The 72,089-nt window shown below is 43.8% G+C and overlaps 2 protein-coding genes across 2 annotated transcripts in view; both read right to left on the reverse strand.

Moving 5' to 3' along the window:
- Window positions 1-219: 219 nt before the first annotated feature.
- On the reverse strand, window positions 220-36,221 carry tead1a (TEA domain family member 1a). The gene is made up of 12 exons (XM_056417480.1): window positions 36,137-36,221; window positions 21,866-22,364; window positions 16,075-16,139; window positions 15,009-15,071; window positions 12,337-12,468; window positions 12,060-12,109; window positions 10,836-10,897; window positions 9,794-9,921; window positions 7,965-8,138; window positions 4,889-5,029; window positions 4,214-4,366; window positions 220-3,269 (listed from the first exon to the last, which is right to left on the reverse strand). Exons 2-12 carry the CDS (start codon window positions 22,068-22,070, stop codon window positions 3,156-3,158), a joined length of 1,287 nt encoding a protein of 428 aa, XP_056273455.1. The 5' UTR covers window positions 22,071-22,364; window positions 36,137-36,221; the 3' UTR covers window positions 220-3,155.
- Window positions 36,222-55,864: 19,643 nt separating this feature from the next.
- Window positions 55,865-72,089, reverse strand: part of parvaa (parvin, alpha a) — a 17,927-nt gene continuing 1,702 nt past the window's right edge. Inside the window, exons 2-13 of the mRNA XM_056416855.1 lie at window positions 70,195-70,284; window positions 69,773-69,843; window positions 68,932-69,034; window positions 68,712-68,852; window positions 65,071-65,186; window positions 64,852-64,910; window positions 61,092-61,111; window positions 60,933-60,994; window positions 59,656-59,724; window positions 59,466-59,567; window positions 57,577-57,649; window positions 55,865-57,118 (exon numbers count right to left, since the gene is read on the reverse strand). Of these exons, the coding sequence (XP_056272830.1) occupies window positions 57,042-57,118; window positions 57,577-57,649; window positions 59,466-59,567; window positions 59,656-59,724; window positions 60,933-60,994; window positions 61,092-61,111; window positions 64,852-64,910; window positions 65,071-65,186; window positions 68,712-68,852; window positions 68,932-69,034; window positions 69,773-69,843; window positions 70,195-70,284 (983 nt within the window). The 3' untranslated portion in view covers window positions 55,865-57,041. The remainder of the gene's footprint in view (window positions 57,119-57,576; window positions 57,650-59,465; window positions 59,568-59,655; window positions 59,725-60,932; window positions 60,995-61,091; window positions 61,112-64,851; window positions 64,911-65,070; window positions 65,187-68,711; window positions 68,853-68,931; window positions 69,035-69,772; window positions 69,844-70,194; window positions 70,285-72,089) is intronic.

A 72,089-nucleotide genomic window follows, 5' to 3' on the forward strand; every position in this document is an offset into this window, starting at 1 on the left:
TGCGTGTATGTGTGTATAAGTATACCATTTGAAATGTTTTGATAAAACAATCAAATGGCCTTTTTAGAAGTGAATTTTACATGTGGTAATTTTCCATTGTCATCTATGCGTAATCACGGTCATGATAACAAATATATGAGGCAATGCGTTAGTGATAACCCCAAAGTGGTTCTCTTGACTGCTCATAAAGTAATAATGAGTAAAGACCAAAACCCAGAACACAGTTTGGAACTGACCATTTATTTAAACTGAATAGCATATGCGTACAAAGTCTCTACAAAGCTAGAAAATATCTAACATACTTTTAGCCATCAGGGGGAAAAAAAGAAAATGACAAAGCAAAAATCAGACCCTGTGCAGTACCAATAGACAACCATTACTAGCTTTTTAAAATTCCCTAAATGTTTTCTTTTCTTCACAAAATAGAATTAAACATTAGAATATCAAAGATATACACAACATCTGTAATAAACGGTCATGTCACCTTTATATAAAGCACCGTATCAAAAACAACCTCAGTGCAGACACAGGTGTGGTGCAAATGCACCGGAGCGAAAGATTCAAGGCCATTTCGGAATAGATTACAGACAGGACTTCTGTGGCTTCGTAAAAGAAGATTAATATCCACGTTGCATGTACGAGACAACATTAACTACACGGACGACGATGACTCGGAACCTTTAGAACGGCCTCTGGGCAACATGTCTACGATGAGAGGACGTTTAACAGGAAAGCCCTACGGTTGAGTTCTTGTGTTGGACTGATGTTATTTTAGGTCAAATAAAAATTAAATAAGTCAAAACATGGTTCACCAATACCAGGTAAAATACACACACACACACACACACACACACACACACACACACACACACACACACACACACACACACACACACACCTGTAACCCTTCTTCCATTAGTTTTTGTTTATTTTGTTGTCTGTTTTACTTACATCTGTACAGATTTACAGCGTAGCCCTGCGAGCCACAGATGTCTGGAGGTTGATAGTCCTTTTTGGCAGAAGCTTGTAATTTACTCTAGCTTGTCATAAATCAATTTTCTTCCTTTTGTGTCACGCGACAACCGTCTTTGGTAAGCAGGGGGTAGATAATGTCCGGGACAGAGGGTCATTATTGCAAAGTCAGCCCCTTTTCGGGCTGTCGTGTAAATGCCACCTGTCAGTTCTTCTGTGAAGGTCTAGAAGTCTGCCTGCAAACAACTCATCACTTTAGTGTGGAGGCAAAATTCTGGGAATGTTGAAGGCCTTTTTTTGGAAACGATTTTTTTTCCTTTACAGAATGCATTGAAAGAAAGGTTTGTATTAGTTTTGTCGGACAGGCGTCTGTAACCCTGAGAGACACCCGCAGGAGTCTTTAAACAAACAGAATACAGTGGTTTTGGACCATGGCAACTATCAGTGTCAGACATCAGGAATCGCTAAGAACAACCGGCCAGTTGGGACTAAAGATGGCTCATTTAAGGTTTGGTAAACCTCGGCAGAAACACGGTCTCCATTGCTGAATGCTCAAAAGAAGAACGGGTCTCCTCCAGCAGTGACGGGTCTGGGTTGTGTTTTATGAACGAGGAGCCTGTCGGTACCGGCGTGCGAGCGGTTTTTAACATCAATCTGTCACACGTACCAAAGAAAAATGAAAATACATGTAAATGTGGGCCGTAAAATAGCGAAGAATGTGTGCAGGAATAAGAACAGGGACAATCCTCTCGGAGGATTCGCCGCTGACTGTATGTCTACTAGGAACCTGGTCCCGGTTGTATGTTTTCTAAGAAAAGTAACCCTCCTTTAGCACAATTGCAATGAGCTAAAAGAGTGTAATTAAAATTAGGAACAGTTATTAAATATGGGATTCAGATCATTAGCACAGACACTGAGAACCAGAGCCTTTATTAATAAATAACTTCCATTCTGACATCATATCCTCTCTCAAAATGAAAAAAACCCAGTTGCCGTGGCTTCTGGTTGGGGGTGGGGGGGAGCATGTAAACGTGGACATGATCATATTTCAGACTTGAACACATTGGTGCGCATGGATGGGCGTGTTACATCCGGAGTTAGCTGGTGCAGGAATATTGAAGGTTTAAAGTTGCAGAGTGAAACCTGATCAGCAGGTTAGACTTGTGCTCCCCCCCCCCCCCCAGGCCCCCACTCGTGCACGATCATTGACGTTAGTTTCAAAGAGTCACAGTGCTTTCCAATGGACCGACCACAATACATTTCATTTTTAAAGTTATAATAATCCTTAAGATTTTCATGAAATCAAACCGCTGTATGGTCCAAACAGCCGGGACCAGGTTCCAATCGACCGGGACCAGGTTCCAATCAGGTTGCAGCACTGCAACCTTCAGGATTATAGCTTCAACACACGTATCTTTTTTTTTTTCAAGTATTCAATCTTGATGAAGAATCAATAGTTGCACAAAACGGTACCTGAATGGTTAAATTTCACTCTTACTTTCTTATCAACATTTTTGATTGTGTTCCTGGAATTAAAATATAGTCTCTATGTTTTTTTATCGATAAAACAATTTCCCAAAGTCTTTACGCTACTGTTTTTTTCTCTTTTGTTTCTGTTTTCAAGAAAACAAAAAGGGGGACAAATCTCTTTTTTAATAAAAACAAATGTTGTGTGCAAGAATTCAGCTCACACAATAATAGCGCAGTGGTGTTGGTTCCATCTCTGGTTATTGATGAGACACAGGGCCCGACTCTCACTGTCAGGTGACAAGTCGTCAGATCTCTTGTTGTTGACCGAAGTTAGCACTTTCATTTCCATCTGAGTTTTTAGGACAAACGCCAGCCGGGTTGATTTTTACAGCTAATGACCATCTGCTATTCAGATTGCCGTTATGATTACGTAAATTCTCCGGTTTAGGAGGATTCTGCATCATATTTTGATGTTAAATAATTTTTAAAAAGGCCCCGTATCTTGTTGTGGTGTTACGTGAGCAGCGGTGAAAAGGCAGCCATTTTTTCCCCTTCCTCACCGAGTGGGGTTGTTTGGCTGAAAGACACTTAAGTAGTATTCAGTTTTTTGGACATCTTTACCTCCAATGTCACCGGTAATCATCAAGCAAAAAAGGCCATATATGTGTGTGTGTGTGTGTGTGTGTCTGTGTGTGTGTGTGTGTCTGTGTCTGTTATTCCTTGAAGAGTCGATAGATGTGGTGCTGAGCTCCATGCTCGCTGTTGGACACCTCAAACACACACGCCATACAAAGCAAGATCTCCTGAGTGTCTCTATTGCTGACAACCTGGACACGGAGAGAGAGAGAGAGAGAGAGAGAGAGAGAGGAGAGTAAGAGAGAGAGGGGAAAGACATTATTTTTAAAGTTAGGCGTTGAACATGTATCTAGATACTACAAAAGCTCCGAGAGCCAAGTGAGAATAACAGTTTGTTTTTCTTGTCTAACTCATTTCAGACACAACAGACTTCCAGCTTTCAATCCTATTTAGATGTGGGGGGGTCACGCATTTCAGCCTCTTGTGGTTGAAATGAGGATTACAACCACACACGCTTTAGAGCAGGGGTCAGGAGCCTTTTTGACTGGGAGAGCCATAAAAGCCAAATATATTTCATTGAGAGCCATATAGTATTTTTAACGGATAATAAATTAAATATGATATGCTTTTAATGCGACTTCTGGTGCTACATGATGCTACGGGGGGGGGTGGGGGTGCAGGTGACTTTTTCTTTGCTCCGCTCCGATGCACGCACACGCCGGCATCGGATCTCTGCGACGCACGAGACGGAGAGCCGAGAAGTGTTACCGCGACACGTAGAGACAGAGTGACATGCTGTTGTGTAGATACGATCAATAACAGACGTTTAGTTTAATAAAAGAACAAAGACGTCTTTAAGAAAAGGACCTGATATTACTTCTGCTGTAATCTGGCGCGATAGAGAACATTACAGGGGGCGGGCGGAGATTTTTTTTTTTTTTACTGAAAATTGTCTGCGAGCCATATGCCGTCACCGGAAGAGTCATATTTGGCTCGCGAGCCATAGGTTCTCGACCCCTGCTTTAGAGAATGATCCTGACTAAAGAAATAATAACAATCAGCTTCCAAAACATGGAAAGATTTAGTTGAGACTAACAAAATGAATTTAAAAAGAAGAATTACTTGCCACTCAGGGCCTCCAGAACACACACACACACACTGAGTCATACTATAGCACATTGACTGGGTGCCTCACCAGCAGTATAGTGAAGTTCTCCAGCACACTGTTCATCATGTACTTCTCCGGCAGGTGCTTGAGCTTGTGGATGAAGTTGATCATGTATTCACACATCGGAGAGCGACTGATTCTGTAGATGAAGCGCCCGTTTTCAAACCTTGCGTACTCCGTCTGAGAGAGAGAGAGAGAGAGAGAGAGAGGGTCAGTTGCTGACATTAAAATAAAAATGTGATAACTCACCACTAAAAAGGGAACTACATGATTATTTCTGTCCAGATCAGATTATTAGTCGTGAGCGTATCCGGTGAAAACGGTTGCAACTTCATAAGTCATGTGAAATTGGTTTTGCAAATTTAGAACAGAAAGCCTGCGGCATCATGGGATGTGTCGGCTGCGGTGTCTTTTCTAGACTAAATGACTCTGTGCACCTGATTTCAAGCATCTGCTCCCTGAGAGATCGGAATGCCAAAACGCACGTTCATTATGAATCTCAATTCTTTAAAAAATATTTATTTGTAGTTCAGTTTTTTGAGTGTTTCCAATTTCTTTTGGACCTGGGTTTTTATTTCACCAAATAACTGTATGAAGCCAAAGGCAGTTCAGAAAAGCAAATCTTCAAAGCTGTGCTGAATTGGCTTCAGGTTTATTCCCTCAATAAAACAATAATAATAACTAAAACACAGTTCTCCTCACCTCCACCTTCTCGACCACCTGCTTGCCGAAGGAGCAGACCTTGGTGGAGCAGGTGATGGTCATGTTCTCCGAGCTCTCGTATTGGCTGCTGACCCCGTAGAATGCTGCCGGGTCATCCTGTACGTTGTAAGTCAGGTCGGCCTGGCAACCGCAGAGCAAAAAGAAAACACACATTACCGACTACGGCATAAATGACACTACAAAACATCTCCACAAGAAGAACTGTACGCTTTGTGGGTCAGGGTGAGCCAACGGCGCCCTCTGCTGGCAGAGTGAGTGTGCTGGTGTGGTCCTGAAGCGGACCGACCCCTGAGTGCTCAAGAGACCAGAACCGCATGATTTTATTGGTCCAGGCTGTTGGAGACATCAGCCTGTGACATTTGTGAAAACCCCAATGGAGGAGAATGGACAGCTGTTATTGGAATTATTTTCCAACGGGGAAATGTGGAACCTTTCCAAAAAGAAAGGTCCGTGGATTACAAGAAACGGAGGTTACTGATCCTGGAGAATGTTGCCATCTATAAGTTTACTGGTTGGTTTTCTCTGCGCAGCATCTACGTACATGTCCGTCCATCCAGAAGGAGGACCCCCCCCCCCCCTGTATGGCTTCTTTTTACCACACTCAAAATGAGTCAAAAATTCACAATGTTCAAAAATCTCCTGTAGCTTTTGTTTATGCATTACGGGGCTTTTTTGCAGATACCGAGATCAGAAATACTGGAAAATACAACGAGCGTTATGAAACAATATAATTAGTTTTTTCTTCTTTTAATCAGAGCGGCGCTGAACACGCTGCACCTGGATTACAGGCCGAGAGAAGCGGAAGGGGGGATCGTACCGTTTGTAATGAGTTCTCCAAGGAGCTGTGTGTTTCTCAGGGAGAACTCACCACACACACACACACACACACACCACACACACACCAAAATGTGTTCTATTAAAGTGGCAGATTATCAGAAACATGCTCCATTGTGGTAGATCAGAGAGCTTTTTAAATTAAATTCATAGAGAAGCCTCTCGACATGACAGACACACACACACACACACACACTCTCTCTCTTTTTTGTTGTCATGCTACCAGCACATCTCACCTCCTCTTCATGCATTGTATACTGAGCCCACTTCACTGGCTTTCTGTCCTCTCCTGCACGATAAGCACCGTCTGCTGTAAACCTCACAGCTACACCCAGTCCAGCGCTTTGATAATCAAGCTCAATATTTGTATGACTTCCAGCACCGACACTCCCCCACCAATCTCCTTACACCCCCCACCCTCCTTCCCCTCCTACCTGGGGGGACATGGCCTTCTCCATAGCCCCCCCCCCCCTCAATCTCTCTGGAACTCGCCCTCAGACATTCTGTGTCACTCGACACTTTCAAAACAGCAATTAAAAACTCATTTAAATCTGCTTTTGACCTGTGATGCTACTTATGTATGTTTTGTTTATTACTGCTATGCTGTTATCTCTCTGCCTTGTTTTTATTGTTTCTTTTTTTTTAAAGTGCCTTTGAGCACCTTTAAAAAGCGTTATAGAAATAACATGTATTATTATTTGTCATTATTACCATTATTAATAGGCACGTCCACTTTGTATAATTTTCTGTCTGCTTTTTAATAGATTTGAGGACGCAACCACAGTATTAACAGTCTTAAAAGAACATCCATAAAACCTTTCTTTGGAAACCCTGGAGTCACGTGAGAAATACAATTCTGATCCAAAAGGTTTTCTCTGCTGAGTTTATGACGTAAGGACAGGAGTAAAAAAGAAAAGAAAAAGAAAATGATAGTTTAGTTTCATTTGTGAAACAGGAGGGGAAAAAGGTGTAACACTAATTTTTGTGCACCACGCTACCATGTTCTACATCGGAATAAACACATTTATGTTTTCTTCCGGGTGAGTTTTAATTTCTCCATGGACTCTAAACATAAAGTATATAATGTGTGTTAGCAAACTAACACCGCAAAGAATATTAAAATCAGTTTTCACAGATATAAAAAAATTATAATTGTTGTTTCTTCTCATTTGTCTCTCTAGGCTTCCATACGTTTTTCCTGCAACAATAAAAGTGAAACATACCATTTGGAAGAACTAGTTCTACACTGAAATAAAAGAACTCACTGCTGAGGATATTAACCTTGTGTTTGTTTGTTGTTTTTGCCTGAGACATGCAGCCAGATGTCAGGAATGTGGCCACTGACTTCCAATTTAAGAGCAGGGCTTAAGTTTTAAAACGTCTCAGCAAGAAAGTTTGACAGGTGTAAAAATAAAACGCTGTCCGGTGATACAGGTCCCAGGCCAATCTGGAGGGTCATAATAAAAATATGCCTTGTCGTCCACTTGAAGGGCCACTTTTAAATTAATCGGAGGCTCCTTTGAGACCATCCGATTAGTTTGAGATGGTCACAATCACTCGACTGTCAACATCACTGTTGCCGGGATTCTTGAAAGTCCTTTGGTGTACTGCAGCTCTGAGAACGAACAGTAAAGAGACACATACACACACAGAAACACACTCTCACAAACACACACACACACACACACAGGTGGAGACGGAGCAACCTGTGAGTCAGAAGGTGAGCAGGTGTTCAAACAAAGCGACTTTGCTTTCATCAACCACCACCTCAATATCCCAGGTGGAAAGACAGAGCGTGAACACACACACACACACACACACACACACAAATACACAAACACACGCACACACTATCTGTAAGTAGAGACAAAGACATGGCATTGGGTGTAAAAATACAGGAAAACTAGGGTAGAGGACCAAACATAAAAAAGCAAATAAGAACTGAGGGCTAAATTATTTCAGATGGATGTGAAGCTGGTATTTAAAGAAGAAACAAAATGTATATTGCTACATTCTAGTTTTATTTGCTCAGTAACAGCAAAGGACAGAATACACTCATCGACCTCTGGGATTTGTTTTAGTGCAGCGGATTTGGAGACGATCACTCAGAAATGTGGGGGGGACCAGAGGAAAAACATTTTTTTCTCATGTTTAATTTTTAATGTGAAGATGTCGGCCATATTATCTGCCGAGAGAATTGTTTTTGTTTTTGTCTGCTCACCCAGAACTTGATCAGGTAGAACGCGTTTTGGGGGCCCTTGGCGAACAGCTCCTTGAGGCCGCCCTTCTTCTCGGGGAACTTGTCGTAGATCTGTCTGATGTCCACACACTCCAGCATGGGGTCGCTGTAGCTCAGGCTGCTCTGGCTGATGTTCACAAACAGGTGCTTGTTGTACTGAAGAGGGGCGAGGGAGAGAGAACGTGAAGAAAACAGATGATCAAAAGAAAGATGGATGGATAAACAGATTAAAGGAAAATCAATCTTTTTATTTACAACAAGGCATTCATTCATGAGTTATTGCCATCTGACAATGTATTTTACTAACAAGCATCGATCAATACTCAGGCCACTTTATTTTTAAATCCTTCGTACAGTTGAGCTCGCTCGACCATAACACTGGCAGAAATTCTCACAGGTTTTCTTTAAATCCGTATTTCATTATAGAATAAGAATAACACCCCTTTCCCCTTACATTTCACATTTCAGTAGGGTTACTGCAGAAAATGCACAGACTTTGCCCTCATTCTGTTTTTCACTGCGTATTTAATTAAATTTCAATTTAGTTTATTTTATATCGCCCAAAATGACAAATTACAAATTTGCCTCAAAGGTACACATACGACATCCCTGTCCCAGGACCTCACATCTCACTTTCTTCTCTCTTTTTACATTAAAAAGTTATTGTTTAGAGTTGATAATATTTACAGTATGAATATAGAAAGAGGATTTTTGGAAAATGTGGCTTTTGTGTGAGAGCTATGGAACTAATATTTCCGTTTGTATCCGCACAGGGGGAAAAAAGAAAGAAATGAAAACAAAAGGTTTTTTTGTTGCTCTTTCAAACAATAAACAAGAGGTTGTGATGTAACATTGTTGTGTCCCCCACATCTCAAAATTACATAATTAAAGAAGTCCCATGACATTTTGACCACCAGTGGCAGTATGGAGCATCTACTCTAGCTCTCCTAGCACGGATACAGATTCCTGCCTGTGATTTCATAATAAGAATATAAAACACATTGTTATGACCTCGGGAATATACAAAATGTATGTAAAGTTGTTCTTTGACAATGACAACTGAGACCAAAACTGCAACACGAGGCCCATGTTCAGGGCTGATTGATTCATTGTTGTCATGTTGACAGTCGCCGTTTGAAAGAGAGCAGTTATAAAAATGCAAGAGCCACATTTGAATTATGACATACATCATTAACGATGCACCAGGTTTAGATTTCAAAAGAAGGCCAAATGAAACCCTGTATAGAAATAATGTGTTTCTGAATCTGAGGACAAGCAACAATTTACTTCCATATTTATCAGATCTTTCATTTGAAAAACTAAAGGATTTGTGCTTTAAAAATGAGTTCAGCTCAAATAAAATAAATACATTGATCAGCTTCAACTTAAAAGAATTTTCCCGTTTTACAATTAGCCCGCTAGCAATTTTGCCTTGACCAGCCATTCCAGCTCTGACATCACGGTCTATTTCAGAGTCAGCGCAGAGCGGTTCGAGGTTTTTAACTGTCCAAACAATTGCGACAAGATGAATGCCGGCTGTCCGTGAGCCCGGGGTGGAAAAATGACGGCCAGTCCAGAGTGTGGCAGGATGACGGATAGGCTGAGCCGACGCGAGAGATAGAGCTTTACAAAGGTTATTCATACCGGGATACACACAAAGGGCTTTAACGCCGCTCTCTGCAGCGGGGTTATCTGTCATCTCTGTTTATGGGACAATAGGGACTGCTTATTGTAGACTATGTCTCTCTCGCTTTGTGTGTGTGTGTGTGTGTGTGTGTGTGTGTATGTGCGTGTGTGTGTGTCAGACTCACTGCCTCCTGGTCCCTCTGTGTCTCCAAGAAAGATGAAAACTCCACCAGTCGTAGTTTGGTGGTGCCGATGGATCGACCCTGCCATGCTGGCTCTCTGTGTGTTTGGGCTGCGGTGGGAGCCTCGTAGCCTAGACAACACACACACACAGACACACACACAAACACACACACACAGAGTGTCACTACATCAATGCCATCACGTCATGTCATTTAATTTAGCAGCGTTAGCAGCGTTGCTCTTTGCTCCGTCTGCTAACACGAGCGCATGTTTCCAATTGAAATAATATTTGAAATTGTACTTTATTTGTTATCTTGTCACTGTCATTTTATCCGACAAGTCATCAGGAGCTGCCGCACACCCAGTGTTTTGTTCGTCCCAAATACTAAACAGCTTTTAGCACCAAAGCAGTCGAAGCCCATCAGAATGATGAAGTCTTTTTCTCCAAATGCACTTTAATGCACTCTGCTGCTACCGATTATTTTCTTATATGATTTTGGATTGGGAATATATATATAAATTACATTTAATTATTATTATTTGTATCCCTTCTTATTGAACTGCTGTGGGGTAGGACGTATAGTATTGTGCTTGCATATATATATATATATATATATATATGCAAGCACACAAGAATAAGACAATAAACTAAATCTTGACTCATGGAAGGGAGAGGGAGGGGGTCTAGCATCTCTCAAGGGGTCCAGTTGTGGACCAAAAAGCTACCCACCAATCAAATTACAGCAAATTACAGTACCGACATTGCCAATCGTAGCTCAAAATTCCCACTGAGGAATATATTTAAATGCTTTAGTAATAACCAAATAAATAAACGTGCATTGTGCTAAGAAGTATACATCCTCTGTGTAAGTCCAACTTTAATGGTTTTAGAGTAGAAACTGTCAGAGATTACAGGAGATAGAAAGTCAGATTGAACCCACTCCTCCGTTGACCTCTTCACAACAAGAATCCGACAAGTCTTAAAAAAGAAGAAGAAAAAAACAGGACCGCCTGTTCGCTTCACAGAAAGGAGATAATTCTCACCTGAGATGGTGTTGGTCCCCACTGTCTGCACGACATAGGCCTGCTGAGAGAACGGCTTGATGCTGAGAGACAACACAGAAAAGACGGGCGGATGGAAGAGCGTTAAAGAAACAAAAAGAAGGCTGGAAGAAGAGGAGACACAGTAGGGCCGGTCACATTCACCATCATCCTCACCATCATCATCATCATCATCATCATCACATAGTCATGTAACAGCACCTGGCACTGATGGGTTACATTCTGCACAATGATCCCCACTAGTGATCAAACACCAATGTCAGATATAGAGAATGGCAGGAAGGGAAGGTTTTTAGACTTAATTTGAAACGCTGCATTTGGTAATATGGCATGTGATGGACAAAATATTATCCGTCAATAAGACAGAAGACAGATTCCAGGCATCGATCATGTGAATCGGCGAAAATCACACCAATGGTTTCTACTACAATGAGAAAATCCATAACTAACATAAAAATGTATTAATAAAAATGTATTGTATTATTTATACATGTAATATTATATTTAAGTTAAGACCTTTAAGGCAGACACAATCACCTCATTTAAAAGTAGACTAAAGACTTTCCTCTTTATAGTCTTATAGTTAGGGCTGAATCAGGTTCACCTGGTCCAGCCCCTAGAGATGCTGCTATAGGCGTATAAGCTGCTGGGAGACGTTTAGGATACACTGAGCACCTATCTCCTCTTCTCTCTCTACTTATGGATGCATTTTCATCTCTCCATCACACATTACTAACTCTGCTTCCTCCCCGGAGTCTTTGTGACTTCACATCTCATAGTCCCTGGCTGGGTCTGATGCCATGGCCCTGCTGATGCCCCGCCCACTCCTCCTCTCTACCTCCACCTGCCTGATGGATCATGGAGGTCTGGATCGTGGTCCATGCCTACTACCAACTATTCATACACTCTGTCATACTCATTGAATGTGTTGTAACTATGTAATGATTCCTTCTGTACACATAGCATCTATTGCTTCTGTCCATCTTGGAGAGGGATCCTCCTCTGTTGCTCTCCTGAAGGTTTCTTCCCTTTTTCCCCCCGTAAAAGGTTTTTTTGGGAGTTTTTCCTGATCCGATGTGAGGTCCTGGGCCAGGGATGTCGTATGTGTACAGATTGTAAAGCCCTCAAAGACAAATTTGTAATTTGTGATCATGGGCTATAAAAAATAAACTGAATTGAATTGAACTGAATATGACTGTGACTTACTCTTCTGTGGTGGAGCTGGACTGTCCTCCAGGAATCATTCCCTGCCAAAGCTAAAACACACACACACACACACACACACACATTGATGTGTGACTTCAAACTGAGCAAATGTAGCACTGAATTGCACAAAAAATAGGTGTATTATTATTCATGTCCCTGTGTTTCCTGTGGTCCATTTGGAGGATATATGCAGTGTGTATGTGTTTGTTTGTGTGTGTGTGTGTGTGTGTGTGTGTGTGTGTGTGTGTGTGTGTGTGTGTGCATGTGTGTGTGTTACCTGTGCGTTGCTGGGGAAGCTGCTCCGTACTAGTCCGGGCAGGAGCTTGCTGTGGATGGCGGTGGCCGAGACGATCTGAGCCGAGGACATGGAGGAGATGCTCTGTAGGGCCTTCTCCTTGGCGTTCTGGTCCTGCCGTGGCAAACACACATACACACACATTATGACCATCATCATCATCATCATCATCATCACTATTATAATCCCCATGAACACACTTTACATCCTGGCACAACCTGAACCAAAGTGAAAGCTGTTATCAGCGCACCAAATTAGGTCCAATCTTCTCGAAGTAATGAAATTTAAAATCATAGTGAAAACCAAAGGCCTTGAATGGAGAGAGAAGAAAAACAGAGAGAAAAAGAAAAACATCCACGATGGTTGTCATTATCTGGCAGGGTCGTGATCAGATCGGCGCTTCCTGCTACTTTCTGATAACGCAAAATCAACATGCAGCAATTTGTGCAAACGGGCGAATGTGGAGCTCTCATTTGTGCACTGAGACATCGGACTCTTTTAGACATTCTAATAGAACGTAGGAGACAATGCACATGTAGCTTTTGAGGTAGCGATGCGGCTTTAAAGCTTTTGCCGGGTCGATCCTGACACCCGGAGCCTGCCGGGTTCGAGTCCTGCCATCTGTCCGACCATCGTCCAGAATTTAACCTTTTCATGCTGGAAGTGGCTCAATGGGCTCCCGTGGGATTAAAGACTTTGACCTTGTTTTTCGCTGTTCTAATTAGCAGCAGAAATCAAGACGATAGGGAGCGGTCACCCCATGGTGCTTTTTCCACATCTAAATCCCTTGTTTAGCCCTAAAACGGTCGCTCGGCGACGAGGAAGAGGAGGCAGGGAGTACACACCTTCTCCTCCTCGTCTGTGTGTGTATGTGTGTGTGTGTGTGTGTGTGTGTGTGTGTGTGTGTAGGGTGTGGTGCACTAGTGTGTGGCCCCGGGTGGAAGTCATAGCAACAATACTGGTGAGCCGAGCTAAACGCGTTTCACACCGGTCGAGGGGAGGGGGGGGGGGGGGACCAAAAGGCCCCACACAGAAGATGTTACAGTGGGTCTTGAACACGCGGGCCACACTTGTAGTGTCTGAACTGGAAGTAACGCGAGTCCTTGGGAGCAGAAAAACAGCCGAATGAAATGGAATTAGAGGCGCTGGAATAGCTGGAGAATCGCTAATTGGCAGCTTCACTCAAGTTAATTGACACTGAGAGAAATCTCTCCTCCTAGGGGAAGTAATAACGTTATAGGAGGCACCGAGATGGAAATCATGCTGGATTTTCATATTAAATACAAGGCGCCATATGGGTTTGATAACATCCTTGACCTGAACTCTTACATCATGTTCAAACAACCAGAGAGGCAGTTATGCATTCATTTTAAAGATAAATAGTGCCTAGTATTAGTAGTAACCCAGTATTTATCTATTGCTAAAAGAAAATAAGAAAAGTGTTGCTTACATTTTTTTATTAAAAATCTCAGTAAATTCCGAATGTTATTCTAATGTTACTCAAGTGGGAGTAAATAGCTCATTTGTTCCGGTACTATCTACAGATGCGGATCAATACACAAGTGGTGCAGGGCGGCGTTCATGGGGTGGGGTGTGTGTGTATGTGTATGTGTGTGTGTGTGTATTCATGAAGGATGAATGAAGGAGCAACAGTTAGGCTCAACAATGTGTCTTTAATACGTTTTTGGACAACAATGAAGAAGAAGAAGAAGAAGAAGAAGAAGAAGAAGAAGAAGAAGAAGAAGAAGACGTGTGACAAGTACTTCTTTCCCTACACACGACTGTGTTAATTATAATGTTGTGATCCCATAATAATGATACATTTTCATGCTGATGCACTCTTGCCAATGTCGCCCCGGTGATTTCCAATACCATTTTAAAGAAAACGGCAGACACGGCATCACCAATAACGCTGAAATGTTCAATCCATATCTCTTCAAATAACCTCTCCCTCCATGTTTAATCAACCACCCGTCATTTACTTTATGACGGCAAACATCAATTCAGCACTCGGCATGTTCCCACTCGGAGTTCCGACTGCTCTTCTCGGAAAACAAGCACTCCTTTGTTGCTTTACATGAAGTTAATTACAACCAACAGTGGTGGAAGAAAAAAAAGAAAAGGGGGGAGAGACGGAGAGAGAGAAAGGAGGAGGAGGAGGAGACCGTGGAGGGCAGGAGATTAACAGACTGAAAGGAGGGAGTAGGGAGTGTAAGGAGGGAGGGGGGTCGAAGAGGAGAGGAGCGGATGAATGAATTTGTGGATGTAAGAGAAAGACAGGAAGAAGAGGAGGAGACAACCTTAACAGGCTTAATTAGATACCTAGGATACTGGCGTCACTGTGGCAGCCACAGGGAAAAGTTACACACACCATTCAGATGGCTTTGATGCTTTATGGTGCTGGGATTTGCACAATTAGTGATACAGTGCCTCTCAAGGCCTTAGGAGAGCTCCACATTTAAAACTATTCACGGTGAAAGTCTGGTATTTAAACGGTAATGTTTCCCCTTCTGTTTAACCAGAGCGGTCATGAGTGCATTCATTGAAAAGAAAGTGGGAATCAAAAACATTTTAATTTAAAAAAAACATCTCTTCCTTTGTGTGCACAAGAGGAATTTGTTCACATTAAAGAAACACCAAACCCTGACCCTTACCTTTAGTTTGGATTGAAACTCCCTGGATTTTCTTCTGGCTAAAACCTGGATGTGACTGGATACCTGAGTAAAAGATAGGAAAGGAAAGGAAAGGAGAGGAGAGGGGACGGGAGGAGAGGAGAGGGGACGAGAGGAGAGGGTAAAAGGAAGGAAGGGGGGGTTGGAGGGTAGAAAAGAGAGGAGGAAGGACCAAACAGTGAGGAGGAGAGAGGAGAACAAGAAGAGAGAGGAAGGAGAAAAGAAGAGAGGAGAGGAGAGAAGAAAAGAGAAGAGAAGAGGAGAGGGTAAAAGGAAGGAAGGGGGGGTTGTAGGGTAGAAAAGAGAGGAGGAAGGACCAAACAGTGAGTTGCCATGGTTATGAAAGGACTACTGCCACACTGGAGGGCGCGCGCACACACACATACACACACACTCCTCCCCTGACAACAGTGAATAGACCCATCTATGCACATCTTTTGAGAGAGCAGAAAGACACCTGGGAACACAGGGCCAAACAACTAAGATGTACGTTACACGACATACAGAGGGCGCCGCCCCTTTGTGTTCTGCCATGGAAACAAAGTGGTGGACATGTCGTTATGTGTGAACAGCCCTCCATGAACAACAACAACAACGGCATTAAAAAGCACAAAAGCCCTCTTATATTTCTGAATGACCTCTGCTGTGTATCAGTTTCCCTCGATTACACCGAGTCTTGAAAAATGTGATTGCAGTGTCAGCAATAAATAAATGAACAAAAATGCCATGAGGAGGAATAGCTGAAAAGCGCTGATGTGTAAGCGAGACGGGGACCGTCTTTTTTCCTAATATGAGAACAGGTAACATCTGAGTTTTTGAGACGACCCCCCGTGTGACACATGGTGGAACTGGTCAACTCTAAAGTAGAAAAAGGACACATCAGAAACACCGTTGACCGTTGAGCCGTTTCAGCCGTCCTTTCTCAACCGCTGGCGTTGAACGCAGCTCCCCCCTCATTACGCCTGTGAGTGTAATGTGATATGCTGTGATACACGCCGCAGACAGCGTGATTGGATTTCGGGCGCGCACTGCCCATCATTACCATTACCTGTTTCCTCGTCCGCGTCTTGCCTGTTCGGAGCTTGATGTATCTGGCTATCAGCTCATTTCGACCTGAAAAGGGGGGGGGGGGGGAACAGGACACACTGGTGAGATTTTCACACGCATTTCAAAATGCCATTCGAAGCAATCTTTGGTCACGTGACCCGACGAACAATCCCCAGCGCCCGATTTAGCTCTGATCAGGCGACCCATGGTGACATGCAGGTTTCACTTGTGAGCCCTCCACCTGAGACACACACACAACCACTGCCCTGAATACACATGACCCAACAATACAGGTATTCATGCGGACTGGCCGTCCTCCTGATTAAAGGAACCAGTGGGCCAGCTGTACCCATGCTTACGTGTACGTGCGCACACACAAACACACACAGACACACATGCGCACACACATGCACACACACACACGCTTACAATGCTTAATAATTCAACCCATTCAAAAGGGAGCGCAGCAGACTCAGCATGACCTGGCGAGCATAGATTAGTGAGGGACAGGGGGAGACACAGAGATAGAGAGAGAGATACAGAGAGAGAGAGAGAAGCGGAGCACTCCATGTGTTTGTGCGCACATGTGTTAAGATGTGGGAGCATCTTGCAACCCCTCGGAACCCAAAGAGTTTTTATGGAATTACATAATTATTCAATTTGCTAACGAGCGCGGGTTCTCCCTCCGCCCGGCAGATTAGTTTGGTTTCGTCTCCCGGTGTGTTTTCTGTCGCGACCAGAGTAGAAAACCAAAGTCAGGCCAGCTGGCTAACTGATGGTCAAGATCAGCACAAAGCCAAACCCCATCCACACACACACACACACACACTACCCAAATGGTTTGCAACAATAGCCCTAACTAGCAGATGGTGTGTGTGTGTGTGTGTGTGTGTGTGTGTTTGCGCATGTGTGTGTGTGTGTGTGTGTGTGTTCTGACCAATCCAATTCTCACTGAGATAGGGAGCTTAAGACTGATAACATCTACAGCTTCCCCCCATGCAGGTGTTTTCCTTCAAGCAAGTCAAAAGCTGCCACTGATGACAGCACGCGCGCACGCTCGCACACACACACACACGTGTATGTACATGCATGAGTGCCAACACACACACACACAGACCCTGGCTGCTGAGGCTGACATCTGACTCCAGAGGGGCCAGCTGGTGTTTCTAGGAGGCTTAACGGTGAATTATCATCCTTCACTAACCCTCCGGCACACATCCCTCGCCCTCCCTCTTTCTCAAAAACTCTCCAGAAGACACACACACACACACACACACGCGGTCAGTCCATCCAGCCATCCGTTCTGGCTGCTCCCTCCCCCCGCCCCCCCCCCTCCCCGCCCTCCTCCGCCCCTCTCGTAGTGAATGGGCTTCCCTTCTGCTCCCTCTCTTCCTCTCTCGGTCTCTCTCTCTCTCTCTACTAGCCCAGTGAAAGACTTCAAGGCCAAAGTCAGATGGTCATTAACCGTGACGAACAGAAGCAAACCCCCCGTTTCTATCTCCGAGCTGACGCCGCTCTGTGTGCGAGCAGATATTGAGCGAGACGACACTTGTAAAAAACAACAACATAAAACCTATAGAATGTGCATGTTACTTCTGTGATTTTGGGCCAATGAAGGTAAGATTAGAGACATTAAAAACAACAACAACAACAAGCAGACTTAATCTTAATAGCAGTGATTGATGAGAAGGAAATTCCCTGATTTAGATAAGCAGATATTTTTCTGATATTTGTTCTCGGAAGTTGGTCGAGACCAACAAGAGGAAAGGGGGGCACTACACTTTGCGAAGTCATGAGTCAGGGCGGCGCTATCGGCGGTAATCGCCGTATGAGACCAGATGAGCGGCAGCAATTAGCTACGTTAGCTAGTGACTAAGTAAGCTAAGTTAGCTAGTGACTAAGTAAGATAAATTAGCTTGTGACTAAGTTAGCCAGTGACGCCTCTGTTGCTCTCCTGAAGGTTTCTTCCCTTTTTTCCCTGTGAAAGGTTTTTTTCTGTTTTTTGGGGGAGTTTTCCCTAAACCGATGGAAACTGTTTCCGAGGTCCTGATACAGGGATGTCGTATGTGTATTGTGAATTGGTAATTTGTGTTTCTGGGCTATAGAAAATAAACAGAATTGAATTAAATTCATGGGATTACAAATTTAGCACCTTTGGTATAACATGCTAAAACCTGTGTTCGCCAAACACTGGATTTATTTTATGAAGAAACACAATTCCTTCAAAGGTTGTATACAGTACAACAAAATTGGATCAAACATTTCAATAAGGTTGTCGTGAATATGTCTGGGAGACATCTGTGGTCTCCGCCACTTCACACATTACCATTCACAGTGTGTCGTGGTCCTCGGTAATACATCTGTTTTGAACATGTGCCTGATCCACATCTTTGGAGACAGAGAGGGCTCAATACCAATTAAATGACTTTCATATCCATCCAGTGGATCCATACAATGTTTCTGTAGGGGACAAAGGCACTGGCCATTACACGGTACCTCTGCCGTACCTTAGCCAAGGATAAAAGCGCTATTATTCACCTTTTCATCGGCTCTCCCTTTTATACACATCCATTTATCACTTTTCTCTCTCTCTCTACGCTTCTCTCCCACTAAGTTCATCCCGGCACTTCTGCACATTTTCCTTCTTCTTTTCTTTTTCAGTCTATTTCCCTGCAGCCAGTGATGGGGTGGGGGTGCTTAAACCCATGTAGGTTCCCTAGCCATTCAATATTGACACTATCTTTTCTGAAAGAATTACTCACCTGCCACTCATTTCCCCATTAATGTTTTGCTCAAGGAAACTACAAAACACCTATTAGTAACAATGTTTTTTTTCTTTTCTTTGAATTTACAATTTTTTCAAGTAACTTCAAGGTTATGTGCATTCAGCATGTTGCTTTTGCGCATGAAGAAAGACATATTCTGCTTTTTTCTCTTTCCAGTGAGGCCTCTGTCCTTTCTCGAAAGTCAAATAAAACCTCATGCATGGAGACAGTGCCAATGTGAGCCCGTGTATTGCTGTGTGCACAATGAGCCATAACTAGATGTTATATGTTGAATGCTGCTCTGCTTCAGAAAACAGACACTGTCCAACTCAATAAGGCCACAGTGTTGAACGTGTCAACAACTTGGACACAAAGTCAACAAGGTAAACAGAGGCAGAGAACAGAGAACGATTGATCGGTGGCGAGTCAATAACCTAAAAGAGCTTGGATGTAGTTATTGGCGGGGGAGGAGGGTGCACACTTTGTGTCAGGGACTGCATGCCCTGATTGTTTGCTCTTTCTTTGAATTGAGAGAAATCTTAAGATAATTCCATGTCTTTTTCTGACAGAATTGATCGTGTTTCCGAAGGTCCTCGACTCCCTTTAGAAAACTTCCCATTTTACCACAGCGGGTCCGACCCGGTTCTGCCGTGCCTCCCTAACCTTCCCATGGGCCCAGCAATATGGGCCTGGCCCTTCATTGTCCTGGAGTGGGTGTTCACTGCCAGTAGCACGGTGAGCTGCCTGATTTGGTCTGATTTTGTCGCAATTGGACCCGATGGCACCGGTGACAACCATTAATAATAACTATATAGGAATAGCCAATCTTTCTGATAGTCCTGTTAACTCATGTATCTCCTATAGAGACATCAGTATTACATTGAGACTGTCACATAAGCAATTAGAAGTTTGTCATTGTAACTTAGCCCTTTGCACAAGGAAAGGTTTGTCATAAATTGATTTGTTTGGGGGGTTGGCCACTTGGGGGCAGTGAAACAAACCGTAAACTAAACAACCTTTGACATTTACATGTCCAGAAGCAGACCAACATTAGCATTCATTTGGAGTTGTGTCTAATTTCCCCCTTCCTTTTAGCTTTGTTTTGGTCTCTACCAGCGCATTAGGGGAATTCTTGGCTTTTTAGTTGATAAATGTCCTATTGTGTTCACAAGCTAGTGGTTAACTGTGTCTGGCTGTTATTTAATGCTGGACCCGTAGCGTACAGTGGGTATATTAGCACTGCCAACAAAAGCCTTTGAGGAGAATCTGTCCGTGGCTAATCTCGCACACTTCTGGATTTGTCAGCATAATATCTTTTGTGAACTTTTAGAAGTATGTTGGTTCACAATTCAGCATTTTTGAGGAAAATATTTTCTTGACTCTTTTATAGCATCATCGTCCCCTCACTTCTCTTAACCAGATGGTAGGGGCCACGGGTGATCATAGCTGCTTATCGCAAAAGCACTTGACTGGCCCAACCTTAACCCGGCCGAACACCCCTGGGAGGAACTGGAACACAGACTGTGAACCAGGCCCAACAGCATGACCTCACTCACGTTACCGTGGCCGAATGGGAGATGTTCACATACACTCAAAATCTTCAGGTGTCAGCATACTTTTTGACCATGAAGCGAGTGTTTAAATCCGTCAGGGTCCAGAGACAAGCTTTCCGAGTGTGCACACGAGGGGGAAAAAGACATCCAATATCTGGGATTTAATTTAATACTCAGAAGCCTAAAACTCCAGTGGAGTAATGAAGAAATCACTAAAGTGCACTCTGCATACAGAGGGAGGAGGAGAGGGAAACAACAGAGTGAAAGAGAGAGGGAGGGAGGCGCAGCTGGTGGCAGCCAGAGGACCATCTGTTCATCACTCTATTAGTTCACACACACACACACACACACACACTCTCGCTCAGCGTCACGCTCATTCTCAGACATGCACGAGCACACACATGATGCACCTACAGCTCTCTTTCCTCTCCTTTACACTTTCGGCCATTACTTTCCTCTGTCCCTGACAGTAGAGACCCCGTGAGACGACCAGTAATTCTCACGGTCCGACGCACCGTGGCAAATGTTTCAGCAGCTCGCCCCAGAGATGTCACGATCTACGTCACAACGCCACTGTGTGAGTTTGTGGTGAAGACTCAAAACAAATGTCCACAGTCTCTTGATATGGCACATCACAGCAAACACACAAACCGGTGCAATGTCATTTCGTTTCCAATTACAGAGTTTCCTCGTTATGTCGGAACAATATGCGGGTATACACTACCGTTCAAAAGTTTGGGATCACTTAGAAATGACTTTATTTTTCAAAGAAAAGCACTGTTTTTTCAATAAAGATAACATTAAATTAATCAGAAATACACTGTCTACATTGTTAATGTGGTAAATGACTATTCTAGGTGGAAGTGTCTGGTTTCTAATGAAATATCTCCAGAGGTGTATAGAGGCCCATTTCCATCAACGATCACTCCAGTGTTCTAATGGTACATTGTGTTTGCTAATCGCCTTAGAAGACTAATGTCTGATTAGAAAACCCGTGCAATTATGTTAGCACAGCTGAAAACAGTTATGCTGGTGATATAAGCTATACAACTGGCCTTCCTTTGAGCTTGAAGTTTGTAGAACAAAATTAATAAATTCAATTATTTCTAAACTTGTCAATGTCTTGACTATATTTTATATTCATTTGATAAATAAAAGTGTGATTTTTCATGGAAGACACGAAATTGTCTGGGTGATCCCAAACTTTTGAACGGTAGTGTATATCAAACACATATAGTATATCTAAAACAACAAATTCATTTTGTAAATCAAGAAAAAATACCAAACATTCCATGGTAAAAATAATTGCTTCTTTTTCCATTTTTATATCATTTAAATTGGATATTTTTGATTTTGGTTGGGTTAAACCCAAAAGTCTGAAGAGGCCCTCTTGGCCTCGGCCATTTCTTCCCAGTTTCTGGCAACACAAGTCAAGCAGTTCACATCCTTTGACTTCCCGCCCTCCTTTACTCACCATACATCTTCCCTTCATCTGACAGTATAATCTTCCTCCTTCCACAGGGCGGGTAGATGGCCAGGGCCTCCTGGAAGCTCTGCTCGATGTCGGGGCTCCAGACCCCCTCGGGGTCCCCGTCCATGTTCTTATCCCCGCCTGAGTCGCTCAGTCTCTCCATGTCGTCCCCTGGACTCTCGCTGCCGCTCCAGCTACCGCGATCCATGCTGCCAGCTAACGTTGCCTCGCCGATGCGTACTCAGCACTAATACTAATGGTCCGGCGGCGAGTAGGTGACGGGATTAAAACCGCTAATGGCAACCTCAAGCCGACGGTAACACTAATGGAAATAATTAACTCCCCTCGTGGCGGCGGCCAGCTGAGTACAACGTGGAAGCTGAATGCTAATGCTAGCTGCTGCTGGGCCAATGGTAATCCAAAATGCTAGGTGTCAATAATAATAAAAGTGGCTGGTCGACAAAGCAAGATGATCCAGAAACGGCACCAGGCGGCAGGTAACCTAAAGAGTAGAGATAAAAACAGAAGAGAAAATATGGCATTAGCTGTAATAATTGCATATTGCCTCCGTACAGCAAGACAATCTCCCTTTTAATAATCAATGAAACACACTCGTTTATATAGTTCCCTTATGGTTAGGGCTGAATCAGGTTTGCCCTGGTCCCGCCCCTAGAGATGCTGCTATAGGCTTATAGGCTGCTGGGGGATGTTTAGGATACACTGAGCACCTCTCTCCTCTTCTCTCTCTCCTTATGGATGAATTTGTATCTCTCGATTGCACATTACTAACTCTGCTTTCTCCCCGGAATCCTTTTGACTTCACGTCTCATAGGGTCCGATGACCCTATGAGACGTCATAGATCTATCTGCCTGATGGATCATCGAGGTCTGGATCGTGGAATATGCCTACTACCAACTATTCATACACTCTGTCATATTCATTGATTGTGTTGTTACTGTGTTTTAATTTGTGTATCATGATTCCTTCTGTACACATGACATCTATTGCACCTGTCCGTCCTGGAGAGGGATCCTCCTCTGTTGCTCTCCTGAAGGTTTCTTCCCTTTTTTCCCCGTGAAGGGTTGTTTGGGAGTTTTTCCTGATCCGATGTGAGGTTCTGGGACAGGGATGTCTATATGTACAGATTGTAAAGCACTCTGAGACTAATTTCTAATTTGTGAAAATGGGCTATACAAATAAACTGAATTGAATTGAATTGAATTCATTACTGGCGAAAAAGACAAGACGATTGATATGATCCTCATGATGTGATCAGTCCGCTTTAACGCACAATGTATTATTTAATGTAATGTCTTTTGTGCAAAAAGCACTATTTCACTTTGGGGAATTTTACTTGAACTTTTATTTTCAGGACTACAGTTAAGATGGAAACTTTGTGTTGTATTTATTGAGTTGAATTCCGATTAAGTGGTGCTCCTACATTTTTTGGTGGTGCTCCATTTTCAGTGGGAAGCACCAGTCTGGAGCACTGCAATGCATTCTTATTCAATGACACTAGGTGATTTAACCTAGCTACAGATTCAGCATGAAGTGATACCACTCTAAATAAATGAATAAATAAATATATATATATATAAATATGTATGTATATATATATATATATATATATATCGTCAAATAATAGCAGTCAGTCAGACGCTTTTAAACTTTGAACAGACGTGATCAAACACAACCCAGAGTTTCAGTCCCCGAAAACAGGGCAAACATAATGGAAATGGGCCATTCCCCTCCCTCTGTGGAGCCCGCTCTGTGATTCACGCTGATATTAAGTCGACTTTGTTTTGTTCAGTTTTTTACCAAGGAAATATTTTCCCCGTGCAGCTCTTAAAGACCCGATCAACACATTGTAGGCTTGCATCCCAGCTGCTCGAGGGAAATTATTGCTTCTTTTCATGAAGGAAATTGTCTATTTTGTTAAACTGCTGTGGTCGCCCAACATCAAATCCACATGCCCATAAGTGGAGCGAGTGAATGAGGGATGGACAGACAGACTGAGACCACTAAGACACTCAGCTATGAGCAGATGTAGGAAGGGAACAAAATATAAACTGAAGAAGCTTGCCAGCTGCCTACAATTCTTCTAAAATCCCCACAGTAAACAGCAAGGTTGGCGTAGCAGACACCACACTTGCACACTGACATATGCACGCACACACACACACACACACACACACACACAATTACAGTGCCAGCTCCTTGGGCGAACACATGTCATTTTGCCTGCTCCTCTACTGTTCACACTTCCCATGCACTGTCCCTTGCCACAGCCTGCACACGCCTGCAGTGTGAAGTGTATGTCAGTGTGTGTGTGTATCTGGCTAATTTTAACACAATTACACTTCACAGTGTGCACACACATGCAACTGAAGCCTGTAAAGCAGCGGGCAACATTTGGACACATTTGAACCCCGTCCATTTGTAAACACCTGTGGCAAAAGAAAAAGAGCTTCCGTTAACTCACACTCGTGAGCAGTGAGTCCTGATCAAAATCTGCTGTTCTTTTTGGGGAGTTTGTCCTTAGGTCCTCTCTTCACGCTTTATTCTTTTCCCCCTCATTTCCGTTTCCTCTCCAGTGTACTCCCCCCCCCCCCCCCTTACAACCACCTCTTCCCTCCAGCACTTAACGACCCAAACAAGGATCCATTCATCCAGCGGGGCCGTGCGGTTGAGCCCCAGTGGCAAGTTGTGTTTCCCTTGGGAAAACTGTGTGCTAGAAGTTAACTTGGTGGAAATATATGATCAGAACATCCACTGAAACCTTTTCACACCCCTCCTGCTGTCTATTAGCACATCAGTAACGTGTCACCAAAACGGGGCTAAATAGACAACTTCCATTTACCTTTGGTGGTCAGAGGGCGAGTAGAGGTCGAGGACACTTCAACATGAGCGGGGTTTGGTTTCAATTCTCAAGTGCAATGCCTTCACTGAGTTTTTCTGAAGTGTACGGTCGCCCTCGATGCTGTTCGTTAGCCTAGCTTTGCTTTTATATTCTAATCGAGACTGTTGGAAACTGATTTCTTTGTGAAGCACTTTCTAAATAAAAAGGGAGTTCAGATCTAGCTGACTGCTTGTATTAATTGAAGAAAAAGGATATGAATCATTGATGGGTGAATCGTAAGTGAAACATGCTTTTTGTGGGAAAAGCCCTATAAAAAGGGCGGGAACCTGGAAGTGAGCGTAAAAAGTATTTTCCTCCAGGAAGCTGGACAACCTGTAGGAAAAACAACCGGGACACCCAGAATCCGCTTGTTGTGAAGCAACTTGTGCCAACCACACCATGCAAATGTTTTTTTTAAACGAACGCTGCTGCTGCTTGTGTGGATGTTCGCAAACGATCCAGGTAGAGAAATTCTCCACAATGCAGCCAATCAATCAGCGAGCTGAGATCACACTCAAATGAGCTGGAGCCTGCCGCACCAACTGTTAGTCAGTTCCCACTTTGTGAGTTCAAAAGTTCAAAGCTGAATATTCATGAAGTAACCTTCAATAGAAAATAACTTTTTCCATCATATTCGGTGAAACTGTCAACCATATCCTGACAGCGGTGCATGAGGTTCTTCTGCCTCCTTTCAGCGCTCTGGATTGCATTTGCAAGATTCCACCACGCCGACAAAGGAAAACAGCCAATCAGATCCAGGGAATCTCTCACGCAGCTGTCAAGAAGTTTTTCCCGAAAACAACACAAACTACTTACTCAAAAGCTTCCGCGTTACAAAATATCATTGCTCAAATATGTACACCGATACCAGCATGAGATTTGCTTTCGCTCCGTGTTTGGTCTCCACCACGTCTGGTCTCGCACTTTCAGTACCGTTGGGTTTTTAGGAGCCTTTTCTCTATAAAGAAAATATAATAATAAATAATAAAACAACGCTATAAAAGTCTTTGGAAAGTCTTGGAAAATCTAAACGATGAGTTGAAAAAAGCTTTTGAAAAAATTAAAAGCTCTTTAGAGCTGAAGGACACGCAGGGTAAGGGTGATGATTCTACGTAGCGAGCGTCCCCCCTTAACCGCCCTCACAGTCACTTGATGTACTGCCGTCATAAAAATATTGATTACAGCAGCCTTAAGTAGTAACGCTGCCACCTGAAATATCAAACCACCAGCAGCTAGCGGCGACTTACAATTTAGAGAATGACTTCACACACAAACTCTGCGATTGGATTAATGACTTCTGATCATTTCATTTTTGAACTAGAATGGGCACTCGGTAGAGCGCATACCTTCGCATATCACAAGATTGGGCATTGAATTATGAACATTTTGGCATTAGTTGCATGCCAATTGGACACAAATGTATCGTGCTATGGTAAAAAAAAGAGTTTGACCTTTCCATGACCTTGACCTTGACCTTTGACCCGATTGATCCCAAAATCTAATCAAATGGTCCCCGGATAATAACCAATCATCCCACCAAATTTCATGCGATTCAAGAACATTTTGACCTGTTCATGACCTTTGACCTTTGACCTTTGACCCGATCGATCCCAAAATCTCATCAACTGGTCCCCGGATAATAAACAATCATCCCACCAAATTTCATGCGATTCGGTTCAATACTTTTTGAGTTTTGCGAATAACACGCATACAAATAAATAAATAAATACACGGCGATCAAAACATAACCTTCCGGCATTTTCAATGCGAAGGTAATTATGCACCCCAGGACTGCGGTGACTTTTAGCTGCCTATTGCAGAGGGAAAGGTTTCACGGTCAGCAGAAAAATCCCGCCGAGGCTCAGGAGATACGAGCGCGAAGCCAGAGGGAGGTGGTGGGGGGGCAGCAGATGGACGCCAGAGAGAGACATTAGTCACAGAACAATCAACTCTGACTGGACGACTCCTCTGCACCCTGGGTGCCCCCACCTCTCTCTCTCTGTCACCAGGCAGGCCTGGGCCTACTTCAGCCAGGGGAGAGCAGGCTTCGTGGTGTCAGTGCCAGCCCTCAGAGGAGAGCGCACACAAACACGTACGCGCGCACACACACACACGGGTGGGGGTGGGGGGGCACACAGCCCTGCAGCTGCCTTGGACTCTCGCGCTCTCCCCTCTGTGTCGCCCTTTCTTCCTCCTTCGCTCCTGTCGCACTCGCGAGGCTTTAGAGCCACGTGCCAACTACACGGATGTGACTGTGAGCACGGCCCTCGGCCGCCATGTTCCAGAAAACGGGGCCCAGTGAGGTTGTAATGAAATGTAATGCGAGAGATGTGTACGAGTGCCTGCATCAGCAGAGGGGTTTTAAGTTTGTGTGTGTGTGTATGTGTGTTTGTGTGTGTGTGTGTGTGTGTGTCAGCAGGGGGTCCTGTTGGTAGACAAGTTGAATGCGTTATCACATGCTAGTCAGTTCCTTTCACTCACTCCTCTGTTGGACCACTCAACGGCATCTGTTTTAACTGCTTCCAACATACACACACACACACACACATACGCACACACACGAGCGCAGGTTTGATAAAAGAGGATTTTCTCATAATCCTCAAAGCAAACATGGTTCCACTTTTAAGTGTGTTGCCATGTTCTAATGTTCCCTTCCAGCTCCCCCCCAAAAAATACAATTATTCAGTGTCTGAGGTGATATTTTGTTGTTTATTTATGTGCTTTTATTTTCATCAAGGACATTTATTTATTTTCCCGGCGTGTGGAAATGCGACCAAAGTGTTCGATTCCTCAACAGGTTCAGGGGGTGCTTCATTCATCTCCCCTCAAAGCCTCGGCAGCAGACGCCTCATTTGCACCTCATGTTATTCAAACACTTATTTTTTTTGGACAGATCTGACTGTCTGTCCCTGGGCGTCGCGCTGGTCACTATGGGAACAAAATCGAAAACAGACACCTCTTTCTCTTATTGTGTCAATATGTGCAGCATCACGAAGAAGGCAACTTAGTTTGAATGTGAATTGCTATTTTCTGCATGGTTACTCCGCGTGGAGTTGTGCATTCTGCTCCGTCTGCTTCTGAAAAAAAAGGATGAAAGCGTTTCTGTGCTGCGATCAATGGGATTAATCGCCCGGGAAGAGGTGGTCGGTAGTCCGGCCTACACAGACGCACTTTTTATCATAAACATGAGATGGGTGACCTTATTGATGTCATCTCACATCCAAATCACAAACTGTTCGAAAGGCATGGATATAGCAGCTGTGACATGACAAATTGGGCTCAGGTTTATAGTTATACTTTATATATAAATATTAGGTGTATTTATATTCATACATGCATGACAATATATCTTCAATATTTTTTCTCTTGATATCTTATTAGTTGATACAAAATTAAAAAATCCCCAAATGCCTCAAGAGTTGACGACATGGTGTTTTTCGCACATTAATTTTCTCACCAAAATGTATCACCAAATGGCCTGAGAAACCCACTGAGCCCTTCACACAAAACGTGAAAAAAACCTGCACCTTTTCACGTCATTTTTCTGCTGGAAATCTTCTTGTTGAAGCATCATTCATCACTCACATCTTCTGCAATTCTGGAGCAAATGTAAAAAGCTGTATGCAGCTCGTTTGGCATCAGCATATCAACTGAATCCAATATGTCTACTTATGACACACTCACATAAGAAACCTGTAGGCAATCCACAGACTGCCGATAAGATTAAGGCGTAGTCATCTCTGTCGCCATCTTGGCTTTTTTTGCAACCAATGTAGGAATGAGGTAGATATGCTGTTGACTTCTCTAGTAGCGGCGGAGACCTGTCAATCACAGTAAGCCCGCCCTAAAGCATTCCCTGCTTTATGGTTGGTTTGAGGGTAAATTGATCATATTTTACTCAATGCTGTATTGAAGAAGACTTGAAAACTAGAGATTAAGACCGTAAACATACGACGTCACCAAGGAGAGAAAGAAAATGCTATCAACTGTGTGACAAATTTCCCCAACAGGATATGCGATCAACGGGAAACTTTCTATCGCGTAAAGTTACTTTCAAAGCCCCAGTTTGGTTCAAAGTTGTGTTTGTCATGAATATTATTGAACCTGGAAGGTGGTTTTCAGCTATATGATCACACACATACTTATTGTGTCTCCTTTTCCACCGAAGACTTTAACAATCAGTCCTGCACTCCATTAGTCGTGACTTTTGTCTTGCCGCTGACGCATTCCCTCTTTATTATTCAGATGGTCACGAATTCAATTCATCCATTACGGATGAATTCATCTTTCACAATGCCAGAATGGAGAAAAAGAAAATTCAGAATATTTTCTATGAAAGTCTGGAGACGGTTTGATTAGTTCTGACCTGATTTTGTTTGTGAAAGAAAAGAAAAGAAAAACAAAGGCGGATATTCATCATATTTTCCCAAATGGGAAAGCAGCGCAGCTTCTTTTATTCTCCTGCCACGCTGATGATGCACTCGAGGAAGGACGGCGAGAAAAAGGGGAGAGGGTAGGACTTGCTCTATGAGAGTGGCGAGGAGGCAGAGCTTCTCGTTACTTCGACCCATCTCCTCTTACCATTTATGCACACACATGGTAATTGGTCGCAGATTGCACGCTGATACAGTGGAGTGCTTATTTCCTCCTCGGAGATGTGTGGCAGTAGGCTTAGCTTTTGCGGCTCTCTTATCTGCGCTCTCTGTTGCTCCTCTTCCACCAGTGTTTTTTTGTTTGTTGCTGAGTCACACTGAGCCATTATGTAGCCTCTTCCTGGTGTGGGAGGGGGAGAGGAATGGGGGGGGGGGTAGACCATCACACGTACATGCAGACGGGAGACCGATATCCTCCACCAGTCGTCAGATAGGCCTGGGGAGGTTGCAGCAATACCAACACCATTTAATAAGTGTGAACTCGGGCGCATTGTGCCAGAGAGAGAAACCACGTGTGAGTGTGTGCGTGTGTGTGTGTGTGTGTGTGTGTGTGTGTGTGTGCGTTATTATTTGAGACTCAAGGAGAGGAGCGCTGTCTGTTTCCGTGAATGTGAAAAGGGAGTACGGTGAACTCCGTCCACCCGCTACAATTACAGCTAATCTCCAGCCAATGTATACTCTGCTCTCCATTTTAACACACACACACACACCACACACTCACACAAAAAGTGAATTAGCCCCTGAACTGCGTTTTCCATCTGTGGTCCATTAAGACGCGAGTATTGCTTTATTAGACCGATGCCGGTTAGGAGGCAGAGAGTGCGGCGGCCGCGCTGCCCATGCTGATGTGCAGTGGCTTATTTAAGTTTATAACGTGGCTCTGTAACAGCTCCAGTTCATCCTGTTTTTTACTAGTTGTGATCAAATATCTCAAGGCCTACAGGCTAGTCAGATTATCAAAGCCTCTTTAAATTGAGGTGAAACCAAAAGTGAAAGCAGGATTTGGGATATTGTAATATGGTGTGAGGGTTTTCTTTTTACAGTGCATTACATACATTACAGTGCATGTAATTTTTTCAGAACTTTCCAACCGTTCTATTATTTTGCTTTACCATTATAAATGCCATATCTAATGGTTATTTGTAAAAAATATAATTTTGTCGAAGAACCAACCAACCATACATTATTTTTGCAATGTCGAGAGGTAGAGGCTACATTACATTTTCTCCATATCGCCCAGTCATGCTATGGTAGGCCATCACTGAACAGCCAGCATTGCGGGACTACACACGCACACATTGGCAAGAATTACGATTCAATATATTGCGTTAGTGTAAGCAAGCTTATATATTACCATTTTTTCAAATCTGCTTTTAAGAAAACTGTCATAGTATAAAGAACACACCACCGTTTTGTTATGCTATCAGAACAGTACGATCTGCCCACGAATCTTATGTTATACACCTTGACTATTAGTCAAAAATCAATAGTGTTTTTCAATTGATACAGTCTCACTTAGACATACTCAAGTGCATTGATACATTCCCCTGACATTTACAAGGGTTAGGCCTGCAAGAGGTGTGTTTTTTAAACGTTGCCTTTCCTGCGGTGCTGTGCCCAGGCTTATTGTCTTTAGCAATGTTGCCTTGTTTCTAGATCTTAGCAATTACCTTCATGAGAGCTCTAATTCTATTGTTGCCTAAATGAGGTCCGAGGGGGTCAAGGCCTCGGTCACACTTCAGTACACATACGGACAGCTGCCGACTTGCATGCAGGCAGCGGACGATCGCACGCTTTTACACTAATCCGACAATCGCTAATTATTAGAAAAACACAAAGTGTCACACAAAAGTTTGGCTGCGCAGTCAGGTGAACAAACGTCTTCAATTTGGGCTGAAAATAAATATTCTCAAACAAAAATGGGTATTTTGGTATTAGTTATGAAGGACTCAACTGTAATTGTGCGAGAATGACCAATGGAAGGTGGATGGTGTGAATGTGTTCTGTTGTCATTCACATGCACTAACAGAATAGAAAGGACAAAAGAAAAAGAGAGATTTACCAGGAAATTACGGGCTGTGGGGGGAAAAGAAGCCGTTCCCTTTGCATCATCATCGACACAGAGCGTGGCGATGTTATCAGGGAGCTACAGAACCAATGATAGCGAGTATCAGCAGAAAGAAAAGAAAATACGGGGTCTTAAGCACAACGGCGGGGGAAACAGTACCAGAGAGCAGAGTGAGCTGTTTATTGTGTCAACTCCTCCAACCGGGAAAGGAAGTCGTGCTAGTGGAAATCTAGACTTCCAGCTCGCTTCCTGCCCGAGGACAGGAAACGTGACGTAGGTTTAGGCTTCCCGGTGACGGGTTTGCTGCTGTGCACCATCGATCTACTTGTTGCTATAATCCAGAAAAGACTGAGATTATGTCTCCTATAAAAAACTGTTCCCATACAATTAAACTGCATTCTCAATTCTGTTTTGAGGGAAACATATTTTCCTCCGTATTTCAGTCGCAGTTTCAAATACATAGTATTTTTGCCAAAATAAAACTTGGCAACAAAATGTCTTTGTTGGGTTTAGTTCACCACATTATTTAAGGCATGAACCAACATTAACTTTTGGTTTCACATGGGAAACTATAAGCACAACTATAAACACCCCAGTTTTCCGAAACTCCCATCATCAGAAAAATATGCCCGATTGGCCCGAAAGCCCCTTTTTCCAGATCTTCTTATCCCAAAAAAGAAACCCATGTTGTTCTGAAGGCCCATTTCTCTGTAAATATAAGATGTTGGAACGTCCCTTTTTTGTCCTCCAGTTGAAGGCATAGACTATACTCTTCCACTAATTAGTCGTTGCTTTCATTGGTTAGGTATAGAGTAAGAATATCAGAGTAAGCCAACCGGTGGCAGAGATTGCTAGTAAGAATGGTAGAAAGGAATGTTGCTAGTAGGAATGGTAGAAAGGAATGTTGCTAGTAGTAATGGAAAAAAGAATGTTGCTAGTAGTTATGCTTGAAAGAAATGTTGCTAATAGGAATGCTAGAAAGGAATGTTGCTAGTAGGAATGCTAGAAAGGAATGTTGCTATTAGGAATGGTAGAAAGGAATATTGCTAGTAGGAATGCTAGAAAGGAATGTTGCTATTAGGAATGGTAGAAAGGAATATTGCTAGTAGGAATGTTGCTAGTAGAAGTGGTAGAAACGTAGAGATGAATATTGATAGTAGGAATGGTAGAAAGGTAGAAAGGAATGTTGCTAGTAGGAATGCTAGAAAGGAATGTTGCTATTAGGAATGGTAGAAAGGAATATTGCAAGTAGGAATAGTAGAGGGGAATATGGCTAGTAGGAATGGAAGAAAAGAATGTTGCTAGTAGGAATGTTGCTCCAATTTTGTTTTTAAATAATAATTAGCCATGTGGCAGATTTTTTTTTTTCGGACCAATGGGCCCTAAAGAAAAAAACGTTTTAAAGCATGCTCATTTACAATATCATCAATCTACTGAGGCCAACGTCTCTTTTGATCTTAGCCTTTTGAGCGCAGTTTAACAGAAGCTATTGGGATGGCGAACAGCGTTTAAATCACTCAGCACTTGGGTAAACGGCCCTTTTTTAATCTAACTTTGTGCAACGGAAACATCCTCGTGGCGCAGAGAAACTAAAGTGGCACGAGGCAGGGCTTTTTCATCTTTTCGGTGGATGCCGCATTTTTCCAACCACCTGTACGGTAATGATGTTCTCACCATCGACAAAGTAAGCTAACGATAACATATCGTGGATTGCAAGAAACAAATTGACTCAGATATTAATGAGGTAAAACAATTAAAACATTTTTAAAAAGATACATTTTGAGTTGTATTTTTCTGAAGGGGTGGGGGGGGACAGACAGACTGACTGAAGACGAGACGGGCGAGCCAGCACAAGCTCCCCTCTAGCCCACCCCACCCTGGAGGGTGCCTATTGTTCCCCCCATCCCCTAAACAAAGCCTAACCCTCCCCATCGGTCCACCCCCCCCCCCCCCCAAAACCCAACCCTCCCTCCCCATCGCTCCACTGCACCCCGACATAGCATTGTTGCTCTAATCAACCCGGCTCCGCTCCCTAAATTTCATTACATACGAGCTCAAGCTTTCCCTTCTCCTTTTTGAACTCTTTTGACTTCTTATTTATATATATTAATCTCTGTCACGTGCTAAACACCACTCAGTTCAAGGTGAATGCAGACAAATCTGCACATTTATGAGCAACAAAAAGAAATTGCATGATTTTAAAAAAAAGGGACATGAGGCAATGTAGACAAGAGGTGTGGAAAAAAAGACAGGAAATTGAAACAGGCCTCGCTGGGGACACTGGAGGAGTTGGTTTAATTAGCATCAGAAAGGAAATTGTATTGCGTTATTTTGTTTTTTTAAAGAGAAAATTAGTAGTAGTCTCCAGCACACTGGATCACCTGTTGATTTGTCCAGAATATTTAGAACAAACAAACAGAATGGGACTTCATCTGGATGTCACAAGACATTGTTTCATGCCCCCCCCCCCCCCCTTAAGGGAGTACGCCTCCTAATCCCAGGACTTCCATAGAAATCTGTGTACTGGATTTTTGTGCACTCCGCTCCCCCGGTCAGAAATGAGACGACAGATGAAACGGAACAAGGAGGAGCAGCAGCTCTTCCGTACCGTAACATCATTGGCGAGGAACGTGAACACACACACACACACTAACATGCACACTTACACAGCAGTTGTGTGGCCAAAGCACACAGAGGCCATATGGTGCGTCCTCATCCGCCGACGCCTGTTGCTGCCTCAACAATAGGCCTGCCTGGCCTCGACAGCGAAAGGCAAACACGCAAACACACACACACACACACACACGAACACACCCCAACTGGTCGTTAGTCAGCCAGCCTGCGTTGCTTAGGCTCCGAACAAACTCCTGAATTTGCATTCTGCGCCTCCCTTCGTCCTCCTCCCCTCTCTCTCTCTCTCTCTCTCTCACTTACACCCCCCCCCCCCCCCCCCCGGTCTCTACAGGTGCACGGAGCACTCAAAACAGATGTCAACGGTCTGGATGGAGAGGGGGGGAGAGGGGAGGGTGGTGGAGGGACGATGTGAGGCTGTTTGCCTAGAGTGACTGACAAAGCTTTGTACACTCGCAGGCCGAGACACAGCAAAGACAATGACACACAAATACACACACACACACACACACACTTCCTTCCTGTTTACACCCTCAGGACGTCCAGATTTACACCTTCTTTTTTTTTACCGGAGCAAATGGAAAGAACGAGACGTGCAGAGATTTTAAACATAAGTTGCTTTAAAAAATGTGAAATAACCATAATTTTTCAGGAGTGACATCATAGTTGTTGTTCCTCCACGACACACTCATCAATATTTCACACAGATGCCAGCTGCCCACAGACACAACACACAGACCAAACGGCAATTACATAAACACATCATCTTTCTTTATAAAGGAAGAATACGAGGGAAACTCATAAACTACTTACTAAAATTGAAGACTTTTCTTCTGATTTGCTCTCCCTAAATACTTAAAAGTTGTTTTTTAATCTCAGACTGACCGTTTGGTAGCAGCGATGGACCTGAAATCAGTCAAGACAATTAATCAGCAACCGTATTTGTTCGTTTGAATCAGTTTTTGTATTTAATTTTTTGAAGCAAATAAATAAAAATAAAGACCCCTTCTCAAAGCTCAAGATGTAAGAGTTCTGGAACGCCGACTGAAAGGAAAGGAACACTTTGCTTTGAACTCAGCAATTATTATATTAAGGTAAATAAAATAATAATATATATTTTTTAAATATATACATTTTAAATCATTTGGATAGTAATAATATTCAGAGAATTTACTAAATGAGTCTGGTTGTTTTTCTTCTTTAAAAACCTCCGGTCATCAATTACGTCAATTCATATCCTCCATTTAATTCATATCCTCCATCTCTCCGTGGCCTTCTGTTCCAGGACTCTTTCTACAATAATTACATCGTCTGCATCACCACAGATCTCTGGCTATTAAAAATGGGACGAGAGCAGTCCTTTGAATCGATATTTAAAAAGGAAGTACACAACACGACTATATAGGACACATAAGCACATTATAGGGTATTACTGTGGGGGGTGGAGGGGTAAAGAAGCTGATGTTACCTCTTACCGTTGGGGTCCGAACCCCAAATCAATCAACTCGAACGTCTGCAGTGAAATATTTAGGCTTATTTTATTATTTTTAATAATTAATATGATCATGTTTCTCTAAGATCAACAGGAGGATGGGGGGGGGGGGGGGGCGCAGTTGGCAGCCTGTGCGATCGTGTTCTCATTGTAACGTCCGCTGGGTAAACACTGTTTCTGCGTGCGCGTTATCAGCCTCCGGCCTGTTCCCTATGACACGCCTGCATGTCTGTGTGTCTGTGTGTGTGTGTGCGTGTGCGCGTGAGAGAGAGAGAAAAAAGAGAAAAGCCCCGCCGATGCAACAAGTCTCTCCGAGCTTTGTTAAGCCGCCTCCACGGCAGCGCAGCCGCGACAATGTTTCACCAACATCAACAACACGCGCGCGCGCGTCTCTTTTTCGCGGTACATGTAGCAGGTCAGTCGGTCCGTGAACGCAACTCTGATGGAGGAACTACCCCGGCAGCGCGTGTTTTAAGTGTACAAGAGGAGAAAGAAGAAGTGATTGTTTCTGGTGTCGGGAGGAGGACGAGGAGGGAGGGCAGTACAACTGTAGAGAAAGCGACATCCCCCTTGCTCTGAAAGCTCGCGCGGCGAAACATAAAAAAGGAGCTTGTCTTGTTTAACGGTTAGAAGTGCGTGTCGGTTTCAGAACATCAATTCGGCGTGCTTTTTAAAGCAACAACGAGAAACGTCCACGCGCGGAGTAACGTAAAGGTGTGTGGGGTGAGGAGATCCTCCTCGAGAACTTACCTCGATTCATCCGCCTCTTTATGGATTAATTCCCACACTTTTCCACGGATCGGGGTCTCTTAAGGCATTGCGGGGGGGGGGGGGGGGGGAAGCCGCTCACGTCAACTCCAGGGGTCTCCCCTCGCCGCGTCGGGGGAGGAAATCGGAAGGCGCCGTAGTGCGTAAAGCGCGCAGAGTCTCTCCCGAAGGATGCGAAATATGCGCGGAATGGGAGCAGGAATGAAATGAACGCGGGCGGTGGACTGAGTTGAACGGGGCGGGGTGAGAGGGACCCGCGTCACCCTGGATGGATGGAGTGGAGTGAGGGATGGGAGGTTGGGTGGGTGGGTGGGACGGGTGGGTTGGGGAGAGGAGAGGAATAAAAAATAAAAAAAAGGAGAAAAAAAAGAGAGCGCGAGGGGGAAGGGGCCGAACTGTATGGGCTGCGGTCGACAACAAAAGAATGGAGTGGAGCGCCCAAACTCTATTCAGGGGGGGGGGGAGCAGCTGACACCGAATCCATAAAAAGAGTACACAAATAATCTTCTTTTTTTTAAACGATGATTTAACTTTTACAAATGCTGGTGACAATATGCGTCTGCGATTTAAATTGTTACGCTTCTGAAGGTCACATCAAATACAATTAAAGAAAAAGTTTGTCCTCAAAAATAAGCGAAGTAAAACTAGAAAAAGTAATCCTTTTTATTAACACGTTTACAATGCCACTTTTTGAAGAAAAAAGTTTTAAAAGAAAATGATTACAGATGAAAAGGTTTATGAATTCATAAGCAACACAGTTATTGTCATTTTCTTTCATTTAATACCGCCATAAATGGTCTGGTATGACCAGTAGGTCATGGCTAATGTTAGCAAACTTAAGATATATATATTATATAATAATATAATAATTATTATACTTATATATATATATATTCATGTTTATTGTCGCCTTCTAAACAATCTGACATCTGTTTGCAACCAGAGGAGTCACCCCCCCCCCCCCCCCCCCAGGACTGCTGGATAACACTGCCCTAACCAGAACATCTTTGAATGCGGCAAGCAGCCTCTGCCTCTGCCTCATAAAAGGGGTTGTTGTTTACTTCTACGCTCTGTCTGTCTCAGGTTTCACCCCCTCAGGCACTGCTGGACTGTCATCTCCCCCGGAGGGAGGGGCCGCGATAGAAAACAAACACAGATATGCCAGGGTCACACAGCCTGGAACACCTCCTGCAACCTGACACTTGCAGCCGGCCGCCAGCCGGCAGACTAGCATTCCACATGGCACATGGTGCCTGTGTTTGCATGCACAAGTAAAATTCTCACAGAGGCATACAAACACACCCACACACACAGCTGACTCACATGTGGATTGTGTGGAGAGCTTGTTTCTGTGACATCTTCAGGGAGGCATTCTCAGACTCCGAGCAGAGCAAACACAGTGCAGGCTGGTAAAAACATTCAGCCAGTTGACCTTAAGGTCAATAGTCTGACCTCTAATGTGACCTCACCTGGTTTCCTGATGTTTTATTAATGCTGCATGTGCCTGAGATCCTGTGTCTCCGCCTTGGACGCAAAATTACATTTATTATTTAGAAAGTGTATCAAGTCAGCATTGGCTCGCTGAGATTTGTTTTGCGGTGTTGGCTTGTGTGTTGTAAAAAAAAAAATCAAAATCAGCGCTCAGATCTAGGATAGCCACAGCCATGAAATCCAAATAGATACAGCCGTCACTCCCCGGGAAACTCTTTGAGTGGCTAAAAATAGTTTTGTAAACTCCACTTTGGGGCGACGCCGATTTTACTGGAACCTTCAAATCTGCGCTTTCATTTTTTTATCTGTGTATAATTGAATATGTCGGTCTCCCCCCCCACCCCCCCCCTGTGCTTAACATGACAGATATGGAGATGGAGGGCGTCCAAGTGGACGGGAAGCAAAATCTCAGCTCTTTGTGGTCCGCGGGGAGCAATCTAAACAAAAAGGGTGTGGCATCTCCACACAAGCTGAATTTAATTAAGGGGGCCTCCTGGTCTCAAGTCAAAACCAGACCGTCCTAACTTTAAATGAAGCGATGAAATTAAATGTAATTTGCCGTGCAAAATAATACATCTCGCTCAATCCCAGCAGCCTCCATGGAACTTGTTTTGGTACAACAGCAGCTCAAACGTACGAAACAACTTGTCTTACATGCATCCAAAACGAAAAGTTATACAACTGTTACGGCCTTTTCTCATATTTAAAAAAATAAACCTCCAGTCACGTTTCTATAATGTCACTTTGGAAATCTGACTTGCTCAGACCTGGTAATACCACTGTATCACCATTCCTTGCATTTCCATAATTTACTAAATGAACATTATGCTGTAATAAAAAAGTCTTAAATCAGAATCAGAATCAGAATCAGAAACAGGTTTATTGCCAAAGAATGAATGTTTTCACAAACAAACAAACGAGGAATTTTTTTTGGTGGAAGGTGCAACATTTGGACATGACAAACAACAATCAACGCAAGGAGGAGGAGAGGGAGGAGGAAGAGGGAGGGAGGAAGAGGAGGAGGAGAAAGAAGGAGGAGAGAGGAAGGTGGAAGAAGAGGTGGTAGTCCTGGGGGTGACAGTCAGTCAGTCCCGGGGTCCATTGATGAGATTAATACCCATTAATACCCATTGATGAGATTAATACCGTAAACCCATGTTTACTGAGGGAATAAATCAAGAGCGAACTAGAGTAATTTCCTCATAGACTTCCATAGAATCTGAAGTGGGTTTGCAACCAGAGAAGTCAACCCCTGCTGGTCAGTAGAGAGAATGCAGGTTTAAGATACTTCCGCTTCGGCTTCACTCGGCAGAACTGGAGGTTGCTGCCTGGTAAAGAAATATATTTTTCTCATGAATGGCTGATATTGTTAAAACCATTTCAACAGTCTGAAGTTGGAGTATAAAGTCTGTCCAGAGCTGAAGGAGCTCACTATGTTGCAGTCACAGGTCACCAGTGTGTCTAGAAAACTCTACCGCAGCAAGAAAGAGCATATCTGTGATCTGCTGAAAGTTCAGAACATTGGACAAGGTGGACACAATCCAAAAAGTATGGATTCAAGAATGGTGCCTCATTTTAAAGAAGAATGCCCCCTTGGAAGAACCGTGCTTGTAGTACCATATTGCCCCACTAGAGAGCTGCGCTCACTAAATGCGGGGCTACTTTTGGTTCCTAGAGTCCTAAAAAGTAGGATGGGAGCCAGAGCCTTCAGTTATCAAGCTCCTCTTTTATGGAACCAGCTTCCACCTTCAGTCCGGGAGGCAGTCCCCTCATTTAAGAGTAGACTTAAGACTTTCCTCTTTAGTCTTATGACAAGGAGAAGAAGACAGCGAATATTGTGGAAACTGTCATGACTAGTCACAGTTGTCGCAGCGAGAGAGGACCCAAATGCCGACATTACTGCAAAAAACAATCTTTATTCCAAAACTTCCAAAGACCAGACCAGACAGGAACAACAAACACGCGGACCAAACAGTACGAAGCCACACTGGGAATGAGACGAACAGGGTTTACATACACAGGCAGAGGTGAACACAATGAGGGCAGGACCAGCAATCACACAGAAGGAAACAATCAGGACCAGGACAGACGACACAAGGACTTCCAAACAAGACACAAAACTCCAGATCATGACAGTACCCCCCCCCTCAAGGGACGAATTCCAGACATCCCATGCGTTCCACACGGGTGGGTGGAGGGGAGCCGGAGGAGGGTCCAAGGCTGCAGAAGCAGTCCAGGGGGCGGGCCGCAGGACGATCACCAGGCCAAGGGGAGCGCTCTGGAGGGCGGGCCGGAGGACATGAGCGGGGAGCTAGGGGACCGGGCTCAGGAGAGGAAGTCACAGGGGTACCGGGGTCTGGGGATGGGGGCTCTGTGGGACCAGGACCGGGCAACGAGACATGGGGAACTGTGACTGGACGGCTCACGGGGAACCGGGGCTGGAGGCGGCGGCGGAACACCGGGGACTGGAACCGGTGACGGAACACCGGGGACTGGAACTGGAACATCGTGGACTGGAACCGGTGATGGAACTCCGGGGACTGGAACCTCGGGGTCTGGAGCCTGTGACGGAACAGGAACATCGTAGACTGGAACCGGTGATGGAACTCCGGGGACTGGAACATCGGGGGCTGGAGCCAGTGGCGGAACACCGGGGACAGGAGCCGGTGACGGAACACCGGGGACTGGAACCGGTGATGGAACTCCGGGGACTGGAACATCGGGGGGGGACTGGAACCGGAACATCAGGGACTGGAACCGGCGACGGAACACCGGGAACTGGAACATCGGGGACAGGAACCGCCAACATTGACTGCAGGGCCTGGAGGGACTCCCACATCTCCTCGAGAAGAACATGAGCGTTAGCTGGCCAGGCAGGAACCGTGCAGCGGAAACTGAAGGCTGGGTCCATTATTGGTGGCTTCGTTCTGTCATGACTAGTCACGGTTGTCGCAGCGAGAGAGGACCCAAATGCCGACATTACTGCAAAAAACAATCTTTATTCCAAAACTTCCAAAGACCAGACCAGACCAGAGAGGACCAACAAACACGTGGACCAAACAGTACGAAACCACACTGGGAATGAGACGAACAGGGTTTACATACACAGGCAGGTGGAGGTGATTGGACAACGGGGAACGAGACACAGGTGAACACAATGAGGGCGGGGCCAGCAATCACACAGAAGGAAACAATCAGGACCAGGGCAGACAATCACAGGGAGACAGACGACACAAGGACTTCCAAACAAGACACAAAACGAGACACAAAACTCCAGATCATGACAGAAACACGAGTGTGCGTCAATAAAACACGGAGACAAGGTGATGTTCAAATGTCTAATTAACTGAACTTTGTCCATGACACTTTGTCCATAACACAGCAGAGTACCAACTATGAATTGAACTGAACATTGAAAGCACAAGTAATTAAAGTAATACTTGAAGCACATAAATTAATCAAACTTTTGTCCGATGGAATGTATTTTTCCTTCATAAAGAAGAAGAAAAAAAGAAACTGACGCACGGCATTCAGCGCTGCAGCGATGCATTGTCGCACTTCAGTAAAACCTTGGGCTTTGTGATTGTCGCTCACCTCCAACATTCCACATATTAGCAACCATTATTCTGGAGAGTTTGTTTGTGTAGACCTTGATTTAACCTTCGGCAGAGTGTGTTTACTCATATGTATTTTGTGCGTTTTGCTCCAGCGAGAAATTTTTTTTTATACAAGGAAGATGCTGAGTTCATCCATGGCGTAGGGACGTCAAGGCTTTTATGATGTTAATTTCTTTATAAGCCGCTTCTGTTTTTAAATGTGCTTTCAGTGGCAAAGCAACTGTGGTAATGTCTGGAAACCAGTTTTATTTGATTCTTTCTATTATTATTTATCTATGCTTTTTATTTATTTATTGTTTTTACTCATTTTATCCATAGCAGCCTTGAAACTTGCCTGACTATCCAATATGGTATAACGTATTCTGAATCTTCAGTGAATGAGAACTATTTTCATAAGTTAAAGCAGTTTGGCTTCCTTCTCCTCTCAATATGTATTGCTATGTATCTATATTCCATGAAATGCAGATGGAAGTTATCATATTTAGAATGCGGTTATAAATGGGTTTATTTGGACAACATGTGTTGTGAGTGGATGGTCATTGTGACGTCGCCCATTGGTTTTTTAACTGCCCTTTTGAAGCCTTGAGATTCTAGAGTTCGCTGTCACCATCATGGTTGTTGGTTTTTTTAAGCTAATGAACAGAAGTTACCAATTTTTTAATGTGGAGGAGTGAAGTAGAGACGCCGTATACATTTCTGTACAGACCTGTCGATCCCAGCAAGCCCGACCTAAAGCATACCCTGCTTTATGGTCTATTTCAGCGATTCCCAAAGTGTGAGCCGGGGACCACTGGTGGGCCGCGAAGGTACTGCAGGTGGGCCGCGAGAGGTCATTTACAATAAATAAATAAAATGTTTTTAATTTTCAATTTTGAAAAGTTTGAAATTAATATAAAAATATTTATGATTTAAATTACGTGTTATTCTTTTATCTGACCTATTTTTCTGACCGTCAAACAAAACAATGTCAAATGGGGCGCCCTCTTGTAGTATTAAAGTAAATATATATGAGCTCCGGAGAAAATGGTATACAAAACATATATTGTCGGTTAATACATTTTTAATCGGTTAAATTCTGAAGGTCATTTAATCATCCCTAGTTTATGTTTTGATCAGAGTTGTGATCAGCGCCGCTGCACTACGCGCTGCACGTAGGGCACCAAGTCCTGAGGGGGCACCACAAAATAGGCAACTAAAAAAATCCTCATAGTTATAATAATTATAATGCCGATATTATTTCAGTCTAGAAATATTAGGCGCCTTTTAGGCATGTATATCACAAGACAGGCAGAACAAGAGATATATTTAATCGCTCCCCCCCCCCCCCGTTAACACTTCTCGGGTCGCATCGCTCTGCCGACACATCCGCGCACACAGGTGAACACACTCTCACTAGCACCCCCCCCCCCCCCCCCCCCGTCGACAACGCTCGCCGTGGGTCACTTACCTATCTCAGGGGGGCATCATGAAGGAGTTATGCTTAGGGCACCAACATGGCGAGCAGCTGCACTGGTTGTGATTAAAGGCTTGGGTGGGCCGCAGAAGATTTTCAGATTTCAAATTGGGCATTCTTGAGTTTGGGAACCGCTGGTCTATTCTATTTAAATCTAAATGTCCATCATTTACTAAATGAACATCATGCTGTATTGAAGAGGGAATAAATCAAGAGCGAAGTAGAGTAATTTTCTCATAGACTTCTATACAAACAGACTTCTTTTTGCAACCAGATGAGTCGCCCCCTGCTGATCAGTAGAGAGAATGCAAGTTTGAAGACACTTCTGCATCGGCTTTCCTTGTTAGAACCGCAGGTTGCATCCAGAACTTGCATCATGTTCAATGGAACATCAGGAGATATGTCTCTTGTTGTTTCGACCCATCTACTCCCCCTCCTGGTCTCTGATAAACTATTTTCCTACCAGTTTCACCACCTAACCTGCACCTCGAAATTATCCACCAGTCATTTTCCATGTTGTCTTCACGAATTACACATGAAACTCCAGCTGTTTTTCTTATTCTCCAGATTTCCCTTCTTTGATTGGTGACCTGGTTTCGACCTCTGCCTATTTGTGGATTGAAGATGTTGTCTACTTTGGGGTTTCCAACCATTCCAACTGACAGCCTTCTTCTTTGCTACCTTTTCTGGGTTTGTTTAAGAACAACAGGGTAGCTTTGATGAAAATATCCAATCAAAAGAGGAAATCCTTTAGTATATGGAAGTTTAAAATGATGTACAATTTAAACTGTATTTTCACTACTTTCAGGCTGTATTGTATTGTATGCAGGCCTGGCATACTGCTTTACTTTTACTTGAACCTCAAAAGTGTACACAGGAGTAAAGAAAAAGAAGAAAAAACACCAGATGGATGTGAGGTCCTGGGACAGGGATGTCTAGATGTACAGATTGTCAAGCACTCTGAGGCAAATTTTTAATTTGTGAAAATGGGCTATACAAATAAACTGAATTGAATTGAATTGAACACAGGGATTCAGGTACACTGAGCCTCCTCTCCTTTTTTTGTGTTTTAAAATGCTTCTTTTTATAGAACGGGTGGAGCAGACCAGCCTCCTTTTGAATCTTTTGACATTTATATGACGCATGGACAGAGAAGAGCATCGCGGACATGAAAGAGAGCAGTTACGGGGGCCGAGGTTTGGGAGCTCAATTTCCATGACCACCATTGATCAAGCCGCTCGGACATGGAGAGAGGATGAATGAACTAGTCAAAAAGAGGTCACGAGCGTCCTTCGCTCTTCTGCTGCCTCTCAGAATAGGGAGTGCTGATCTAATCAGAGTTACCCTCTTTGGCATTATGTGCATGATATGTGATCAGAGACTGCACTGTCCTGCCGCCGAAGGAGTACAACTGCAGGACATATGTTCCAGGAATGAACTACTGATAATACACAAACACAAAAAAATAGTAACTGTTATTTATCGGACATTAATCCCACAAACACCTCTGTTTTCTTTCAAGATGTAATTGAGAGGTTTGGTTCCTGATTAACTAAGCATCGGGGCGGATTCAACATAGTTCTTCTCTTCTAGGATCTCTTCCGTACGTCCCAACTGACTTTTCCTTTTTTTCCTTTTCCTTCACAATGTCCGATGAGAATATTGATAGCACTCTTGTGTCTGTGCATCGGATATGAAATTGACAGAGTTAGAATTCTAGTAAAATAATCATACACAGCACCCGGGTATTAAACAGTAGCTGAGTGAACTCACAGGCTCTGTTTGAATGCGCAATCGTATTCCAGTTATTATCGACTGTTTGGCATCCCGCTCATAAACCATGTTTGCCCGTGTAAGATTACACCGCACAACAATTTCTGGATGCTGGGTAAGCCCTTATCCGGACTTTGAGAAACATATACAGATTCAGATTTGACTTTATTGTCATTGCACAGAGTACTGGTACTGAGAAAACATGGTGCAAAGTTGAGGGTTTTGACCACTGAGGGGAACAAACTGTTCCTGAGCCAGCAGGTTCCTGTAGCACCTCGCAGAGGGAAGGAGGGCAAACAGTTTTTGTCCGGGGTGTGTGGGGTTCCTGACGATGCTGCAAGTCCTCCACAGGCAGCGCTTGAGGTCAGGGAGTGAAGAACCGGTGATGTGTTGGGCAGTTTTAACCACCCTCTGCAGTAGTTAGAGGTCCGAAGCAGTTGCCATACCAAACTGTGATGCAGTTAGTAGGATACTCTCGATGGTGCAGCAGTAGAAAGTTCATCAGGATCTGAGGAGACATGTGGACCTTCTTCAGTCTCCTCAGGAAGAAGAGATGCTGGTGTAGCTTCTTGACCAGGGTCGAGAAGCTGAGGGTCCAAGAGAGCACCTCGGAGATGAGGACACCCAGAAACCTAAAACTGGAGACACGCTCAACCTCCGTTCCATTGATGTGGATGGGGGCGTGTGTGCAGCGTTTGGTCTTTCTGGAGTCCACAATGATCCCCTTGGTCTTTCCGGAGTTGAGGGCAAGGTTGTTGTTGTTGGCGTAAAAGAGTGCCAGTGGCCAGACCTCCTCCCTGTCGGCCGACTCATTGTTGTTATTGATGAGGGCCACCACCGTTGTCTCATCTGCAAACTTGATGATGGTGTTGGAACCATGTACAGGCGTGCAGTCATGGGTGAACAGGGAGTAGAGGAGAGGACGCAGCACACAGCCCTGTGGAACGCCAGTGCTCAGGGTGAGGGTAGAGGAGGTGTGATTACCTAACCTAACATACTGGGGTCTGTTGGTTAGAAAATCCAGTAACCAGCTGCAGAGGGAGGTGTTGATGCCAAGGTCACCTAGTGTGGTATTCAGTTTGGAGGGGATGATGTTGTTGACTGCTGAACTGAAATCGATGAACAGCATTCTCACGTAACTGTTTTTATTGTGGGATTGTGGGAAAGGGCTGTGGAGATGGCGACTTATGTACACCTATTCTGGCGGTAGGCGAATTGGAGGAGGTCCAGTGCGGGTGGTAAGCAGGTTTCGAGATGAGCCAGGACCAGCCTCTCGAAGCGCTTCATGATGATGGGTGTAAGTGCAACAGGGCAAAAATCGTTAAGGCTCGCTGCAGTGGAGTGTTTTGGCAGTGGCACGATTGATGTGGTTTTAAAGCACGTTGACACAGCTGCCTGGGCCAGTGACAGGTTGAAGATGTCAGTCAGGACCCCAGTCAGCTGCCGGATACGCCTCTGGTAGCGGCAGTGAGCACAGTAAACCCGTCGAAGCGATTTTTCGCATCGCCCAAAACGCGTGAGTTTACTCGCTCGACCGTTCACCGTATTCTCGCCATAAGCGTTGAGACGCTCCGCGAGGGGCGGAGCTTATCTCCGTGTCTCGTCTCCGTAAAGACCGTTATCATTTCCTTCATTCACCAGAATAACTAACCACTAGTTACCTTCGCATTGAAAATGCCGGAAGGTTATGTTTTGATCGCCGTGTATTTATTTATTTATTTGTATGCGTGTTATTCGCAAAACTCAAAAAGCATTGAACCGAATCGCATGCAATTTGGTGGGATGATTGTTTATTATCCGGGGACCAGTTGATTCGATTTTGGGATCGATCGGGTCAAAGGTCAAGGTCAAAGGTCATGAACAGGTCAAAATCTTTCGCAGAACTCAAAAAGTATTGAACCGAATTGCATGAAATTTGGTGCGATGATTGTTTATTATCCGGGGACCAGTTGATTAGATTTTGGGATCGATCGGGTCAAAGGTCAAGGTCAAAGGTCATGAACAGGTCAAAATCTTTCGCAGAACTCAAAAAGTATTGAACCGAATCGCATGAAATTTGGTGGGATGATTGTTTATTATCCGGGGACCAGTTGATTAGATTTTGGGATCGATCGGGTCAAAGGTCAAGGTCAAAGGTCATGAACAGGTCAAATCTTCTTGAATCACATGGAATTTGGTGGGATGATTGGTTATTATCCGGGGACCATTTGATTAGATTTTGGGATCAATCGGGTCAAAGGTCAAGGTCAAGGTCATGGAAAGGTCAAAATCTTTTTTTTACCATAGCACGATACATTTTTGTCCAATTGGCATGCAACTAATGCCAAAATGTTCATAATTCAATGCCCAATCTTGTGATATGCGAAGGTATGCGCTCTACCGAGTGCCCGTTCTAGTTCTGCTTTATATTTGTCGTGGACATCCCACACACTAACGCCCTCGTGTTTGGGTTCATGACATTACCCGTAGGCTCACTCAGCTCGGTCACTTTCACTGATGAAGTTACTGTTACGTCTGAAAGACTTCCCCTTCCAGCGCTACGAGAGCGGATCACAAGAGCTGTTTGGCCCGAGTTGCGAGATTACCACCTCAAAGTTGAAATATTTCAACTCGGGGCAAAAATTGCGCCGCTGAAAACGCAAAGCTGTAAACGCGTCGCCCACATCGCGTCGCCCCAAACGCGCCGCCCGGATAAATATCACGCGTCTGTACGTTGACTTTTCATGGGATTCGGTCGCGCGAAAAATTAGTTTCGCTTTTGGTGTGAACGCACCTTTAGATGTATAGTCAGAATGTGTGGGAGCAGACATATCTGGTGATTATAATCAGAAATCCTGTGGGCTGTAGCGGGATTAAGGAAACAGTCTAGTGCTGAACAGTGGAGTAAAGAATATATATATATATATATATTAATAAATATATATTAATTAATTAATATATATGAATACATATATTGTAATTAATTAATATATAATTTTAAAAAATGTGCATGTACTTGCTGTGTGCAAAACTTCACTTTCACAAGTAATCTGTGTCTCAAGATCATCCTTCACTGTGAACTACTTACACAGCTCATATTTCACATAAATGTTTTCATGCACGGTGACTAGCTTTTGTCTTCACTGGCCTTTCCCGTCACCATGAGTGTTCTTCATGCTCGTAGATGAATCACAAAACAGGATATACCGCATGAGTCTCATGTGGTGTCAGCTGCTCCCTCTGTCTCTTCACAGAATGGCAAAGTGATACTGTCACATTCGTCCTCAAGACTGAAGTGGAGCTTCTGAGAAACAATGGCAAAAAGGAAACATGTCAGAGCAGAAGCGTGTAACATCGATACACTTATGACCGGTGAAGCAATCCTGCTGTACTTTGTAACATTACCTAAGTACTAAGTGGAGTGCCAGCCATTATTGGGCTGTATGGCCAAACCTTTTATCTAATGCCACAGAATATAATAATGTGATACTTTATTGATCCTCACAAGGACAACAGTATTTTTTCATAAAGTTCATAAAGAGGTCAGAGGTCAAGGCCAGCTATAGGGGAGAACCTATAGACCTGCTGGAGCTTCTGTGTTGTGATCAAGTTGGATCCAGACTCAGAGGACAGTTGTTTTGCGGTGGTCATATTAAATCCCAGTTCATGATGATTGAATGACCTCAGGCGATAAGAATATTGATGAGCTTGATGAGCGCAGTTTTACAAGGTTTTGGGAAATACATTTTGGAGCAAAGTTGTTATTATTACCTTCGCATTGAAAATGCCAGAAGGTTATGTTTTGATCGCCGTGTATTTATTTATTTATTTGTATGCGTGTTATTCGCAAAACTCAAAAAGTATTGAACCGAATCGCATGCAATTTGGTGGGATGATTGTTTATTATCCGGGGACCAGTTGATTAGATTTTGGGATCGATCGGGTCAAAGGTCAAGGTCAAAGGTCATGAACAGGTCAAATCTTCTTGAATCTCATGGAATTTGGTGGGATGATTGGTTATTATCCGGGGACCATTTGATTAGATTTTGGGATCAATCGGGTCAAAGTCAAGGTCAAGGTCATGGAAAGGTCAAACTCTTTTTTACCATAGCACGATACATTTTTGTCCAATTGGCATGCAACTAATGCCAAAATGTTCATAATTCAATGCCCAATCTTGTGATATGCGAAGGTATGCGCTCTACCGAGTGCCCGTTCTAGTTATAATCTGTTTTAATTGGACCCATAACCTCCTTAAAAATAGCAATTTGGTGTTTAAACACTGTGGATTCTGGATACAAAAAACAAGTAAGATATATTGTGCTGTTTCCAGTACAAACATTGATCGAAACTAAACTGCTGCCGTCTCCAGCTACATTTACTAACATCACGGTTGTATCGGTCTTCAAGTGTGTAAATGTATTTTGCCAAAAACCTCAAGGTATTTACTACAAACTATCTTGATGTTTAATATCCTGGAATCAGAGCATTAAACAACTATCTGCTGTTGAATGATGTACAAAGCAGTGAGAATATGTACCTCTGCGAGGGTTGTAATCTAAGCTTATTCGTGTTTCGTTAAAATGTCTCGGCGGCTACAGTCGGTTACGCTGTCGGTCGTGGAACTGTAGCACCTGCCGGCCTCCGGTTTCCCTTAAGGTAAACACTGTTTCGCTCTGTCAGCACTTTCTCGCTGCAGTTTGCACTGTTGCCACCGTTAGCACCGTTAGCTGCTAACTCAGTATAGCACCTTCCTTAAAATGCTACAAAGCAAAGCTTGTCACAATAATTTGCAAACAAAATAAAAACATGAGGCGTGATCACAGCTTTTGGTTGACGCCATAACCTTTCGCACACTGTCCTAAGTTGCTTGCTGTCATGCAAATGGTGTAATTTCCCCTTCCAACAGAAGCAGCGCTCTCTTCTTCATCTACATTACTGTGGTGCTTCAATCAGAGGAATGTGGGGCTGCGTCCCCCACGTGACCGACAGCACGAGAGCGCCAACGTAACAATAATGCAATAACGACAATGTAACAAGGTAATAACTAGAGCAGCTGAATTGTTCCCCGGGCGATGAAGCGGAGAGGAAATGATCATAACATTGTTTCAGATCCCTCAGGATCTGTTGCAACTGAAATGAGAGCGTCTGAGAGGGCAATCATGACCGGATACAGTTACTCGGACCAAATGGTACACTTGGCATCGAGTCGCGTTCCATCTTCACGTCGCCAAAAAACTGTTGCGGAGATAATGATGAAAATAAAACTCACAAACTCTCCCGATTGAAGATTACATTACATATAGCCTTTGCAATGTTCTCACCTTGAAATTGGTTACGGCCCAAAAAGGATTACTCACTTTGCAATTTAGGGACTACATGCACACACACACACATGCGCTGGGTTTTCTGTGTACGTGAAATACAGCAAAACTGGAAATTTATTTTTTAAAAGAAACTTGGAATCAAAAACATGTGAGGGGCTTTGCAATGAGTGTTGTATTTGGAAGAGAATATCGCAAAATCAATGTGTACCAATAATAATACATCAGCACACACACACACACACACACAATAAAGCTATAGTGGAATTTGCGAGGGGGAGGGGGGATCAATTAAAAAAATGAACCTTTTCATTCCCTCTGTAACTTCCTGTTTCAGTCCATGTTGGGGTCAGCTCTAATTCAGAAAGCTTTTACACTGCTTTTTCGGACTGTATTCAGCAATTTAGTGGAGGGGAAAAAAAGAAAAGGAAAATCGTTGAGCAGGGTCCACTTGTGCTGTTGTGCAGGACAAATTGGAACCAATCTGACCCCAATGTTTGTTTTGTTGGAAACAAATTCTCCTTTGCTTCCCTTTTAGGGGCAAATAAAATGCAGCTGCATTCATTTTGAATAATTATAATGCTTTGAAATGTAGATACATAATGGAGCTTGGAATTACCTTGAATGTAGAACACAACATACATTTAATGCATGCGGTCAAATTGTTTTTATTTGTCTTGCAGAAAAGAGGGAAATCTTAATGTGCAAAACATATTTTTAACATATGGAATGTTTTAAAACCACAAAAGGAGGCGGTTGCATAAAGGTGAAAGAAAGAAAACACAAGACATATGATTTACAGAGTGAATACAACAGGGCTTTGGTCAGATATTTCAAAAAGGTCAAAAAAAGGAATCTGGAACTTTAAGACAACTGGGGAGCATGTGCGTCCCAGCATGACGAACTGGGAGCTGCTCGCTGTGTTGTCTTATTATTAAAGGCACTTAGGAATGACATGAGCGAGAGAGGAGAGAAGGGCGAGTGAGAAGGAACAAGGTTATCAAAATGTACAAATAATACAGTGAAAGGTTTTTTCTTTCCTTTACAAGTGTTGCTTTGTGACAGATTTACCTCTTCTCGCTAAACATTACCAGTGGCTATCTTATTTCATAGACGTCCGGAAAACTGCGTAGCGAAGCCCGATCGACGATACAAGGTCTTTTAGTGTCACGCGAGTCAGAAGCTATGGAAGCCCTAAAAGGATAGTTGAAAAAAAGAAAAGCAATCTGGTGATCCATTTCTCTCCTGTGTTTATGACTTGAAAACAAAACGTTTTTTTGCCAGGAGCTTTACAAAAATGCTTATTTCGTGGACACAAGATCAAAATGCACCACCATCATATGTTTTCAATAGGACTAAAAGCATTAATGTTTTCTTCCAGTTGAGTTTTAATTTCCTCCCTGCACGCTCAAAACAAGGTGCATTCAGCACGCGTTAGCAACTATGGAAATCAGAACTCAGCTGGAAAAAAACCTCAATGCGTATGCGTCCTATTTTAGATCAATAGGTCGTGGTGCATTTCAGTTTTGTGTTGCCTAAATTAATATGACACAACAAAAACCATAATCAGCTGTCAACATTTAGTTTAAATGCTGAAAAGACAAAATATAATCTTTTCCTTCTTTTTTCTAACCTGTTCTTTAGTCATAAGCATAACAAAAATAATATTCCGATCACATGGGTCAACACATTTGGTTTTTTGCTTTCTTCCCACATGCCTCTCAGGGCTTTCTCTGTCTCTGCAGCAATGGAAATAAAATACAGACGTGCATGTGTGTGTGTGTACAGTATCCAACAGGGACAGCAATGTGATGTATGCAATCAGATAACAACAGACTTCTACGACAAGTCGAAGGAAAGGCATATCTTTAAGTTATGGTCCAAGGTGTAACGGGTTCCACCACATCCGGTGCTCAGTCCACGTTCCTGTACCGGGTGAAGAGGTTGTAGAGGACGCGCAGTGTCGACTTAAGGTCGCAGTTCACTATATCTGAAACAAACAAACAGAGATGAGCTTTATGGAGACATACACACAGTGGGAGTAAAGCAGGATCGGAAGCGGTAGTGACGAGGAACGAAGCGGTGGTCTGACCAATCAGAGGCTGAGCTACAGGACGCTCTGCGTGTCGTCGACTGGGACATGATCCAATCCAGTTCCAGTGACGTCAGCGAAGTTCTTGAAGTAGCAATGAGCCTCATAACGCTAGCGGACACCATCGTCCCCACGGTAAAAGTTAGGGTCTTTCCTAACCAAAAGCCGTGGGTTGATAGATCCATCCGTGAAGCTGTGAACGCCCGTATTGCTGCCTATAACTCCGGTCTTGTATCCGCAACATGGACGAGTAAAAGGCAGCGGTCTATGGACTGAGGAGGCGGTGAAGAAGGCCAAGAGGAGGTACCGAGACAGAGTGGAATCACAGATGGAGCAGCGCGACACCAGGCGCCTATGGCAGGGGCTACGGACTATCACAGACTACCAGAGCAGACCCCGCGCTATGGTGAGTGCCGCCGCATCCCTAGCGGACGACCAGAACTCATTTTATGCACGGTTTGATGCTAGCAACAACAGCGCTAGCTCGCCGCTAACAACAACACCGTTAAGCGTAGCCGGTGAGTTCTACCGCTGAGGATGAACACACACTCTCTGTGACCGAGCACAGTGTGAGGAGGGCTCTGTTGAGGGTGAACACCAGGAAAGCTGCAGGTCCAGATGGCATATCTGGGCGAGTACTGAAGACCTGTGCTAACCAGCTAGCTCCAGTGTTCACCACAATATTCAACCTCTCCCTGGCAGAGTCCGTGGTCCCCGCCTGCTTCAAGAGATCCACTATTGTCCCTGTGCCCAAGAATGCTTCTCCAGCATGTATGAATGACTACCGACCGGTGGCCCTCACCTCGGTGGTCATGAAATGCTGAGAGGCTGATAGGACTACATCTGCGCCTTCCTCCCTTCCTCCATGGACCCGCTGCAGTTTGCTTATCGCCCAAACAGATCCACGGATGATGCTGTCTCCCAGGTACTGCACACCACACTCTCATCTGGACAGCCAGAGGGGGCTATGTGAGACTGCTGTTCATTGATTATAGTTCAGCTTTCAACACCATAGTCCCCTCAGACTGGCCGGCAAGCTGATTGAGCTGGGACTGAACACCCCTGTGTGCTTGGATCCTGACTTCCTGACCGCCAGGCCACAGGTGGTCAGGGTGGGCAGACACACTCCAAATCCCTCACCCTGAACACAGGATCCCCCAGGGTTGCGTCCTCAGCCCCTACTGTACTCCCTGTACACACATGACTGTGTGGCCAGGTTCAGCTCCAACACCATCATCAAGTTTGCGGATGACACAGTGGTGGTGGGCCTGATCTCCGACAACGGCGAGAAGGCCTACCTGGAGGAAGTTGCTGATCTGTCACTCTGGTGCCAGGACAACAGCCTCATCATGAATGTCACCAAAACTAAGGAGCTGATTGTGGACTTTAGGAGGGTACAACAACAGAGGACGTACTCACCACTGGGGATTAACGGACTACTGTGGAGAGGGTGAGCGGGTATAAATACCTGGGAGTCCACATCACCGAGGATCTGACATGGTCAACGAACACAGACACTCTGGTGAGAAAGGCAAGGCAGCGCCTCTACCACCTCAGGCAGCTGAGGAAATTTAAAGTTTCCCAGAGGATCCTTCAGTCCTTCTACTCTGGAGCTGTAGAGAGCGTCCTGACAGGAAGCATCACAGCCTGTTTAGCAACTGCTCCGCTCAGGACAGGAAGGCTCTGCAGAGAGTAGTGCGTTCGGCTGAACGCACTATTGGAACTACACTCCCCACCCTGCAGGACTTGTACACCAGGAGGTGCAGAACCAGAGCCGGCAGGATCATGAAGGATCCTCACCACCCCAACAACAAACTGTTTCAGCTGCTGCGGTCAGGCAGGCGCCTCCGTAGTCACGCTGCAAGAACAGAGAGACTGAGACGGAGTTTCTTTCCTCAGGCCATCAGGATTGTGAACTCCGACCTCACCAGGACCCCCACATAGACCCACACAACTGCCCCTCTTAGGCACACACACACACACACACACACACACACACACACACACACACACACACACTTACTGTAAATATTGTGTTGTTTTTTATTGTAAATAGTGTGTACTTGTTGCCCTTGCACATTCCTGCTGAGCATTGCCACTTTCATTTCACTGCACACCCTGTGTGTGTATGTGACAAATAAAACATCTTGAATCTCTTGAATCTTGAATATGTACCTCTGCGAGGGTTGTAATCTAAGTTTATTCGTGTTTCGTTAAAATGTCTCGGCCGGTCGCGCACCACTTGGTTAGCTTACGGCTGCCGCGCCGCGTTGCGTTCATGCGGCGGCTACAGTCGGTTACGCTGTCGGTCGTGGAACTGTAGCACCTGCCGTCCTCCGGTTTCCCTTAAGGTAAACACTGTTTCGCTCTGTCAGCACTTTCTCGCTGCAGTTTGCACTGTTGCCACCGTTAGCACCATTAGCTGCTAACTCAGCCGTCGTCCTGTTGAGAGGCGATAGCAATGCTCCCGGTCGCCTTTATAGCACCTATAGGGATTCAACTAGACCCGGACAGGGTGAATAGAGTTAGCCTACGGCTATCCTTAAAATGCTACAAAGCAAAGCTTGTCACAATAATTTGCAAACAAAAATAAAAAACATGAGGCGTGATCACAGCTTTTGGTTGACGCCATAACCTTTCGCACACTGTCCTAAGTTGCTTGCTGTCATGCAAATGGTGTAATTTCCCCTTCCAACAGAAGCAGCGCTCTCTTCTTCATCTACATTACTGTGGTGTCTTCAATCAGAGGAATGTGGGGCTGCGTCCCCCACGTGACCGACAGCACGAGAGCGCCAACGTAACAATAATGCAATAACGACAATGTAACAAGGTAATAACTAGAGCAGCTGAATTGTTCCCCGGGCGATGAAGCGGAGAGGAAATGATCATAACATTGTTTCAGATCCCTCAGGATCTGTTGCAACTGAAATGAGAGCGTCTGAGAGGGCAATCATGACCGGATACAGTTACTCGGACCAAATGGTACACTTGGCATCGAGTCGACGCTCGTTCCCATCTTCACGTGCGCCAAAACAACTGTTGCGGAGATAATGATGAAAATAAAACTCACAAACTCTCCCGATTGAAGATTACATTACATATAGCCTTTGCAATGTTCTCACCTTGAAATTGGTTACGGCCCAAAAAGGATTACTCACTTTGCAATTTAGGGACTACATGCACACACACACACATGCGCTGGGTTTTCTGTGTACGTGAAATACAGCAAAACTGGAAATTTATTTTTTTAAAGAAACTTGGAATCAAAAACATGTGAGGGGCTTTGCAATGTGTGTTGTATTTGGAAGAGAATATCGCAAAAGCAGTGTGTACCAATAATAATACATCAGCACACACACACACACACACACAATAAGGATACCCCCCCCCCCCACACACACACACGCATGTTCTTTTCAAAAGCTATAGTGGAATTTGCGAGGGGGAGGGGGGATCAATTAAAAAAATGAACCTTTTCATTCCCTCTGTAACTTCCTGTTTCAGTCCATGTTGGGGTCAGCTCTAATTCAGAAAGCTTTTACACTGCTTTTTCGGACTGTATTCAGCAATTTAGTGGAGGGGAAAAAAAGAAAAGGAAAATCGTTGAGCAGGGTCCACTTGTGCTGTTGTGCAGGACAAATTGGAACCAATCTGACCCCAATGTTTGTTTTGTTGGAAACAAATTCTCCTTTGCTTCCCTTTTAGGGGCAAATAAAATGCAGCTGCATTCAGGGGCCGAACGATTTTTTGAATAATTATAATGCTTTGAAATGTAGATACATAATGGAGCTTGGAATTACCTTGAATGTATAACACAACATACATTTAATGCATGCGGTCAAATTGTTTTTATTTGTCTTGCAGAAAAGAGGGAAATCTTAATGTGCAAAACATATTTTTTTTAACATATGGAATGTTTTAAAACCACAAAAGGAGAGCGGTTGCATAAAGGTGAAAGAAAGAAAACACAAGACGCCGAGCGGCTGCTGAGTAATGCCTTTATATGATTTACAGAGTGAATACAACAGGGCTTTGGTCAGATATTTCAAAAAGGTCAAAAAAAGGAATCTGGAACTTTAAGACAACTGGGGAGCATGTGCGTCCCAGCATGACGAACTGGGAGCTGCTCGCTGTGTTCACACGTCTTATTATTAAAAAGGCACTTAGGAATGACATGAGCGAGAGAGGAGAGAAGGGCGAGTGAGAAGGAACAAGGTTATCAAAATGTACAAATAATACAGTGAAAGGTTTTTTCTTTCCTTTAGGGATTTTTAGACACAAGTGTTGCTTTGTGACAGATTTACCTCTTCGGCCTCGCTAAACATTACCAGTGGCTATCTTATTTCATAGACGTCCGGAAAACTGCGTAGCGAAGCCCGATCGACGATACAAGGTCTTTTAGTGTCACGCGAGTCAGAAGCTATGGAAGCCCTAAAAGGATAGTTGAAAAAAAGAAAAGCAATCTGGTGATCCATTTCTCTCCTGTGTTTATGACTTGAAAACAAAACGTTTTTTTGCCAGGAGCTTTACAAAAATGCTTATTTCGTGGACACAAGATCAAAATGCACCACCATCATATGTTTTCAATAGGACTAAAAGCATTAATGTTTTCTTCCAGTTGAGTTTTAATTTCCTCCCTGCACGCTCAAAACAAGGTGCATTCAGCACGCGTTAGCAACTATGGAAATCAGAACTCAGCTGGAAAAAAACCTCAATGCGTATGCGTCCTATTTTAGATCAATAGGTCGTGGTGCATTTCAGTTTTGTGTTGCCTAAATTAATATGACACAACAAAAACCATAATCAGCTGTCAACATTTAGTTTAAATGCTGAAAAGACAAAATATAAGAGCATTTCTTTTCCTTCTTTTTTTCTAACCTGTTCTTTAGTCATAAACGCAACAAAAATAATATTCCGATCACATGGGTCAACACATTTGGTTTTTTGCTTTCTTCCCACATGCCTCTCAGGGCTTTCTCTGTCTCTGCAGCAATGGAAATAAAATACAGACGTGCATGTGTGTGTGTGTACAGTATCCAACAGGGACAGCAATGTGATGTATGCAATCAGATAACAACAGACTTCTACGACAAGTCGAAGGAAAGGCATATCTTTAAGTTATGGTCCAAGGTGTAACGGGTTCCACCACATCCGGTGCTCAGTCCACGTTCCTGTACCGGGTGAAGAGGTTGTAGAGGACGCGCAGTGTCGACTTAAGGTCGCAGTTCACTATATCTGAAACAAACAAACAGAGAGATGAGCTTTATGGAGACATACACACAGTGGGAGTAAAGCAGGAATTCTATTATTCTTTTTTTTAACATCATCAAGGCTTTTGTCATACAAAAGTGGGCGTGGTTTTATCGTTTAGCACTTTGCCCACTTTTCTTTTTTTTTATAAACAGTTTTTCAAAAAAAATCAGGTCGTCCCGTCGTCCTGGGGCAGAAAATAAAAAGTTATCAGGTAGGATAAAAACCTAATTTTGGGACGAGAGAAGGAAAAACCCCGCTACGTGTCAATGTACGGACAATGAAAAGGAAAGCTTTTCTAATTTAACCCTCTTTGGACCACATGAACACAAACAGCACAAAATGCCAAATCTGTTACTTCAATGAGTCAGACAGATACATTTAAATCAGGATCGGGGGACAGCTGGTATGAAAACACTTAAGAGTTGTAAAAAGCGTCCTACCCTCTGGTCGGGGCTTCGGTCTCTCCAGACCGCCATCCTGCATCAGCTCAAAGGAGAAGGACACGTTGTGGACCTGCAGAGAAGAGTTACGAGGACGTTAGGAAGCACGTTCGCTGCACACACACACACACACACACCCACACCTCGCTGATAAGGGAACGGTGGACACTGGTTGCTAAATCCCACAATACACTGGGTGTATTCGATTCAATCGTGCGACCACAGCTTCCTGTGCTGGCAAATACAGCGGCGCTCTGTCCTGTAAGAACTTAAGCCGTCAGCAGCTGCACAAACATCTGGTTTATCAACGGATGCCAGGGGGTCGCCGTCACTCGGGAAAAAACTCTCAAGAAATCCATGTTGTCATTGAGTGACGAAGACACGAGCGGCGCACGAGTAACACGTGCAGTGTGAGGTGGGTGGGGGGGGGGGGGTGAACCTAACGGGCCGTACCACATTCATGACATTAATGAACGCGCGTACTGGAGATATTGGTTATGAGGGTTTTTCTGGGGAACTGAACAAAGCCACACAAATAAATGCAGGACTAATGTTTATTCACAAAAATGGAACCTGAATCTTTTTTACAGGTGGACTGATTTAGTATTTTCTTTCAACCTTTCTCTGACTTGAAGAAAAATAGAAAAAAATAAAAAATAGAAAAGAGAGAGAGGAGGAAAACCAATCAGAGGGAAGAGATGGAAAGAGTTGAAAGATGTTTTCTATTCTCTGCCCATTATGTCTGTCTGTGTGTGTGTGTGTGCGCGTGCCTGCTGTGATGTACTAAAGGGTTTGCCCAACAATGGCTCATTGTGTGGACTGTAGCCTTCTAATTCAGTTAAAAAGAAAAGGAGAGCGAATGAGCTTTAAGTAGAGATCTACCGAGCACAAGCAGGAGGGCTTTCTTGGTGCCTCGCGTTACTTTTTGTAGCCCACCACCAGTGTATCATCGATAGGGAGCACGCACACACACACACACACACACACCCACACACCCACACACACACACACAGTAATAGAGCTGAGCCACTAAGCCACTCCAGTGTTTCCCTGTGCAAAAGGAGATTACAGATGCTGTGGGTCTGGTGCCTGTTCTTCCGGGCCAGGAGTGTCTCTCTGTGTGTGTGTGTGTGTGTGTGTTTGTGTGTGTACGCACGCACCCATCGTGGCACCGGTGCCCAATTCTGCCTCGCAGCTTGGCAGGGGCCCCTCTGGCCGAGCCCCAAACAAAAGGCTACAGTGGTGTCTCTGCAGATCGCCCGTTCAGAATGCCGCAGTACAGCGCAGGCCAACAGAGGAGAGATGGCGGCGCACTCGCTGAATGGGCTCCGGGGGAAGAAGGAGAAGGAAAAAAAGGGGGGGAAAAGCGGATGGCATTTCACCGGGCCGGTTGAGAGGAGAGCGCTGGCTGCCCGAGTGCACGGGCTTCCTCAGATATATGAAGTATTGGATTTGCCCGAGTCTTCTCCAAACGAGAAAAAGGGTCGAGACCCGTTCCTCAAGTGGGCTCGAAAAAAAGAATATTTACCCGAGGTTCGAATATGCAAACAGTTTTATATTAAAATAAAGTGATTTTGATTTACACTCATATTTTATCTATAAAGCAAAGAAATACAAAAACACCAACACAGCAAGATTAGTGGATTATGTTTGTCATTCCCGACCAAAGTAAGCAAATGCAGTCGCGTGAAAGAATGTTGAAAATATTTTGGCGGGAAAAAAGTATTTGGAAATTAATGAATTGGCAGAATAGTAGTAGATTATGCTGAATCAGTGAAGCAAGAAGTTGGTGTGGACTCTTTGAATGGAGCATTCCTGTAAGTGTCTGGCTCAGTGATGAATAAAAAGGTAGAAAGAAAAAAAAAGAGAAAGAAATCTTCACGTTTTACCTTTTGGTCAAAATTCTCTGGTGTGAGGAAAAAGTTGTAGAGCGGCACAAAGTATCCCTCCAACAGGCCCATCAGCAACACCAGATAGACGCCGTCTGCAAACTGAGAAAAGCGCAGGGCGGATTAGCGTATGCTGGTTAACGGGTATTGTGCACCAGCTGTGAAGTGTGTGTGTGTGTGTGTGAAGTACCTGTGTGTCCAATTCAGACACCTCTAGGTTGAGCTTGTTGAGGTGCTTGTTCACAAATGTGATCAGTGTCTGAGGAAACGCAAAAAGAAAAGAACATATCTGTCACGCATAGATATATATTTAAAAACACACACATCCAAGCATCTTGGTTTATGGCAGACAAACTGGAGGTTCTGCACACAGTGTAGAAAAATTGTGAACAACAACATGAGCTAAAGACGTAAAAATGCCAACTTTGGAGAATTACTTTACACCTATTTATTCATTTGTTTTGGCGTTTTAGCAACTAAACCACAGAGTCTGGTTCGCTATAACTATTTTCAAATGATTTGAGCAAAAACCCAATAGTTTGACCAAAGAAAACTAAACTTTTATTGGCATATCTCCGTCTTCATCAGTGGGCGGAGCTAACTCCTTGACGGCTAAGAACATCCACTGACCATTGGATAAAAACAAGATAGTCATAATAATAATAATAATAATAATCATTTATTTTATATAGCGCTTCTCAAGGCACCCAAAGTCACTTTACAGAGTACAGAGTCCAGTAGTCACACACACACACAGTCATCCCTGTGGTGATAAGCTACATCAGTAGCCACAGCTGCCCTGGGGCAGACTGACGGAAGCGTGGCTGCCAATCAGCGCCTACGGCCCCTCCGACCACCAACAACATTCATTCACATCCATACGAACCGGGGTGAGGCTGCGGAGCATGTCTTTATGATGGTGGGGGAAACCGGAGTACCCGGAGGAAACCCACGCAGACACGAGGAGAACATGCAAACTCCACACAGAAAGGACCTGGAATGACCGGGACGACCGGGATTCGAACCCAGGGCCTTCTTGTTGTAAGGCGACAGTGCTACCCACTGAGCCACCGTGCTGCCCATGGGACCTTGATTGTTTTTGATAATATACTCGGTCAAGAGGTCAAGTTGGGAGTAATGCATACTGCTACCAAAGGGCCCGTTTCTGTTGTGTAGTAACGAGTAAGGAAAATCACAGAAACCCAAAATGAGGGAACAAATCAAGATTATTTGCACTTAAACAATGGCAACAATCTTTTTAAGATCCATATATTTTAATCGAGGGCATTATTATTCAGGACCAATGGCGTGAGCTAGATAGCGATGCAGAGTAAAACCAGGACCATGGACACAGTTTGGGGGGTTAAATACGCGAATACCTGGTTATTCCGTCGACATGTTTACATGTAATTTGCCATATCTTTATCAGAATCGAGATTGCAACTGTCCAAAAAGGACCCCTGGTACCTTTTTGACGACGTTCAGTTTATCCGGCGCGTGGTCAAACAGGGTATCGAAAGCGTCGCGTTCTGTGAAGAGTAAACACGAAGAAAAGATGTGTGAAAATGTCCTGAAAAAAAATCTAAAATCAAATCTCCAAACTACACTTCTTCATGGAGGACGTACCGTGTCGGCCAGAGAAGGCCCTGCGAGAAAGAAAGGAGGGAAAGAAAACACATCAAATAAACGGCTGCTTATTAACAATTTCACACTTGAATATTCATAGAAAAAATAAGAAAGACGAGGGCTTTCCAGTCGAATCATAGAGGAATGTGGCACATAAAAATTGACAATACAATAACGGAGCCAGGGTGTCATAATTTGATTAACAATAAACACAGGTACACCTCGGGTATTCAGACAATAACCCGGGCATCGTCACCGGGACGCCGCACAATGGCACACACTCCGCGGGCCGATGTAATAATCTCCGCTGCAGAACAATGGTGCAGTGAATGAAGACGTGCCTTTGTGTGAGTGTGTGTGTGTGTGTGTGTTTGTATGTGCATGCAGGTGTTCTATGGGAATGGAGGGCTCCTCTCTCGTCTATTATTACAATATTCGCACTTTGGAGGATGTTGCTGTTGGAAGGGGTCAGGTGGTAGTTTTTTTCTTCTTCTTTTTTCGTGCTGCAGTGCGAGTGCCCCTGAGGAAGAGATATCGCAGTGGGCAGGCCAGTTAGAAATGGTGCACACACACGCACACACACACACACACAGAGGCGCTCCAACACATGTTCATGGTGTAATCTGTGATGGCAAAGGCAGGCCGGTCTGGGCAACGGTCCTGGTGGTGTGGTAATAACCGTGTTTCCACTGTGACCGTGTGTGTGTGTGTGTGTGTGTGTGTGTTATTAACAGTGTATCCATCTACCGTGACAAAATGTGTGCACTTTGTGTGTGCTGGCCTGAAGTTATCTGAAGAAGCCCACTCTGGATCCAGAGGTGTTGGCTAACTACAGACCGATCTCTAACCTCCCCTTCCTCTCCAAGATCCTTGAGAAAGTGGTCGCAAATCAGTTGTGTGACTTTCTACATCATAATAGTTTATTTGAGAAATTTCAATGAGGATTTAGAAAACACCACAGCACCGAGACAGCACTGGTGAAAATTACAAATGACCTCTTAATGGCAGCAGATAAAGGACTCATCTCTGTACTGGTCTTGTTAGACCTTAGTGCTGCATTCGACACCATTGACCATGACATCCTATTACAGAGACTGGAGCAGTCGATTGGCATTTCAGGAACGGCACTAAGTTGGTTTAAATCCTATTTATCAGATCGATCTCAGTTTGTATTTGTAAACGATGACGCCTCGATAACCACCAACGTTAGTCACGGAGTTCCACAAGGTTCTGTGCTTGGACCAATTTTATTTACCTTATACATGCTTCCTTTGGGCAATATTATCAGGAAACACTCCATAAACTTTCATTGTTATGCAGATGATACTCAACTATATTTATCGATAAAACCAGAGGAGAGCAACCAACTCGGTAAAATTCAAGCATGTCTTAAAGACATAAAAACATGGATGACCTGCAACTTCTTGATGTTAAACTCAGACAAAACCGAAGTAATTTTAATCGGCCCTGAGCACCTCAGAGATCAATTATCTGGTGATGTGGTTTCTGTAGACGGCATTGCCCTGGCATCCAACACCACTGTAAAGAATCTTGGCGTTATCTTTGATCGGGACTTGTCCTTTAATTCCCACGTCAAGCAAATCTCAAGGACTGCATTCTTTTATCTACGTAATATTTCAAAAATCAGGCACATCTTGTCGGTTCACGCGTTCGTTACTTCGAGACTGGATTACTGCAACTCCTTATTATCAGGCTGCTCTAATAAGTCTCTTAGGTCCCTCCAATTGATCCAGAATGCTGCAGCTCGTGTTCTCACTAAAACTAAGAAAAGAGATCACATCACTCCTGCACTAGCTGCTCTGCACTGGCTCCCAGTAAAATCAAGAATCACTTTTAAAATTCTTCTCTTAACGTACAAAGCCTTGATTGGTGATGCACCATCATATCTTAAGGAGCTTGTAGTACCATATTGCCCCACTAGAGAGCTACGCTCACTAAATGCGGGACTACTTGTAGTTCCTAGAGTTTTAAAAATTAGAATGGGAGCCAGAGCCTTTAGTTATCAAGCTCCTCTTCTATGGAACCAGCTTCCACCTTCAGTCCGGGAGGCAGACACAGTCACCTCATTTAAGAGTCGACTTAAGACTTTCCTCTTCGACAGAGCTTATAGTTAGGGCTGAATCAGGTTCACCTGGTCCAGCCCCTTGATATGCTGCTATAGGCTTATAGCTGCCGGGGGACGTTTTAGGATGCACTGAGCACCTATCTCCTCTTTTTTCTCTCCTTAGGGATGAATTTTCATCTCTCAATCACACGTTGCTAACTCTGCTTTCTCCCCGGAGTCCTTTTGACTTCACGTCTCATAGGGTCATCGGACCCTATGAGACGGCATAGATCCAATCTGCCTGTTGGATCATCGAGGTCTGGGTCGTGGAATTCCTCCTACCGACGACGCCACTGTCCTGTTGAGACTCCGCCCACTGTTGAGACTCCGCCCACTCCACCTCTCTACCGCCATCTGCCTGATGGATCGTGGAGGTCTCCATCGTGGAATATGCTTACTATGAACTATTCATACACTCTGTCACATTCATTGAATGTATTTTAACTCTAAATCTGTCCTTCTGTACACATTACATCTATTGCACCTGTCCATCCTGGACATTACATCTATTGCTGTCCACCATGGGATCCTCCTCTGTTGCTCTCCTGAAGGTTTCTTCCCTTTTTTCCCCCCTGAAGGGTTATATGGGAGATTTTCCTGATCCGATGCGAGGTTTTGGGGCAGGGATGTCTATGTGTACATATTGTAAAGCACTCCGAGACAAATTTGTAATTTGTGAAATTGGGCTATACAAATAAACTGAATTGAATTGAAATTGAATCTCTTTCGCTGCTGCCGTCAGGCTGCAGGAGAGCCTCACAGAGAGACAATAAGTGTAGAATAGAATAGAATATACACTATTATTTATCCCCAAGGGGAAATTAGTTCTCTGCATTTAACCCATCCTTAGTTATTAAGGAGCAGTGGGCTGCTGTGATGCGCCCGGGAAGCAACTGGGGGTTCAGTGCCTTGCTCAAGGACACTTCGACTTGCAACTAATGGGGAGAGCGGGGATCGAACCCACAACCCTGCGGTTGCAGGACGGCCCTCTTACCCCACTGAGCTAAAGCCGCCCCCAGTGTGTGTGTTTGTGTGTGTGTGTGTTTGTGTGTGTGTTTTAAAACTGTCTTCAGCTTCAGGGTGCCAACACATATCTCGTTGAAATACAATGGCTGTGGATTCAACTTTGCACTAAGTATGCTCTGCAGAGGAAAGAAGGCGTCCAAGGTACCAACCACACGGTCGAGAATTCCAGTGATAGGTGGTGTTTTGTTTTTGAAAGTTTGTCACCAAGCATATGTGTAGAAATGCTTTTCTGCTCCTGATCCGCGACAAATGCATCTGCGATTAGTCGATTACACCGCCGGTTGTTTTTCTTTGGTCATTTTCTTTGGCTAATTTAAAAAAAAAAGGCATTCAGAACTATATAGTCTTTTCTCACATTTTCAGCAAATAAAAAAATGTTATGCATTATATCAGACATCTCAGATTTCCCCATCTGGCGAAGAGAAAAAAGAGACAAAGGCAGCGAAGAGGGCGTGTGATTAAAAACCGTGGTTGCAAGTTTGACGCCATCTCCGACAGCCTTTTCTTTATCGACCGTGACACAGACATCTTTTTAATCAGCATTGTTCTCCCTCAATGCCGTCACACAAGTAGTGGAGGTGTAGAAATGAGTCAGGCGGGCAGACTCACTCCGTGTTGCCGGTGATTTCCTCTTGAATTTGCCGGGACTGGAGGATTCCCTCTCTTTTCTGAAAGAGAGACACACAAGAAGGAAGACCGGATGGATGTGGGGCCAAACATGAATTCACAGAATGGGGTTATGAAACCAAATATCTCTATGAATAACATGTTATGCGAGTAGACTCATGCTAAAAAAGCCTTACAAAAATGTAATTTAAAAAAGCCCACCTGGACGACCACCACTTGAATAGAGACGTGGTCGGGCAATCGGATCGGTGCTCTGAAGTGCTGCGACAGCGCCACCAGTAGGTGCAGGATGGCCACGATACTCTTGGCGTGAACCGCTAACAGGGTTAGAAGAAGAAGAAAAAAAACATCACGGAAATGACACGAGCAGATGAAAACCATTTCACTTAAATGTCAGCATCCGCTCACCAGCTTATTTATTCACGACATGTGCCTGCGTGTGTGTCAGGCGCAGTATTGGCATTCCACCAGGTGTGTCTGCGATCATATTTCATTGATCGGGTGTTCAGCTGAACAATAAACTGGACTGCACAGACGCATAAATGCACCATTAACAAAAAAGCACAGCGAAGACTATCTGCTGAGGAGCCCCTGGTCTTTTGGTTTGCAGGGAGAACTTCTCAGGACCCTTCTTCAGGCCTGTGATGGCATCAGCCATCTTTTATGGAGTGGTCTATGGTGCAATATAAAAAATGTGTTCAATCTGTTGCATTTCTTATTTATGATACCTTTGCTGTGTTATTCCGTATTTATTATATTTGTTTCAATCTTATTCTTTCTACCTATGCACTTGCCTGTTCGTTTGCACCGTCCACCGTTGCTGTAATCCTGCAAATGTCCTCGCTGTGGGACTAATAAAGGATTATTTGATCTAATCTCATCTAATCTTGCACTCGCACGTGAGTGAAGAGCCAGTAGGCGTCCAACGGGCGGTATGAATCAGACAATAAAAGATCATTTTGAGTGACGTGTGTGTCAGTGAGAGTCCTCGGGCATTCAGCCATAAACGAGCACCTGGAATAACACACAAACTCTCACAAACCAATCTCGTTATCCCCTGACCGAGACGAAAATAGATAAATTAATAAATCAGAATTCGGAGTGAAGAGAGTGTTCTGCAAAACCTTTTTTTGCCGATTTCAACAATTTCATGGAGGCTCCAAGAAGAACTACATGGTGCATTCAGGTGTACCTCGTAAACTCTGAGAAACTCAAGCACTTGGAGTAAAGTACCGTCCTGCCATCTAATGGATTATTTGTTGTCGTTTAACTATCAGTTTCCCTTCGACTAGGGAAATAAATAATCGTTATTACATATGAAATAAAATTAAAAACATATGTAATGGTTGATACCATGGAACTTTTCTTTAAAAAGAAGAATTTGACAGTCGTCAGGGCATAAAACCAATGATGTGCTGATCATAACGAATCAGAATAAAACTCGAATAAAAACGGGATAGCCTTCCGTGATGAAAATAAAATAAAAAGATACAAATCAAAAATCTAATTAAAATGGAAAGTCAGATGGAATTGTGGATTTGGAGAATCATGACACCCCTAACTAATAGGGAATCATTTTACCGATGTTCATAAAAATTCTTTAAATAATTCTTCCGGAGGAAGCTGCGTGAACAACTCGCCGTAGGGTTAGAATTAGTTTCTGTCATTTTCCATACCTCCAGGAATTTGTTAGTAAAAGTTTTTTTTAATGACAAGGTCTTGCTGCTTCAATGGTAAAGACCATCAAGATACCAAAAGCTACCCTGGAGTGATCAGAAATATTCTTTTAGGTTTTTGATAAAAAAGGTCACAAATATACAAGCTGTTGGACGGGGTGAGAGACAGAACGACTCCAATTCTGGCCATGAAATTCAACCACAGCGAGCCAGTTCACTCCGACATGCGTAGCACTCAAGTCTCAAATAGGATTTACCTTTGGATGCACAATCACGATCAATTAAATTCCCGAAGTCAGCCTTTGATTGTACACCGTGGCAACGGTCGAGTCACACGAAGAAAGCAAAAAAAGCCTCCGTAAAAACCTATTACCTCCTCGTCGCATAAGAGAATAAAAATAAGATGCAGAGTGTTTTTTGAAAGAAGGGACGAACTAAAGTGGATTGATTTTTTTTTTTAACCCTCCTGTTGCCATCGGGTCATTTTGACCCGATTAAATATTTAACCCTCCTGTTGCCTTCGGGTCATTTTGACCCGATTCAATGTTTCACCCTCCTGTTACCTTTATATTTACTAACATATTTTACCCTTTGGGTTCAATTTGACGCCAGCAATTAAAACCTCCAGAAAATTATTAGAATTAATATTGTTTTCCAAGTTTAAGTGTGAGGCACTTTATGTTTGTTTGTTGACTACCGAAAGAACACCGACATTAAACATTGAATGGGGTCAAATTAATCCGAAGGCGACACGAGGGTGTAATATTGAGTCGGGTCAAATTGACCCGAAGGCAACACAAGGGTTAAAGAAAGGGAAGAAAAAAAGGGATAGCTCCTCAAAGAAATGGAGTGCAAAATCAATCGCATTTTATTTGCCTGTGCTCTTTAGCATTTCTGTTTTTGTTTGTTTTGTGTCCCCCCCCCCCACATACACGCTACAGCTAATGACGCAAGAAAAAAAAAAAGAAGAGGTAATTATGTCTCGCCCATGTCAGATAATAGAGCGCCGTCAAAGGAGAGGTGGAGAGCTCTTATTGATGCGCACCCTTTGTTGTTCTCAAACTCAAAGCTCACGGCTCAATAAGAAAGATATTAATCCAATGGCAAGAACATTCGAACATATATATATATTTTTTTAATCCTGTGAGTGGAGATAAAAAAGAAAAAGAAAAAGGAACATGGCATGTGCCGGTACTCTGCATGCAGGAGGGGAGCTGGATTCTTTGAAGGGTGGCCATCACTTCATTTTGAATGTTATTGTAGCATGGTAACGCTACATTAAAAGGCTAACATATGATATTTGACCACCATTTGCAGCCAGAAGAGAAATCATCACGCCAGCGCTCTTTTATGATGGTGACACCTTTGTTGCCACCAGAATTTAGCATTTACATATTAAAATTTCCTTTCACTCGTCAACCCCCGAAATTTATTTGGGTATCGGGTTGTATTTCTGACCAAGAGCAGCGTGTGGCAGTCTGTCCGAGCTAAAATGTTGTGTGCATAGTCTGAGACGCTGTGAGCTATTTTGTTGCGTGAACTTGAGGTCCCTCTGGTAAACGGTTATGCAGTGTATACCTCAAGGGCTTTTATTGTGAAAGGTACAATAGGAAGGAGTGAATCTGCTCTGCGCTAACTTTGTCAAGGTCAAAAGGAGTAACACTGCATGTGCCATTGTGGTTAGGCCCTACGGAGTCCTCCATGTCGTTGTTTATTGCCCTCTTCAAAGCCACAGGACTCAATCGACAGAAACAGTAAGTAAGTATAGAAATATATATATATATATTTAACATAATCGAACAAGGTGAGTAATAACGTGTGATAACTGAGTTATAATCGCTGCTAGTGGGAGAATGTCTAAGGGTGACAGATCTCTCTCATGCTATAGTGGGTCCATTACCAGTCATTTTACATTTACTTAAATAAAATTTATTCAACAGTAACAAAGAAAGATATCTCTATTTCATCAAGTTGAACGAATGGATGGATTGGTGGTTAAGCGGTGGACGGTTTCATTGACTTTGATGCAATGAGCGAAGCACCACCTGTACTCGAACTACTGTATGTTGAATTGACTTGGAAAAAAACATGTTTGGGAAAAACGCGTCATAAAAAACCCAAGCGGAGAACAGAAGCAAACAGTGGAATATTAGAAACGGTCCTCACAGTCGACGTTCCAGCGGATGTTCCTGGTGGAGAGTTTGAGCGAGTCGTTGATGCGCTCCAGAACCGTCTGCAGCTTCTGTTTCTGCGCGATCTCCGACTGGGTCACCTCCGCCACGTTCAGCTTCTCGCCCTCCAGCTTCTCTGGAGACACGGACACAAATATCTGTGAGTGAGCGCGAGACACAACAACATCTCGACAACGCAGAGCTCGGCTCCTCACCGAAGAGCTTCTGCAGGACCTGTCCGTCATACAGGTCCTCAGCCAGATCCTTCACAATTATCCTCTCGCCCACCAGGACGTCATTTATCCAGTCGATCAACACCTACGTGGGCGGAAAGAAAGACCAGTGTTTACAACTTGCTCAATAGTTTGGAGTTTTTTCTTCTTCTCCCAACTGCACTGTCTATCCTGGTAGATTAGGGGACGTCTTTTCCGGTTCGTCCAGCTGAATGCTACTTTCAAGTAATTTCAAAGATTTTTGTTTTCAATGGAATTCAAGTCACTCTTTCCCAGCCATGCCAGTGCTGATAAGGCGATACGCCGGGGGAGAGTGTCCTGCTGGGACATAAAGTGTCGGCCCAGACTGAGGCCTTTGGTAGCCTGACATAGTGATTGCTCACCAAGCCTCAGGTTTTTAAGAAGGGATGTTGTAACATGTGTGATGATCTGTGCCACCGCTTTACACTGTCAATCTTCCTATTTGCCCTTTCTTACTTTTGGCTTCCTTGTGTCCCTCATTGTGAGTCATGAGGAGACGCAATACAATACGACTGTTTACTCTGTATATTTAATACTGTAAATATCAAGCTCCTCTTTTATGGAACCAGCTTCCACTTTCAGTCCGAGAGGCCGACACAGTCACCTCATTTAAGAGTAGACTTAAGATTTTTATCTTTAATATTGCTTTTAGTTAGGGCTGAATCAGGTTTGCACTGGTCCAGCCCCTAGATATGCTGCTATAAGGTGATAGGCTTTTGGGGGACGTTTTAAGAAACATTGAGCTTCTATTCTACACGCATTCCGTGATTACCGGCATTACCGAGTCATTTGAAACCCTCACCCTCATGAGCTCCTGCAGCTTGCGGTCGTTCTTGGAGTTGGGGTCCACCATGGTGCGCACTTCGTTCTCCTCTGACGGACGAGCAGAAACGAGAGGGGGAAAATGTTAAGAGCTGAGAGGGGGACCTTTGGTGAGGAGGAAGAGTAACAGAACCCCAAACCCGCTCAAGATGATATACAAAGTCCTTTTTGTGGATTAAATATTCCTTGAATTACTATGCTTTCCTGAAAAGGCTTTTTTACTCCCCCTTCCCGAGTAATTTGCAACCCGAATACTTTATGGATTTTAATGATAGCCTCAATGCCTCAACGTTTGTTATTTATAGTCTATAGAAGAAATAAATGACATTATAATGTTTCAAAATCCAAAAATAAAGCCACATGGCCTTTCACAAAGACCTATCAAACAGTGTGGCCCTTTACCTAGCATGGTGTCCTCGGGGTCCAGCTCGTAGTGGGAGGGGCTGAGAGGAAGGTTGATGGCATTGATCCCCTCCTCCTGAAGCTCTGACACTGTGAGAAAGAGGCACGTACATCATCATCATCATCATCATCATCGTCGTCACTTTCATTCAGACCAGTCAAACACACGCTCGCTTTTCAGTTTTGTTGTCATTCCGTGATTTTCCACATGTGTGTTAATCAATAACCTACTCGTCAAGAGTAATACAGGGCATAAATCTAGACTAAAACTATATATCATTATCATCCAATGTGTCAATTACATCTCTGATAAATGGAGTAGATCGTAAAAGATAATCATCACAGAGCCCCAGGGCACGTCTTCGAATTGCTAGTTTTTAAATCAACACCTGTTTGAGAAGCTGAAACCAGTGAAAGTTTGGTGTTTTTACTTGATGAGCCCCCCCGATTCCACAAACAACCATGAGCGAACCCTCGGCAGCTCTTGATGTCAGATCAACACGGAGCGTTGCTGCTTCCTGCTTCTCAGCAGGTTTTTATAGAAAACCCAGCATGCCATTATTTTCAGTGTGTTGGATACCTGTGGAGGCTTGATCACTGTGTGTGTGCATGTGTGTCAGGCTGTGTACATGTGTGTGCTTTAGAGCATGGAGTGAACATCCTGTGCATTTCTCCGTGTTCACTGGAACAACATCCTCTCAATCAACACCACCCACAGGTGCTCACAGCGCACGGGGGAGTGGATGAGAATATTCCTACAGAGCGACACACGCTGCTGCGCTCTCTTCGGTCAGTGTCAAGAGGATGTTGCATAAAAAAAATGTTTAAAGCACAAAAGAAAGTCTGAAGGAATTTTAAACGGACAACTAAAAGCCTTTAGCATACTCATGACTGTTGTAATGCTTTATGCCAATATGGATTCCAACATTTTTTAGAATGTTATAAATGGGTTCATTTGGACTGGCAAAAAAATAACATGGGTCAAATTTAAAGTGCGACTGCAGAACTTTTGAGAGGAGAAACAAAACATGGTGTATTGAATAAGACTTGAAACTAGAGAGTGAGACTATCAACTCATGTTTATAATGATTACTTCATACTTGATTTATTTCCTCAGTAGTCATTTTCTTATAGACTTCTATACAATCAGTTATTTTTCCAACCGGAGGAGACATCCTCTGATGGTCAGTAGAGAGAATGCAGGTTGCCTCCTTGACCCACCTAATGATCAAATGGGTTGCCAACTATGTTTAGAATTGATTTGAATGCGAAGCCTAAAGAATCATCTTTAGAAATATTGTCTCATGCATTCATAAACAATGGAGGATGTGTGTAAAATAAAGGGTGTCCAGCTGCTTTTATGGTTACTGTCCACGGCTGGCAATTTACAGACTCATGTGGAACTATGGCTGTGCTAACACCACACCAATTAGCCCAATCTGTTATTACTGCAATTATCACTTGTGCTATTTAAGAACGAGCAAGTATGTGGAAACCACGGTTGGGTGCCAGTATGGCGTCTATATGGGGTGGTGAAATAACCATGGCGTTACCTCTATGAACACGCTGTCAGAAGCAGAGGGAATGGGAACAACGGGTGTCCTCACTGTATCACTGCCTCCCTCATAAAAAAAATATATATTAATTTTGTCCGCTCGGTTTCAATGTTTTACCTTTTTTTTTTAAGTCACAGTGAAGGAGGCATCATGCTAACACCTGATCCCCAATATCAATTTCTCTATTTACACCGGAGGAACAGAATCACACGTCAGCCTTCCCTTGATGCTCTCAAACCTCCTGACCTTCTCCTCCTCTTGCATCCCCATCCTACATGGCTCTATTATCTTCCTCATTTCCTTCTTTTTTGTCCATCGCCATAAACGTCACATGGACCT

The sequence above is a fragment of the Pseudoliparis swirei genome, chromosome 6 (genome assembly GCF_029220125.1).
Source record: "Pseudoliparis swirei isolate HS2019 ecotype Mariana Trench chromosome 6, NWPU_hadal_v1, whole genome shotgun sequence".
NCBI classification, from domain to species: domain Eukaryota; kingdom Metazoa; phylum Chordata; class Actinopteri; order Perciformes; family Liparidae; genus Pseudoliparis; species Pseudoliparis swirei.

Excerpts from the sequence above, each read along its gene's own strand:
- tead1a (XM_056417480.1), bottom strand. The coding sequence starts at position 22,070 with ATGGATCGCGGTAGCTGGAGCGGCAGCGAGAGTCCAGGGGACGACATG. Across the intron at positions 12,469-15,008 it reads AGTTTCAATCCAAACTAAAG|GACCAGAACGCCAAGGAGAA; the intron begins GTAAGGGTCAGG and ends TTGCCACGGCAG. Across the intron at positions 10,898-12,059 it reads TCCAGCTCCACCACAGAAGA|CATCAAGCCGTTCTCTCAGC; the intron begins GTAAGTCACAGT and ends GTTGTCTCTCAG.